The sequence below is a fragment of the Struthio camelus genome, chromosome 2 (genome assembly GCF_040807025.1).
Source record: "Struthio camelus isolate bStrCam1 chromosome 2, bStrCam1.hap1, whole genome shotgun sequence".
Taxonomy (NCBI): Eukaryota; Metazoa; Chordata; class Aves; order Struthioniformes; family Struthionidae; genus Struthio; species Struthio camelus.
Window position 1 is genome coordinate 125,093,232 of NC_090943.1, and position 72,089 is coordinate 125,165,320.

Below are 72,089 nucleotides of genomic sequence, written 5' to 3' on the forward strand. Positions count from 1 at the left end.
TGTTGGTGCTGCTGAAAATATTACAGAGCTGGATTTGGGAAGAGGCTAAAACCAGCATCTTGGACCCCTAGGTCTGTCTCAGCTGAGGCAATTTATTGTTCCCAAGTAACATCATAGGTCTTTTTTGAAAATAACATGTCATTGCACTTCATAGCAACCGTCAAAACTCTCATTCAATAAATGCAGAGGTTGAATCAGAAGCAGGGCCTGGAAATCTTATTATGGCTAAGGAGCACAGCACCATACAAGGCGCACAGTATTCATTCAAGTCCTAAAAGAAGGGCAAAGCATCTTCTCAATTCTGTCTCCATGTTCCTAAGGTTGAAACAATTTTGAAGCTGAACTAGTAAAGACATGAATACAGAAAATTTTACTCAGGATTAAACCTCTTAATTTTATAGATACTTGGTAGATGGGCTTTCACCAGGTAAAAAGTTGGCTTCTACTAAGGTTACTTACAAAATGGTAAACTACCTGACCATTTCCTCACATTACTTGAAAAGTTGGTGCCTAGAGATTATTCTCATAATAAGGCTACAGAGGAGGGCAGCGGGCAAATCTCCTGAACATTGCTACACAGATAATGAGCAAGTTAACTGATTATATATACCTTTGTTTGAAACAGAAGGTTTTGTGGTTATCATTATATACTCTTACTACATCACTACATCTTTTTAAATCTCTTATCCTTCTTTAGTATCAAAAACTATATATAAAAAATATTTTATATGTGTGTGTGTGTAAACGTGTGTGTATACAATATAACATAGGGATAAAAAAGTTTTTTTTTATTTTTGTTTTTTTTTTTTTTTTTCAAACAGGCAACTGAAACATGGATGACTTGGCTTGAATTATTTCAAGTCAATGCATAGATCGAACTGCCTTTTGTAGGGTTTGGGTCATCCCCAAAGAGATTAAATAAATTATTCAGAATCCTACTGGTCTATATCAAAGCTAGAAATGAAATCGAGGTACTTTGAGCCTCATACCTTCCTCCTTCTAACACAATAGCTCTTAAGGGAACAAATCTGTAGGTTTCACTTAGATGAAACTTTACATTAAAACCAACTTGAAAATTTCCTTGAGTAAAATATTTTCATGAATGCTTCATGCTAGAATTACAAGTCTTTATTCTTATAACTGTACTGAATATATTCAGAATCCAAGATATCGTCTCTCAGTGAAATTTAAAGCCTCTTTTAAGAAAAAAAAGTCTCTATATACACCTGCTTTTTAAATAATCACACAGTGCCATGGTATACTTTCAGCATTTTTTTTTATCATGGCTTTTATATTGCTTAAATGCACAAATGAAGCCTTATATCCTTGTCACTCTACTAGAAAACAAGTGAATATGACTTGCATCTAGGCAATTACACTTGTAAAACATCCTTATTTGTGAAAATACAGTATTAGCTAAGATTCATTGCAGCAGACTTGTATAGCTTGGTTACGTTTAATAATGGGATGACCTCATCAATTCTGATGTTTCTTCAGTAGTTAAAGTTTGCATTTTGCCAATGTTTAATCAAAACAATGAATAAAATACATCTTTCATTTACTTTGAGAGTGGTCCATGAAACAAAGGTAAGTTCCAAACAGCAAACAGCACCAACATGTCAGGGATATATATGTGATATTTTGCATCCGGGTAAGCCTGTTGGTTTTGTCTAAAGACTTATTCCAGTTGCTATTACCTAATCCTGCAGCTGCCCAATACTGACCTTATAAGTACTAAAGCTTAAGAAGATATTCTTCTTTTTCTATACGACAGGTTTTTTTGTTAATTTTAAATTATCACGCAAGTATATTTCTTCCTTATGCTAGTATTATTCTGGTATTCCTATGCTAGTAGTAGCACGATTTGAAAAATACTACATGTCATTAACAGGTTGACTGAGTGCAAAATCAGATTACACCATAACAAAGTGGAAGAAAGACATGCCGACCTATACCAAGGCTGAATTTGTCCTACTTTCTGTTTATAGAACAGAGAGGGAGTTGCTGTATAAACTGAGTGCTTAGACTCCCCTAACAGGCACTTCATTGTGATGACAGATTTAACAGGCTTTTTCAACAGGAATGGAAAAGTAATTCCATTTCCTCCCCAGTAAGGATTCTAAACAAAGGCAGAAATACCATATGTATGTTCTCTGTTTTTCTAGCATATTCAGCTATATTTAAGTTCAGAGAGGTGTCTTACATGATCCATTTCTTGGTACTAAAGAGAGCATAAATTAGTAGATCTTAGGTTTTATATTCCACTTTTCATATTTTCTTCTTATTTTTTTCTATATTTTCTAATATTTGCCTTGCACATTTATAGTTATTGAAGGGTAAATATTCCAGTGGCAAATTTATAAGTTGGGCAGCATGTGAATTTTAGCAGTGGCAGGTATATACTTCTTAATTTACATATGCAAGCTCTATAAGCTCTGTAGGGAGGTCTACTGTTAAAGACATACAATGTAAAGACTATTCACAAAAAATAGTTAAAAGATACAGTCTTCATCTGACCCATTCGTTGCATGCACGTGCATTGTCCATTACACCCACAGTAAACTTCCTGCCTAAGCTTGCCTCTGTATGAATGTTAGGTATGTACATTACAGTAGTGCCTAAAGACTCATATGAAACTGCAACTCAGATTATTTCAAGTAAATTGAAAATATTCCTCACGTGTCCGTGAGACTAAAAACTCTCCTTTGAAAATATTTCTGACACATTAGCTCTTATATGGTGCTCAGTACAGGCTATCTACCTAAGTACTTCCTCTTCTTCTTGGACATGCTAATGTGGTTGCCCACCCCGGGGAACCGACCTGAGTAACACCACCTGGGATAACACCATGGGGTGTGGAGCAGCACAGGGCAGCACAGAGTGGGACACCCCCCATCCCTCGCGGGAGGGGTGTGCAGGTGGGAGGTCCCCCACACCAGGACGAGGGACATTTGCTTGCAGCCCCTGTGGCCTTGTGTGTGTGGTGTGTGTGTGTGTGTGTGTGCGCGCACGTGTGCACGTGCGTGTGCACGTGCATGCGCACGAAATGGTGTGTGTTGAGGGAATGTTTCGGGAAGTCATAGCAGAGTGCTTAGAAATCTGTAAGTGTGATATTTTGCGAGTGTCTAGTAACGTGGTTTATCTGTTGTATTGCTGACTTGATTCTGAATGTATAGTTCACAGCTTGCTGGTTAATTACACGCTGATAAAAAATCAATAAACCACTTCAGCCCTTTGACCTACATGAATTTGGCAGTTTTTCCCTGGGACAGTGTTCAGGCTAGCTGGTTGAAACTAGCTTATATGAATCATCCTTGTCTTGGAGGCATTACAGCACTTGCAAAGTAGATATTTCTAGGTGAAGGAACTAGAAACATAGTGTCACCATAATTAAAATAAATATTTCCAATTTATTGGTAGATTAGTTCTTATATAAAGTATGGCATATACACAATAAAAGATGATAATGCTTATTACAAGGACTATGTTAATACTTATCTAAGATTATTTTAGTTAATTTGATTTGTTTCTTGAGACAGAAGAACTACAGATGTCCCACAGTTTTACTATACAGCCCTAAATGTCACATGAGAATGTATGCACTTCTGCTCAGTCAGATTCATATTTCTACACCAGTTAAGAGATGTCAGTGCAGAAACTCAGTTGTCCAGCACAGCTGTTCAATTTATAAAAATATATACCACATATACACACTATCCTAAAGGACTGATCTTGTGAAAATGTGCAACGCAAATTCAAATCAGATGGCTGAATTCATACGTACTTTTACAGTTCAACTCCTGAAGCCTACTAAGGATTCAGTCTAATGAAGACAGATAGTGTCACAAAGTCATGATGGTCTTCTCTACTGTCTTATCATTCTTATTTGTAACCTTTTTATGATGTACTAAGACTTGTTCATTTACCAGGATATTATTTCGAACTCTAACTTGAACTGACCCTGAGGCTGGCGTCCGGAAGAAAGTAGTTTCACTCCAGCCTGTGGATGTTACTGAAGAGCAGATGATGTAACAGAAAAAGAGGAGCAGAAACAAAAGCCTTCATATTTTACTGCCTCCTTAAAAATGCACTGCAGTATTTACAGCTCTCTAATAATGTAATTTACTTTGGAACATGTCCAAAATTAAACTGTGTATTTTAAATAAAAACTTATCTTTTTGTCATGTTGCAAGATAAATTAGATTAATAGGGTGCTGTAAATACTACAGTATGTTTTAGAAGACCTAGCTAAAATGTCACGGCTTTTGCTTTTGCTCCTTTCTGAGCTGTGCACCTCTCACCTTCTATAGTATCCTGGATACTATAGGAGGGACTAGAACAGCTCACTTGCAGACTCCAAACCTCAAGGTCAGCTCGTGCTGCAATCTGGGGGAGAATAATGGGATTTCAACAACAGTTAACAGGTGATAAAAATGTTCTTAACAAGATTGTTGAGGAAATAAACAATGAAAAAGCTTTTTTACTCAAATTGTTGAATTTTCAAGGTGCAGTCCATAATGAAATGGACAGGGAAGCACTAAAACTTCTGAGAAAAAAATCTCATAGATACCACAGTTATAGTAGACTCAAGGGAATTTGGGGACATAGTCATTTTCTCCTTCTCTTTATAACTGCTTGCACTTCCTTCATTCCACTAATAAGTCTCTGCTTGGGCAACAACTCACACCTTGCTATTTTCCTTTATCTTGCATACAGAAAAAGATTAAGCAGAAAAAAAATCTACATTATTAAATTTTTTATAACTTTTTTGTGTGTATGTGCAGGGTTTCATCCTGTTTTTCACTGAAACTGCTAGGCATATTTTGACAAATCGTTGTTTTTGAAAGTGCTAAGTTAGGAAATCAAAACAAAAGAACATGAAAAATCAAAACAAAATGATACCAACATATGCAGTCACCTAGGATGGGGGAGAAGAGTAAAGCAAGGCTTTACCTGCCTTTTCATTCCTTTATCAGCTACAACCTGGTCTCAATATGCCTATCTTTGCCTTCTTGTGCCTTTTCTCTTCTCTCCTTCCTCACCCATGTGCTACTCTGCATTCATTTTCCTCTTTTTATGTGAAAAAAATTGATAGCAGTTAGTTTTGTACTAATGAGGACATTTGCAAATTCTCAGTGTTTCGCAGGCGGGGCAAAACTTTTCCAAACCATTTCAAGCATCTAATGAAGCTGAATACATAGTCTTGTAGAACGAATTACAACAAAATCTATCTGCCTTATATATTTGTTTAAAACAACTGGGACACTTGAGGTGCCTTTCCATCAGGAAGGAGTCTCAGGAATAGCCTCAGGCACTCAGGTAGAGTTTCGTTTCCTTGCCTACTTACATTCAAAATGTCCGAATACTGAACTTAAGAAAAAAATGTGAGATCTGTCCATTTCCTTGTGATTATTTTAGTAAATGCTATAATGGAATTGTTGTAATTAAGAGTTATCACTATATTACTTGTGTAATGTGAATGTGTAAATTTATATCACACTACTGGTATATTTACTGCAATGTGCTATTTCATAAACTAGAAATAAAAAAAAAAAAGTTGTGCTACAGAAATTGCTGAACAAATGTTTTGATAGTGACTTTTTCTCATGACCTGGGCATAATAATTTGGAATAATAAGTTTAAGTATTTAGCTTTCTGAAGATTAATAAAATTTAAATTATATTCAGAGCAAAGCATTCCATTCCTGAATTAATTTATTTTCATATTACTGTTAGAGAATATGCTTTTTTTTTTTTTTGCCTCACTTTGGTATGAAACTACCTTTATTTTTAAAAAAATGATACTATACAACTACTGTATGATATTTTTGAATGTAGTGAAATTGTTGCTTGGATTTGTGGAAATTGTCAAGGTTAGTTTTAAAATGAGAAAATATTCCAATATGAACTCAAAGGACTATAGAAAATTATATTATAAGATAAATTTAATAATTCTTTTATTAAATATTTTGTACCTATTAAGGCCTCAAATCTGGATGGATCTTAAAATGTGCAAAGTCTGAGCTTATTTCACTTAGTGCTTTATAACTGTTAAGTATTAGAGAAAAACCCACACACATACACACACAGACAAACACACACAAACACACACACACATCTCCATCTACTCATTAGTACTCCACATTAGTAAAGCATAGGGTGTATTTACCAAGATGATACCCTTTCACTTCCCTTCTGCTCTCGCCTCCCATAGTACAAGTGCAAGATATATAGGACTGGATGTAAGCCAAAGAACATTAACAAGACATTTGTTTTAGCTCAGTTTTCTCAAAGCCCAACAAATACAGACATTTTCCCAGTTTGAAGAGGTGTTCAGAGGTTTAAGTAAACTTTACAACTTGCATTGGAAGGCTGGATAAAAACTGTTGTTAATGAAAGGTCATATTTCCTTTATAGGTATTCAGTGGTATTATAATTTTCATAATTTCAAGATAGTTTCTAAAGAAAATTGTTATGATCAAAAGCAAATGGCATAGCCACTACAGAAAAAACACATTCTTTTCTTTTTTGCGCACAGTCTGAGGGCCAGGCTCTTAACTTAGCATAAATGTAATATTTTTAATAATTTTACAGAAATTAATTTCATCTGATTTCCTGATTCAAATTATATTTGTTGGTTTTGGTATTAACATAGGACAATATATTATGCTGGCTCAGGAGGCTACAGTTTCTTGACACAGAATTTCCAGCTACCTGCAAATCTAAACCATCCTTATCTATGCAAGTATGAGAGATACATATAAATAACCATAAGGAGTATATTAGGTCATGTCAGACTGTTTTAGAAAAGAGTCTGTAAGAAACTAATCAAAAAGAAAGAGTGTCAGCATGGATTATACTCTTGTGCTACCTGAAATTATCCTCTACACGGAAAATTAATATATTTCAATGTAACATTGCATCCAGCTTTTTAGAATATAATCTACATATGACAAGAACTTCCGTACACTAACACGAAGAATAAGGATGATTTATAAAAAAAAGAAACAAAGAAAACAAAGTAAAACAAAACAAAATGTAATCCGTACCTTTCTTCTCCCACTATAACTGATTTCAAGCAAAAATTGCAGTAGCTAATAACTTGCCACAGGTAGATTTTTTTCATCAGTGAGCACTGCTCTATTTTGATTTACATGCTATATATGATAAATGTAAGGCTATGACATGAAAAATGTATATTGTAAAGTCTACTAGTTTAATATGAACCACAGGAAGTTCCATCTGAACCTGAGAAAAAACGTCTTTCCTGTGAGGGTGACAGAGCATTGGAACAGGTTGCCCAGAGAGGTGGTGGAGTCTCCTTCCCTGGAGATATTCAAAACCCGTCTGCATGTGATCCTGGGCAATATGCTCTAGGTGACCCTGCTTGAGCAGGGAGGTTGGACTAGATGATCTCCTAGAGGTCCCTTCCAACCTCAGCCATTCTGTGATTCTGTGATTCTGTGAATATAGCTTTTATGAAGTAGTACTTTAGCATTTATTTTCATTTTTACATTCTTTGTGTTGAAACTGTAATCTTTTCTTTCTCTAATAAAACAAAAAGAAAAGAAAAAAAACCATATTTTTTATTCTCTATGCATATTCTGTGGAGAACAGATTGCAGCTTAGTTGTAAAAGATGCAGCAGACCAGGTTCTGAGCAACTTTGGCGGTTAGAAAGAATCCCTTTAAATAAGATTAATCATTTCGATTTTAAGAACTCTGTTGGAAGCTAAAACAATAGGCTCAGTACCTCAGAAGAAAAATAATTAAAACGGCTGTCATTTACACTGACCCTTTCTTTCAAAGATCACTGTTTTTTCTCTTGCTCTTGGTTGCCCCCTGCCAGGAGAGGGAAGCGGCTGGCCCAAGTGCCCCTCGAGCATGCCGGAGCTGCAGCAAGGGCCAGTGGGCCAGTGGTGCCTACCGGCGCGGGCGGGAGGAACCAGCCACGGAGAAGCTCAGGGGCTGCTTGAACAGACCGTGATACTGGCTGTTTGCAAAAGCTCTTGTTCTGCCGAGCAGTTAGATAATCCTAACAGGACCAAGCTAAATACTAATGTCTTGAGGAAATCTGTGTTCTAAAGTGCAGTCTTATTTCCGAGAAAAACAACTGTCTTTTGAGCTCCCAGGTCTGTTCTATCTGAATATAGCTGACTGTTCAGTTCAATAAGCATTCAGTTTGGATGTCATTTGGGAGTTTTAATTTTAAATTTTAATTTTTCTCCTTAAACAAATATTTGTGCACAATTGAAACGCTATGGTTAATCTTAGACAACTTAGCTGTCTAAAAACTAGTCAGACAGTCTAAATTGTTTATTGTCTCCACATAAATCAATGTAGAGACCCTCCAGGCACTTCCTAAGGATGTATAAACTCCCTGTCCTAGGATGGAACAACTCATCCTCTGGAATTGCCTATTTCTCCTGTCTATAAGTCGAGATGAAATTACTAATTTAAATTAGATCAACTTTCTAACAGCCAGATGGTGAGACGACCCCGTCCTCTGAGAGGGATTATTAACAGAGATGTATTGATACACTAATAGCCAATCTAGCTTTTTATTATTTACCATCAGGACTATTTTATACTTCCTTTATGTTAGTTTAAACACTTGACTTCCAGTAAAATGGAAAAAAAGTGTAAATAAACAGCTACAAATACTTATTCTCATATTCTAACACATGTAACAGTTGCAGGTTTGAGTAAGGGTTACCACTTATTACTTCTCCATTCAGTAAACTATTTGACAATCCCTTGACTTTCCAAACTGAAATTCTAACACCAGCAAGTTGAATATTAAATATCATATCACCACTGAAAATGATATCAGGGTAACCAAAAGTTATCGACATATGTAAATACACTGGCTCCAAAGTATTCAATGCAATAAAGACATCTCAGCTCTGTAAGATAAACCTCAAGAACAAAGTTCTGTTTATGCAACTGGAAATATGATTTTCCCTAGTCCCTAGAAATAGCTCAGTGACAAGGGATTCCCTCTTGCTGACTTCACTGAACATTTCTTTTAATTAAATTGGATAGTGAAAAAGTCTACTGTGATTAAAAGCTCAATTAAAAAAAATATATAAGCAGACATTTAAAACATATAAGCATAAATTTGGTACTAAAACTTGTGTGCTAAACAGAAGAGGAGTACGGAGTGATCTTAGCTCCAGATCTGATGCTGTGCACTGCTTTATAGCCACACCAGTTAGTGTGCTGGCTGCATACATATAATAAAGAAATTGTCCTCTGTGACCCCCAGGTATAATTTCAGAAGTTTAGACACATTTTTACTTGTTCAAATTATTATTAACAACGTAAACTCTGTATTGCAGAGTTTATAGCATGAAATTATAATGTCTGTATCATGCTCTGTGAAGAGGAAGAAAAACAGGTGGAACATCTGAATGTGCAAAGTCTGTTGCACAAGATAGAGAAAGTCAAACCCAGTTCACCCTCATCCCATCTCTTCATATTCTTTGGGAGTGATCAATGCTTGAGACTCTCCCACGCTGTGCTCAGGTTTCATCACGGAGCATGCAAGCTGAAGTGGTCCAAAATGGAGTCGGACATCAATCTAATAGTTAAGCAGCAATGACACATAGAGGTCTGATGCTTATGTTCTTTCATGGTCTTTGCTTATTCAGCAGACTAAATATGCTTACTTAGTTCCGTTGTACTGAAGCTTAGAGAAACAAGCATTCATTTGTGCATGAAGTTTCAGAACTTGCTCCTATTTGGTGTTTGGGGCTTCATTGTCACAAAGAGAAGATGAGATAGGTCTGAGCAGGTTTTTGGTACCTCCTTTGCATCCCTCCTGGCTCTGAGAGTTCCTACACAATGACTATGCCAATTTAAAAAAAAATATTTTCTCTGCTGGCTAGGCAACAGTCTCTGTAGAAGCAGATTTACTTTTCTCTTGTCTTTGCGCAACAGAATAGCTCCTTTCCAAGGTCTGATGCATTCTTGCACGTAGGCTGGACGTTGTGCCTGACAGAAGTGTGTATAAGACCTGAGTGTGCTGAAGGATTGATCATATGTAGCAAAAAGAAATGGAAAAAAAAAAAAAAGAAAAAGGGGGAAAAAAAAGAAAATAAGACCTGTGTACACACATACTGAAAAGTATACGAATATATACTACCTGTTGTATTAACATAAACAACAGTTAACTATTTGATGAATCATCTACCTATGCCCTGCTTAATGTGGAAGGATTTTGTTCAAAATACAGACATATAACCTGGAACATGTACGTAGATGTATTCACGTGCCTGTATGTGTGCTAGATATTTAAGTTCTCACTGTAATGACTGTTTAGGTAACCGAATTAAGACTCTGATCAATACAGTTAATGGAGCCTAAAAACTGCTCCGGCTGGCCAGACAACTAAAGCACAATGTAATTGCCTAAATATGTTTTTAGAATCAATAAATACTAATGGGTGTCCAAGATATCTTCACAGAGCTGGCAGATATGACACAGATCTGCGTTTGAACTGGTACCTCCGTGTGGCAGCAGATCACCTGGAAAATGACCCTGGAATGTCTCACATGGCGTGAGACCCTTACGTCTCAGCAGCAGGTTCATGTCCGATTGCCTGGACATTCCTATCCCCGAGCTTTCAATTCTGCTTCAGAGTTAGCTAAAGTACTCCTCCACTCTCTGTAGGCCCTATATTTAGTGTCAATATTGAGTGTCGACATTGAGATATTGATCTCCATGCACTATAATAGGAGTTCAAGTACGTAGCGTACAGCCATGTAGAGCATGCACAGACATGTTAGCCAGATATCCAAATCTGTCTGTCTCAACATACAACGGGACTTCCATCTCAGGGAATTATATTTGTCCCTTTCAAATTACTAGCAGGACTTAAGACGCAATTCTTTTCAGGTCCTAATAAATAAGAATTAGTGACACTGTTAAAAATAATATTGTTCCCCCAAACAAATAAGACCCTCAGCGTGGAGAAAACTGGTGTCATAAGACCATTCTGAGACAATAAAGAGGATATCTAGGATTTTTTTGTTTGTTATTTATTTAGCTTTGCTCAAAATGTGTCACAGTCTCTGCCAGGTGATTAAATAGTAATCGATGATTCTAAGAAAAGTACCATCATGAAATTTCAAATACTGCATTCCAAAAATTATCACATATACTTAAAGCTTTCTATTCGACCATTATTGGATATATCTTTAAATTAAAAAAAAAAAAGAATCTAACATCTGCTTGCAGTGGCATTAATAAACATTCCAGACTAGGGAAGAACCATGGAATAGAAATATTGCCATTTGGTAGATGAAAAGTTCAGAATAATGCAGTCCCACATCTCTAGTCAAAACATACCACTTCAAAGAACGAAACTTTCTTCAGTACAGAACACAAGTTCTGAGAACACACAGTTGAGAACATGTAAGTGGTACATCTGTCAAAAGTAAATCATTTGGACTATCAGTGACAGGTTTTATTTGATATGAATATCAAATATATGAATTGCATATCACACCCATTAAGACACTAAAATAATATGCAGTTATCAGATTTCATTAACTCCTGAAAGACTTTGGATTAGCGTATCAGAGTCCTAGCCACATGTTCCAGATATAAAATAAAGAGATAGTATGAGCTAAATTATTTTTTTGCTCTTTTTTAATCTTGAGTTGTGTGAGAACAGCATGAATCCCTTTGCAACTTAGAGCTGCCTAAATGTCTAGTTCCAAATCAAAACCCTTTCCCTTCCACTTCCCTCCATAAGAATACCTTTAATATTAACTGAACAGAAAGGAAGATGGATTATTTCAAATCCCCTCCTCCAGTGTTATACAAGATTTTTACAATAGTGCTGCTGGCCAAGTGCTGCAGGAAGACATAGACTTTGATGAGTCATTAGAGCAGGCAGGATTCATAAGATATTTCTCAAGAGTGAATCACCTGCAGACAGTGAATAATATATTGGGAAAGACTGCCAGGAATAATAAAAAGTAAAAGAGCAAAATGGACAAGGAAGAAAATCATGGTGAAATATCTTGAAGACTATGAAGAAGTAGAAGTGCGGAGTGCCTGACCATGTCCTAAAATAGGGTTTGATATATATAGATACAGATATTTTGCGGAAACAGGCCACAGTATCTGTTCGTCTCAAACCATAAGGACTCCTCTCTTGGGGCAGCTTCAATGGTTAACTTGCTCCATACAAAAAACGAAAACAGGGAAAGGCCTTCGCCAGCCCTAGAATTTGAGACCCTAATTTGATTGTATCACATGAACATACTGGAGGATCTGATGTCTCTGATGCCCCTGATTCTGAAGTGGTCTGAGAAATAAGATCTCCTACTGACATTAGTATCTATCATAATACTGGAACATCACTCAGAGTTGGGGCACCTACTGCTAATGAAAAGAAAATTGCATTTTTAGAAATAAACAGCACTCTATGGCACATAATCAGATCTTGACAGTTATTACTAGCACTACATCAACACTGTAAATAAGAGTTTTACTGCTCAGTCCTTCATGTGTTAAAAATCTAGGATACAGAGAGAATTATGGTAGTCCTGATTTTTCAAGCAAAGGTCAACTCTCTTGTTGTAAATTCTTCTCTGCTTTTGGAAGCACTGTGATAGTTGACATCAGTAACATTGACATCAGCAGGGAATTTATCCAGGGATTTCAGAGTTCATCTCCTAAACCGTATTTATTCACTGCAGAGGTCAGTGAAGTGACTTGAAGTGACTGATACAGATTAAGGACTTTTCACTTCAGATTTCTACATTTCAGAAAAATTGCCCCTATTTATTTTTAAAGTCATGATTTTGCAGTTATTAATGAAATATTCTTATATAGACATCACTGGAACAACTCACAGGAATAAGATCTTAAAGTAATGATGATTTAATTGAAAGTGACCTATCCTTCAACACAAAAGCAGGAACTACTCTTCTGCCCTTTGCTTTCTCTGTTTAATGCAAAATAATAATCTGCATATGAGGAGTTTCTGCATATCATCTGACATCCTTTGGTCCTCACTCAACTTGTTTCTTGTCTATGTATTTAAAAATTTCCGTCATATAAGAATATGCCTATGCTGCACAATTTAGTGTGGGAAGATGTTTCTAAAGCATTCACTGTGGGTGAATCTAATCTAGTCGTATGAGGCAGTCAAAGATTTTGTAAGGTTTTTTTAAAGAGTTCGTAATAAGTGAATAAATATGCTCTGTTTGGCATTGTGTCCATCATGTGACCATTTAGGCTTTATGAAATCAATATTAATTAGTACATATAAAAGATTGAAGCACTATGAAAAAAATGAGAAAAAAGTTGAGTATTGGTTTTAAACCTAAAAAGCACTAAATCTAAGACTTTCATATTTTATTTTTGGTGACCAAGAGACAACTACTTCGGGGGGAAAAAAAAAACTGCCTCTTTTGCTAAATTCTAAATGCAGATGAAAGAGTTAAGATTCATATAAGATAGGCTATTTCTCTGAGATTTGAAAATCCAGTTTTGTGTAGCCACCTGATTTAGATATCTGAGCTCAAATTTCAATAAACCTTGTATTTTGTGGGTGTTACCCATCCCAAATCAGTCATGCAAGCTTTTCTGAGGCTGAAGTATTACCACTTGTTTTAAAACCAACGTCAGTAGGAACACGTGCTGCAATCAGACATTTCCTGTTCATGAAAACACATATAATTAAAGAGAGAAAAAAGATATTTGCCAGCTGCCAGATGTGCTATTTGCTTATACGTTACATACTGTAGCTAGGGTGAGAAGGACATGCTATTTTGTTCTTTTATAAACTTTAATTTTTAAGAACTTTGAAAGCAGTTGTCTTCATAATGATAATCATCTCAGGGCTGTAGGAGTGCACACTCCTCTACCCTCTGATGGCTCACATTATTACACTTTAAGCGCATATAAAATTGTCTTTGCTGTTGTTTTGCAAAGTAGTTGCATAAGGAATTGTGTTTATGAAGGATTACGGATGGCAAAGTCCCTTAATGAAGGAGAACCGCATTTTACTGCAGACTGTGTAGGCACTCAGGAAAAGTAGTATATGCAGCCATGTCAGACACAGAGCACTTGGCCATATTACCAGAAGCAAAATGAACTATTTACCATAAATGAGGTCATATTATGAGATATAACTAACAAGCTTTACAAATGTAGTCTCCTTGATCTGAAATTTAAAGTACTTATGCCCTCCTGATTATTCTGTTTTGAAAGTGAATGTATCTCTTGTAAGCTTTCAGTAAGGATCTCAGCAACCCAAGCTGCTTCATTCTGCTAAATCTCAAACCTTTTCCAAGCCTGTTGGTTTTTTCACAGTCCATCACTTGCCTTCCCTTCTCTGTGTTTATAGTTTTCACGTTCATTTTAGGCTTTAAATTCAGCAGTTCTTAAAGGATACAGTTGCTGCCTCTTACTATGTGAGCTTTTTGCATCTTTGGTAAATACTTTAGGGGCATAATATGAGAGACTAACTTCAGTTATTTGTTCAAAACCTGAAAGAACTTCAAGTTACCTTCCATCTCCCTGTAGTCATCTTTGATCGTTGAGCTGAGTGTGGAAATATCACTATCAGCAGGTAACACACGTCCTGTTAGACCCACATTCAGTCACGTGCTATCATCTCCTCCCTAAATGGCAGTCCAGAGGTGAAATGCACAGCAGAAAGATAACTGAAAGGAAATGCGTCACAATATTTGGAGCCATTCAAATCTTCTCAGAACTTCAAAAAAATCCCCTAAAAAGGATATATAAAGTTTGTACAATTACCGAGATTTATATACATATTTAACTATGTCATGACAAAGCATAAATAGAAGTAAGGCTAAGCTTTGCTCCACAAAATAAGTGCTTCACTTTGAGATTGCAGCACTTGGGAGAACAGATACATTTCAAGCCTGGATGGATCGTATATGACAAAATAGAAATTCATCATACTTCTAGACAACAAAAAGAAAAAAAAACAGATAAAAGGCATTTTACTTTTCTCCCTCCCTGAAAAATAAATTTCTCTGTAAAAATCTTCTTCTATAAATAACTTCTCTATAAAATTATGTGTGCTTCAAAACATAGGCTTATTTGTGGAAATTCACATTCAACTTTAACTTCAGTGCTAGAATCCTGAAAGAGAAACCCCAGGAAAGTATCGCGGGATTTACTAGATAATATGAGTCCAACATTTTGGAGAGCCAATGTCTGAAAAAAAAAATCTCAGAACAATGGGATTACTTGAAGATAAGAATTTGCTGATGACATTTAAATGTGATGGTGGAGAAATAATTTCGTGATGATCTACATTATCTTGAGAATAAAGCCTGAAACCATTAGAAATCATTTCAACTGCTAGAGAAATGCTCTTTTCCCTTTTGTTCTGAAATCTTATTTTAACTAGAGTCGCAGCTGTCTGTTAGAAAAACCATTACAGTAAGTGATTATGCAGTATACAAAGTGGTTTACTTTCAGTGTATCTTCAGTGTTCTACTGGACTAATTTTATCATTCTCTAATCTTAGTTCATTTTGCACACATTAAATAAGCTATATTTGATAAATAGATTTGTCTTTTGACTGAAGAAAACTTCAAACAGTAATACAACAGGTGGGACATCCAGAACTTGCCTCAGAGAACAGATCTGTGGTTGTAAAATAGAAATAGAAATGAAGATTAGGGTCACAGAAACAGCTAATTCAGTTAGGCACGAGAACCAAAAACATAACTGTTTGACTGACCTTTCTTTCCCTAAAATGAAACCTCTTCTATCTACTCCTCACCTAAATATCACATTGAACCAAACACACACACACACACACACACACACACACACACACACACAGAGCAAAAAAGGAGGATATCCTTCTTTAACTTAATATTTCAGTGACCTTGCTGCTTTGCAAGGATGTAGGATAACTGGCTTCCTTCCTGTGAGCTACCTGAGGGAATTTGAACCTAAGTCCTGAAATTTCCAAACTACCATTCCATGTTCTTGCTTGTTTTCTCGCTACTTTGGTGCTAGCAAACACTGGAACAGTCAACAATTGTTTTACTTATTTCCATTTTTTTTTCATCTGTCATTGTCACCAAACAAATTTATTGAATTTAATATGAATTCATGAAGATTTAGGCTGCCCCTAAAATCCCTCTTTCATGGAATCATTACTGTCAAGTTTTATTTAGCCGTGTAAACCTGTTTAGGTTTATCTGGTAAAGGCAGATAGATGCTCTTCATTATTAAGTTCATAGTGTAGGTAGTTTTTAGAGTAGTCAGACTTTGGGGGTTTAATGAAGGTAAAACTATATTTTCCTTGTTAACTGATACTATGGAATGAAAAAATAAGTAGACAAAATAGTATTATACCACAGTATAAGGTCCACTGATCCTATGCCTTCTCCTCTTGGGAAAAAAAGTCCTTTTAAGTTAAGAAAAGATTTTGGATGACTCAGGAGTGGGAGACTATTCCATAATCTTTCCAGATTCCAGAAAGGCATTTAATCATATATTGGACTCCATTTATCTTCAGAAAGGTTAGCATTAACCTAACTTTGTCTTAACATTACGTGCATCATTAAATCATGCACTTATTTTACATTAGACATGCTTAAATGGTAAGCTATATAGAAATGAGCTGCTTGGACAAAGTTTTAACTTTGTATTTTTAATTATCTTATACAGTCAGTAAAGATTTGGGAAGTGGTGTTCATAACCTCAAGTAGCTGTGATTTAATTAACCTTTCAAATACAGTTTGCTTTAATGTGAACAGTTCTGTTTAATTAAGATACTGCTTGATAAATTTATAGTGGACAACTTTAGCTAGCAGTAAGCTAATGATGGCATGTAAACAATTTTAAGGAAAGGGGAAAAAACAGAATTTCATTCAGTGATATGATAAAAGTGTAAAAATATAAATATTCAAAATTTATATAAGCAGGACTACAATCTCCTACTATAAAAGGTCAATGGATGGAAGTATTTACATTTAGGACCGTGAGGTAAACTTAATATATCTTCACAGAATATGGTAAAATAAATATATCTGTCTCTATTCAAATAACAATTGCAACTATTTCTACATATTCTTTTCATCTGGTCTCCTCTTGTGCTTAAATATGGAAATGATTCCTTACAATACAATAAATCTATAACTACATTTAACTATGTATTCCAGTTTAGTGGTTACATATATTTCTTAAGTGTAAATAAATTAATAGTTGATCTTATACTGAAATTGCCGAACCACCTAATTCCATCTGCATCTAAGATGAAGATTCTTCCTAATATCTCTAAACTGGAAGAAAATTCCATAATAAATATGAAGGAGGGAGGCATTAGATATATTATGCTGTATTGAATGGTAAAGAGCGTATTTTCCCTACTAAAGTCTTAGAATTCTCAGGCTTACCTTCATTTCTGGTGAGGATCTGCTATGACTCCCAAGGAATTACCCTAAAAAAGCAAAGTTCAGAGCACATAGGATCAATGCTCACTTATTAGTCAGATTTGGAACCAAAGACTAGCATTTCAGATTTATTTTAAAGACTTATTTTGGGCTGGAACTAGAAATGTATTTTAAGTGATTCTTTTTTCTTTCAAATGTTAAATCAAAGAAGAAAAACGTCCTTTGAAATAAGAACATTCATAACCCAATTCAAGGATCAAAGGAAGAAAAGATAAAGGATGAAAATATTTCTGATATTCACAGTTTTACTGGATTCTCTTCCAGTTTTATCCATATGTAGTGACTGACATTTATTTCCAGGTCTTACTGTGTGTACTTGGCAGCTACGGGTTTGGAAAAATGTCAGAAAGAACTATTCAATAGTACAAGAAGCTGTTATAACCATGGGCTTCGGGTCTACCAAAATGCATTGAATAACATCTGCAAAAATTCTCTGGGGACAGCTACGCACTGGAGGTGAAAGCATATATGAATAAACAATATTTCTTTTTTTCCATTCTGTGATATCCCACTCCATTACCTGACTTATTCTTAAAATAAATAAATATATAAATAAATGAAAACCAGTTGCCATAGACAAGAGGATTATAACAGGGCTACTGCATGATGTTAGTTTGATTCACTACTTCTCTCTCTTCTGTTGCAGTAAAAGGCCTTGAGTAATCTCGACCTCCGAGCTTAAATGAAAGACAGACTTGTTTTTCACCACTGTTATTACACTGGAGCATGTTGCTTTTTCTGATCTTTTCAATTTTCACTTTGGGGTGCTTTTTGGCGAACAAAATATACCTAGAGACACACCATAAGTTTACATATCTACTTTAATTTTCATTGAATTTCTCTTGCTCCCAATGTGATGCATTATCTGGAAAACTCAGTTGTCACGTACTCTGGTCCTCAGTCTTTCACACATAAATAGACACCTTTTTTCATAACACTTTCAGAACAGAATTCAGGATACCCTTCTCTCATTCCTGTAAATGCCTATTGAACATCCTTCTCCCTTATGGCGGATACACTGTGCTCTCCTGCGGAGTTAAATGTTACAGTTACAATACTGCCAGCTTTAAACATTCTCTTATCATTTAGTTCAGGCAAACAGCTTTAAATGTGTCAGCAGAGGTTTATAGATTAGATGACCCAAATGGAATTGAGTTGATCTGGGAGTTGCTGGTAGTTTCAAAACATATAAAGTATACCTCTGTTATTAATAGTTACTCCAAAATGTTATAGCGTGGTCAAGAAATTTCTCATTTCTTTATTGGCTTGTTCATCTATAACAACAATATTAAACATAAACTCCTATGATATTATCAAATTAACTTGTGCTAATCCTACTTATAATAAGATTTACTGCACAGAGAAGAGACATCAGAAGGTTAATTTATTGGAGGAACTCTCAATAGCTGTTAGTAAAATGTGTAAGTTTGTGCAGTTTGGGGCATCATTCAGATTTCTATATAAAACAATACATTTGGATATGCTACTCCAGCCTCTGCTTCAAGGGAAGACCTTCTGAGCTTGGATTATTATGCTGTAGCAAAATATGCTTAACTTAGGCTCAATGGACTCAAAACACAGTACTGTTTTGAGACTACTAAGACATCCCTGATTAACTTTCCTAGGCTTTTAAATAGGTTATTATATAATCCCCACCTCCCTGCCCCATGGGTTGATTATTTAAATGAATTCAAACAAAGTGTAAAAATACATAAAGTAGGTTGCTTGTCTTGAATGTAGAACGTAGACGCATCAGGATGATTTAGGAGCCTAATCCTGACGAAAAGCGACAGACTGGAAGTTCCAAAAACACTTGTGCACTTTTGAAAATGTTGCCTTTGTCCTCTCAGAACAGAACAGGCCCTCTGAGATGACCTGCTTTTCTGTGCTGCAGTTCTCAATATTGAGAAACAGTTGTAACCAGATTGGCTTCTACAGGAAAGGATTATGACTTGGAATCACAGCAGAAATGATTATAAACAGTGTCTGGCTTCAGGATGTTGCTTACGAGCAATGTTCATCCATGTCATGCTAGAATGTAGCTACTCGTATGTACAAATCTTGATGCTTTTCCATAAAGTATTTCATTCTAAAACGAACCAAAAGCAGGCAAGAAGATTTGTTAAAAGCCAAACTATATCATACACCTGCAGCCTACTTCTACTAGCAAATCATTGCAGGAATTAGCTAATGGAAAAGGCAATTCCTGTAAAATTGAAATAATCAATGGAAATATAGCATAGCAATAACAAGTTTTTTTTTTTTAAAGAAGAAAAATTCAACAATGTATTTTGTTTGAAATTCGTTAGAGCAGCATGAAAATATTTCGCACTGACTGACCAAAAGTATTTTCATATAACAAAAAGGTGAATTGACTCAAGCAAACACTTCAGATCATATCAATAATTCTAAAATAACTGTGTTTATTTTGGAGTATAGATATATTGACTTTTGAAAAATATTTTAGAGAAATACTTTTTTCACTTCTGAGAAGTTGCAGGATAACCATATTTTGCTCCTTTTCTGGAAGAAAGCAAGGACTGAAATATGAACATGTTGAATGCTGTTTGGCTTTACTAATTTTCAGGCACTCACTTCCAACAGTTAAACACTACTTTTCATGGTATTGCCCTGCACCTTTCCTACTTGCTTTGATTAAAACAGAAAAAAAAAACCTCACAGAACAATCAGTTTGTTCATAGTGCAGCAGCTGTTGGAGGATCCCTATGAAACTGTGACTTGGCACACAGTCATCGGGCTTAGCACTACATGGTCATAAAGAAATAATCTGTAACTCTAGATGAGGAGAAGAGAACAGTAGTAAAGAATATACGAGGAAGACACAGAATGTATCCACTTTTTACAGAGAAGCACCCAGAGCTTAAGCATTTTCGAATACTTAAATGACTTAAGTATCAAAGGATGTGTCTACATGTGTGAGTGCATATAGATTTGGACTCCTCCACCTTTACCTTGAGCTGGATGACTCCAGTTTGGAAGCTGTGCTTCTAAACTCTTGAGGTCATGATAATATGCTTTACCTTTCAGCATATGTCTCTTAATAGAATATGTCTGCATGTGCATACAAGCATACCTTGGAAACTGGCTCTATTTAGTCAACTCAGAAAGTTGGGTCACTTTATATCCATCTCTGTAGACACACACATCCTGTTTCAGAGTGTAAAATTCCTAAATCCTACTGCACTGTATCATCCTGACGTGTTAGCGTTCTACCTCTGCATACACTCACACAAACTGAAAGTAGCTCATGGTTAAAATAACCTACATTCGGTCAGAAACACTTCAAAAAAATATTCCAGTCAAGCTACTAAATGTTTCTGAATTTCAATGCTTTTGTTTCCCCTTGGGTCTCTTACCCAATTGGAAACAAAATGAACTCACATATACAGCTAAACTCTCACAGATTTATGACTTGGAATCATTTGAACAGCTCACCTGACAATATAGCCTTCAAAGATGAGGTTTTCATAAATATCTTCAATTTTGACAGACATATAGCAATCCATGTCCAAATGTGAAAACAGATAGCAAAGATTCCATAAAACAGGCAGAGTTAAAGGGTAAATTACTGTTCACTATATAGCTTTAAGTAGTGCAAGAATAGGTAAGTCACAGCACATAAAACGAAAATAAGTAACAGAATTTCTGAGTATTGTAGGAGATAACTTGTGGGCAGATATATCCTGCTCTGCACACACCATCACCTCCTTTCCATCAGACAGTAATTGCCAGTGTAAAATAATCCCATATTTTTTCTATACTCTAGTAATCAGCAGTAAAATGAGCAGAGCTGGACTGACATCCTGTAGAAAATGGGGACAAGCAAATAGGTCACTACAAATGCAATTTGCCAGTGTTATTCACACGAGAAAAAAAATGAACGGATAAATATATAAACTTATATGAAACCTATTACATACATTTTGACAAACACCCAACTATTATGTTCAAAAAAAGGAATGTTGCTATTCAATTTGTCCTCAAGCACATCTACAAAAGGATAAATAAATAAATAAATAAAGCAGCTATCTCAACACCTCCACCCAAGAAAGCTCCATCTAGTTATTAGAGTAATAATATAATGGGAAAAGAAAAGAAATAGATTATACTTAAAAGAAACTCCACAATCCCAATATAACAACAAGAAAAAGAGAGTGAATGGCAATAAAGATAATTGAGGAGGGAAACTGATCGTATTTACAAAAATGGGCCAGAGAGCAGTGAACAAAGGCAACAAACAAGTTCAGAACCATCTGCACTGTAACATACATAACATTGCAATGCATGTAAAAATGAGCCATTTTGTTAAAAAAAAACTCAATATAAACAAAGAGGTATAATAATTCTGCAAAAAAATGTAAACCCGAAATAATCAGAATTTGAACCATTCTGAAGCTGACATTAATGACACCTGTTAAAAGAAACTGAATCCAGGGGACTTTGGGACCCCAGGGAGATATAAAGATGCTGTGGTTCCCTGTTTGAGATCCGGCTAGTAATAAGGCTGACCATGTTTTCCCACCACACAGATACGCACACATGCACACGCTAGCACACACTAGCACAGAAATAATAGACTGCCAGCAGATCAACATAGATAGGAGAGCACAGCCTTTGGATGCAACACACACAGACAGTGCCCACATAAACCTAAATGATACAAATGGCCTGACCTTCTCCAGGCTGGCCCTGTGGTCCCTTCAGTAGCCAGCTCCCAGACCCATGCTCCTGCTTGCTAGATAGTCTAACTTGCAGCTGGCTAGCATCTCACACACACTCACACATAAAATAAGGAGAGCACTCACAAAGCATTCTCCAGGGAGAGAAATAATTAGGAATAGACTTTACTAGGAAGCTAGGACAAACTGCGGTGATCAGGCACAGGACTCACTCAGATAAAGCATACTGACTAGCAGCTTGTTTTCATATGACTGCCCTCTTTTATCCCCCCTCCCCTCCATTTTCATTCCCTTTCCTGAAGTTTGATCCTAAATATCCTATAATAACCTTTGCACATTCCTATAATCTCCTAAAACCTCCCTTAAAAAGTTTAACCCACTCCCATAATCCCCCTTGAATAGCCCATAAGAAGTTTGCTTTTTCCTTTCCAAATTTTGATACTCGTGTTTCCCTTCTTATCAGTTACACTGTTCCGGTTCATTCTCTCCAAGGTCACAGCTGCATAGTTCCTCTAACAGCCCATCAATCAGGGATCTGTGAGCTCCCATCTTTGGTTTGTCTTCATTATCTACTGCTCCTTCGGGCTCGTATCTCTCTGCATTCAGTTTGTTACTTTTCCTGTCTTTATCTTTTAACAAGGTGTTCTTACAAACACCTAACCAATATCCAGATGTTCTTACTATCCATATGTTCTTACCAGACCATATGTCCTTGCGTTCCAGGTTTTCTTACAGAATCATGCCTAATATTCAGCCTAATCATATTCCTGACACTTTCTCTGTCAGTTGATTTAGGCATCTGGGAGAAACTGGAAAGTGAGCAGAAGACAAGAAGGGGAGTGACCTGTTCTGCAACATGCGTCTTGCTGCATGCCCACCTCTCTTTGCTATTCACCAACTTTATTTTTCAGTTTACTGGATCTTTCAAGAATAAGGATCATTTCAAAAAGATGCATTAGGGAGACACTAGCTGCCCTCTCATTTTAACAATAAACAACCACGCCAACAATTTGCTGCTTGTAAGTTAGATAATGATTTCAATTCTGAATTCAGCTGCTTAGCTTTTACAAAATTACTATGAAGGTTCAAGGTTTACTCAAATTCCACAGAAAAGCTACATTCTATTTCAGAGACCTGACTCTGTATTAATGACCCTAATGTAATATGACCCTATCATCTGTGTCACTGCATCTCTTTACATGTTCATAAAAACACAGCAATTTCTAAGACAGGAATTCTTACAAGTGTCTTCCACAAATGTTAAAAATTAGGTAATTTACTAGCTGTCGCATCTCAGTCAGGGTGAAATGAAAATGTTTCTTATCCTGAAAATGCACTTATAACCAAACTATCTGCAAAAATTGCTGAAATCTACCCATTTACTTATTTAAAAGCAAAAATTCATTTAGATACTGGATCTGTTTTATTAAATGTTCAAAGACTACAGTTTTATGTCAAGTATGAACATTCATTTGCAGGGTGGTCTAAAAGTGGTAAAATTTTAAAATTAGTAAAGCTTGCATGATGCAGTGTGGTCTCTTTTATGGGCGTCTAGGTGTTGGAATGGATCATATGATTGACTGACAGCTGTAATTTTTCCTAAAATAGTTTATGCAAAAGTATTTTAACTGCCACAATAAGATGCACAGAGCCTTTGACTTCAGGTGCATTAACATGTACAAATTGTCGTTAAAAATACTTGATATTATATATATTTATAGTACAGAGCTTACGTAAAATACAATGAAACGGCTCAGATTGCCTTTGCTTGCCTTCCCATTATTCCAAAACGCATTAGTGGTTTCTGATGTGTCAAAATGTTTTCTCAGACAAAAAAAAATAAGGAAAAACTTTACAACTGCGTAAAGCATTTTCTACCTTTAAAGTACATTGAGTATAACAGTTTGTGTCACCATTTTTTTATTTTCCAGGTGAATTCCTAATTTCTGAAGCTTAATGCCTTTTTCAGTTTCTTATCTTGTACTTTTTTGAAACTTACCAAGTAAAAAGTGTCAGGTGAGCCTTAGTTTCACCCCTCTGTTAATTATTGCTTCCATGTTCGTTGTACTTTTTATAAGTAACCGGTACAACACTGCCACTGACTTCCACATGATTCGGATCAAGCCTTAGAATTTGGGCATGCATATTTCCCCACGTGTGTGGAAAATGCACATTTACTTGCTTTTGAGTAAGAACATTAGTGTTGCAGAATTCAAAACTAACAACTCTTTGTAATCAGACTATTTATTATTCAGCTATTGCCCTGACAAACTATTTTTAAGACAAGTGATTCCTTACTCTGTGCAATACTTTACAGAGTGTTATTAAGTATCCAGTACTGATACCTAGAACTATCCCTCTCTCACTTTACAATACAATAATTGGTAATCTGTGTGTGGGGGGGGGGGGGAGGAATGTTAATTAACTGCCCTTCTTCTGAATATATGCCCAGTGAATATTCAGTTATGGCATAAAAAAAATAACAGCTTCAGTGGGAAGCAGCAAGCCAGTCCCACTTTAGCATCCCCGGAATATGTTGGTTAAATGATGCATCCTGCAAAGGAGGAAGTGCAGCTTCACCTCAGGGAAGCAAACTGAATCCCTGTCTCCTTCACAGCATTGCTATTTATTTGTGGGTTGGAGCTTTCTGGGAATGCCAATGGCCTTGAAAGAAAGAAGGGCTGAGAAATATATAAATAAAGAAGCCAAAAAAGCTAAGGCAGTTTAATGGCCTAGCTCCCTCCAAATGGGCTGCTACTTTTGTGTTTTAGAGATTTATGGAACTTGCTCTTGGTCTTTGCAATGTCCAGATTTTCATATCCTTGAATTTCCTCCTGTAGACATGTTTGAACCCATGACACCCATGGTGCACTCATGAGCTCTTTAATGCCTCTTGACCAGTGAAACTGCATCGCAATAAAGGTTTGATGACCAAAACTTTGCATACAGAGAGATATGGAAGCATTTTATATAGACCCAAAAGATCATGAGTCATTTCTCCTAGGCAGGTTCAATACAGAGCATATTCTGGTTTAATATAGAGCACAGAGAGATCAGCAAAAGGAAATATTCATTATATATAACCTTTGCCTACTCTCTAGTATCCAATTTCCAGAACTATCACTCTATATTTTATAGTCATTCATTTTTTGTTTCAGCAGCATATAAGAGACTGGGTCCCTAATAGGTACTGGAAACTCTTGATACCACTACAAGATGAATAAATAATATGTCAATATATTAACACTAATAATTAAATGCTTTAAAAATGCTATTCCGGATTCCACTTAATTTAAACTGTACATCCCTGTATTGTAAGTCCAATTTAAGTTTCATGCTTCATCCATTTTGTAATAACTGCAATAATAAACTGCAAACTTGATGATAAGTTATGAAATTATGACAAATTTAAAAAAAAAGAGAGAAATTTATATCTAGGAAAGGAGTTAAATGAGGTTGTATTATTACTATGATTATGCAAATACACTTTTAAATATCCGATAGAAACCATTTGAAACCTCTTTTTCATTTCATTATAAACTAATTGTGTGTCTACATACTTCAGGTAAGTTTTTCAAAACCTGAGCTGTTCAATGGAGAATTCCCATGTACTTTGATAATCCCAGAACAGAAATCAATAATAACTAAAAGTTATATTCATTGAGGACTGCCCTCATGTATTTTTCTAAGTCTTAGTACTGTCCCCTTCAGTAAATGGATTTCAGCTACTACTGTAGAACTACAAAAGAATATTCAAAGCTTTCTCCTCTACAAATATTTTTGGATTTAGCAATGGTCATTTAGATTAGGTATCTGCCCAGTTTGCATGCATGAGCTGTCACTTAATGTTCTAAAATACATGCCTATAAGGTACTCTCAACTTTGCATCAACGCAGGCTACAGATGTCACTTTTTTCAAAACAGATGAAGATTAATGCCGGAGTCAAATAGAGTAGTGCCTTGATAGACTCTAAGAAATACTTCATACTCATGAGGAGATTAGAAATACTGTATAAATATTCAACCTATACATTATTATAATCAAGTATTATTGAGAACTATTTTACTTAAGCTAGAACCAATTATTATATGTCTCTGACAATGACTATTCTGGTAACTGTTACTAACTGCAGACAGGTTGATGACTTTCTTGTTGCGACTTTAGAAAGTAACTAAGCCTTGACAGTAATGATCTTGGAAGGGTAGATTCAAACCTCGGGAAATGGTGCTTCTGTTTCACTGATATAATGGAAAGCAAAATGCCATTTTTGCATGGGAAAAAACATTATCTTGAGATTGAGGAAAACTGGTTCTCTCTAAAGAATCATGTTCCCCCTCTCTCCACAAAATTTATCAGCAAGCTGATACTATACAGTATAAAGGCGGTAGGATAATACAGGATTAATAGCCATGCATTTTGTCTGATGGAAAGTTATGAATAGTGGAGACAACATTGAATTAAGCAAGTTGTTCTAGATAAAGGCAATAAGTAGAGGTTTCCAGAGAATGGTGATTTTCTTTCCTGAAAATTTTTGAGTTCCAGATTTGTTTTTATTCTGCTTTGACATGAAAACAGAACCTTTAAAATGCTATTGCCAAATGGAAGTATGTCAAAATATCTTGTTTCACACTGAAAAGGTCAACCTTTTGATGTAAGCCTTTTTCTCCTGAGTGCTCATTCTCAACTGAGAACTTTCCACTGTTTTTATTTTTTATTTTTTTCAAATTTAAATGCCTCTGGAATGTTTCTAAAAACAGTTTTGGTTTCATCAAAACATCTTTCTCAAATATGATTGTTCCAGAATTAGTCAAAGTAATGAACCCTGGTCTCCTAAAGATATGTGGTTCCTTGCCTCCAGACTTCTCTTAATTCACATTACCATATTTAGTGTGACTTTCTAAACAAGAGATGGAACATTTTGTTAGTTCATGATAATTTTATGTCCTGTATGGATCTATCAAGGTGGATAAATGGGTGCTACTAGAAGGAAAGGATAATCACAAAGTTTTCATAACTTTATTTCCAAATAGAAAACGTTGAGCTTCTCTTCAACATCCCTTCTTGTGAGTGGAGCTGGGAGTTAATTATGGTTGAATTTTTTCTTTTTTTTTTCCCCAGGGTTGGTTGAAAAAGGTCAGAAGTTACTGTGGGTGACTGGTAGATGTGCAGCCTGATCGCACAAGTCTTTTTATTTTCTTAAGAAGGTAAAAGATGGCAAAAGAGATTTGTGGAGAGTGCTCTTTTTCAGCCTTAATAAATTCATGATTGCACCTTAGTATCATGTGGTTTGTTTCTGTACAACTTCTAGATAAGTCATATTTTTATTTTATCTTATAAAAATGTATCAGGGTACATTAAAGTTGACAACATAGGAATTAAGAAGAAAAAAAGTTACTTGATATACTATGTCTTATATGTCTAGATATTAACACGTTTAAACAGTGAACACATTAGTTTTGCATTTTGCTTGGCAGTAGGAGCATGTAAGAAACATCAGTCATCGTATGATTATGGGAAAAGTATTTGTCTATCTTTTTGTACTGTTCAGAGGGATGATGAATCTTTGTATTTTGAGGGCAAGAACACACTGCCTGCAGGAGGCAGTGAACAGTCTTATCTGATGGGGACTTTTCTATCTGTGTCTGAACACCTCTTTAAACCAAGCACTAGATGGTACCAGAAGTATGGCTTAAAGTCTTAATCAAATTATGCCACACTGGAGTGGCATATGCTGCATGTATACACTGCTTAGATAATGTAATAACACAAAGGACCCAGATGTTTTGCTGACTGTATTTGAATTACAACTGGTGCTAATCCACATTCCTGGGTGCAGTTTTTGCTGTGCGTAGTCATAAAAGCCACCCCTCTTGTAAAAAAAAAACAACCTTTTTTTCAGAATTATTCTTCATTCCTCAACAAACTTACAAAACTGGAAGGAAGGATAAAGATTCTAAAAAATCAATGGCTTGTGATCAGAACAGGCACTGGGGGAATGTCTGATTCACAGTGGGTACTTGAATCAGGATATCTGGTATTTTAGTAAGCAGCCCAAAAGAATACTTTATTGACTCTTGTGCCATCTGTTAAATGCTCATCAGGCAACAGAGAGAAGGAAACTGTGTCATCCAGAAGTTAGAGTGAGATGTAAGACTCTGAGGGAACCTGAGAGAACAAGTTTATACCCTTGCCTTAATGAACTTTCAATGATTTTTGTGAAATAGAATAGCTCTAACTGATGTATTAAGGGAAATTTAATGTGAATGTCTACCTATTGCAGAAAATCTTGGTGGCTGGAGCATTCCAGTAGCAGAATGGCAAGTAAAGGACTTGAACACACATCTTCCACCTCCCTAATTAATGCCCTACACAAGATGCTTTTGGCTGTTCTGAGAGAAGTATCTCTCTTTCCTCAGAAAATAGTTTCAGGTTCACCCAGGAAATAATTTCGAAAGATTTGGTCAGACAGAAAAAACAAAGCAAAACAAAATAACATTTTTCACCTAGTTCTATATATAAACACACACAGTCATGTCACTGGTAACATCTGAAATAGCAGCCCATATGCTCTCTAACTAAACACAGACACCTCTCAAATGCAGCCCCTAACAACAGGATGATCTTATTAAAACTGTCACATCTAGAGCTCTGTATTCCAGCTATATTTAGCACTGCATCACTCTTGTAAGCTTTATATGTAAGAAAGATATCTGCTTTTCTGTTGCTTATTTTCAGCACTGCAAGCCACACAGCAGCAAACTGACACTTCATATAGGCGTTTTGTTTTATTCGGCCAGATGATGAAGCAGCAGCATTCAACATAAATGGAGTACAATGGTGCACAGCTTAAATCTGGCCCAGAAACAAGCAAATCAAGAAGGAGTGCTCCTTGAGCTCAGCTTCCTTGTGTTCATTTTCAGTGGATCTGTGAGGCACTGCAAGCTGACAGGTAAAATCATTTGCCTCATAGATCATGAATGGAGCTACAGTAAGACAAATTTTATGCAAAGGAGCAGGCACAAAATAAAAGTCAACAATATATGATATACTGAAGTAATGAAAATTCTACAATAAATTAAGAGACTCATTGCAAATTAAAAATAAAAATAAAAAATATAACTTCTGCATTTCAGATATATAACAGAAAGCAATGTGATAAACTAGGCTGAGATGACAATTAAGTACATTAAAGCTGTAACATATGGGTAAGGGAGAATTTTAGTTATTGCTTACAAAAGGAATAAGGATGACTGCTATTTCCAGAAGATCAGTGATTTTGAAGGTATTCACTTCAAGGAACTGTCAATCTAGTCTCTGTTGTGTTAACAACCATTCATAACCATTTTACCAGCTGCAGGAAGCACAGTGAGGCAACTTTACCAGTTTAGTCTTGTACAGGACTAGAAGAGATAGTGAAAAAATTGTTTGAATCTGAAACACTAACAGTACAGTTAACACTAAAATCCTAAAACCTGATCCAGCAAAGCATCCATATGTTCTGTCTGGTCATGCACACACGCATTTTCTTGTAGTATGATTAATTTTAACTATGCTGAAAGACTATAATGTGATAGCTTTGATCAGAATAAAGCATTTATTTTGCCAAGTGTAGTGTAAATCCAGAAATGAGACAATCCATTTTAAGGATAGCTATATCACTTAAATACATTTAATACATGTAAGCATTACAATGCTTTCATTTTTCCTAGAATGAGATCTAAGACAATATTTTGAAGCTGGGCTTAAGAATTGCTAAAGACAGAGAATAACAATTTATTATTAGGGCCTGCATATTCTTCTGCTCTAGAATAGTCAATTTTTTATCTCTTCATTCTCCAAGAAAATGTGCTGCTGCTAAGGCCCACGCTTCCAGGAACATTACTGCATGTGTATGTGTTGCCCATGTTCAGTAAAGGATGGGGGTAACATCATATGCATGCCACTACAATTTTTTAAATTCTATCTTCTGTCTGAGGAAGCTGAGAGCTTGACTCCTTGTGAAAAACTAAGGCTATTAGAGTCCTTTTTCTGTATGAATGACATATGACAGTGCAAGATAGCTAAGTTCCTATTGAAGCTGATGGAAGTAGAAGTCTTTTTAAAATTAGGAGAAATATCACTCCCCTCTCTCCAGTCATTTATTGAATAGGGAATGGGACAATCAAATAAATCAACCAATCGTAGCCTGATCATGACTCTGAGCACTGTGAGTGGAAACGTTGAGCTAGATCCTGAATGCTCTCACAGAGGCACTGACAACAATGTGAAGGAGTTATACGATTAGAAACAGCAATGGAAAAACCTGTGAGATAGATACACAAGAAGAGCAGGAAAGGAGCTCCAGAGAAGCACTTCAAGAAAGACTCCGAGAGAGCGATCATTTTCAGAGCAAGCAATGAAACTTTCCGCTTTTTGGTTTCAGCTGTGTTCAGAGGAACAGATTGTGCACAGTCTTTGCAAACAAACAAGATTTCATTGGGAGCGAAGAAGTCCTCTTTCTTTTGCTGTTTTTCACTAGAACCAGCCCATAAGATCCCAATACTGTTTAAGCCAAGGGGTCAAAATGTTTAACTGTGTTCAGATAACAGAGGCATTGAAGGAAGAAATTGTGGTGTAAGAAAGAATAATGCCTTTTAATACCCAGGATACATTTGAAAGGAGAATGGAAAGAAAGATGCGCACTTAGACTCCTTTGTGGAGTTAGTTTCTTATTGTCCTTGAATTCGGTTGGAGATATTTCTTACTATGGGTACATTTCCTGTCTCATTTCCACATCTGATAATCGGGGATAATTTTATGTTATAACAGAAACACAGCATTGTGAGATTGGAGCTATGCCAGGTGTGAATTCAGAGGTCTTTCCCTCTGTATGAAGAAACTATGAAAATACTCTCAGCTCAAATTATGTTCACTATTAGCACTCCTGTTTGAAGCTTTAACAGTGGAAGACAGTTAAACCCTAAAATTTCAGTAACAAACTTTGTGCTAGGAGCTTAAAAACCTACATTGCAAAAGAAACAGGTTAGGAAGAAACCCTTTAATCTGGAAAGTTTAAATACAGAGATAAAGGGATCGATGAACTGCAGGTGCCTTGCCTTGAAGGTTGTACAATACATCATGGAGGCTGCTGAAGAGGATGGGTGAGGTCATTATTTTCTGTCCAAAAGTCCTCAGGAAATCATTACTCTATATTATTTTTAAACTGGTTAAACACATTTCTAAAAGTGAAGTAATTTAGAGTAGCAGTTTCAGAAACTTAAAAATAATTCTCTGTCAGGAAGATTTTATGATTGAAATAGATCTGAGCTATACTTTTTATAGTAAATTGATAAATTATTCTTATCAGAAGATTCCTCTGGGAAATCACTGTAAGGAAATGATGTTTGGCCTCTTTACTGTCCAAGGACATGTAGAGTAATATATGACCCTTGATTAGTCTATGTAGTTCTCTTTTTGTTTGACAGAATTCAAATCCTGTAAAAATAGGTTCTGTTTTTTCCTGTGAATACTCTCAGGCAAATATAGCCTTATGGCAAATGAATTTGTAGTTAAAAAATAGAGAGATTAATTTATATTAAAGTTTTGTGTTACTTTCACAATATACAGCATCTTTGCTTAATTCTAGGTTCCATGGTAATATATCAGTCATTCATACCAGTGGAAGTTTACAGGTCCTGTCTGCTATCAAATGTTGCTGACCTCGCAAACTCTACCATTCGGTTTATTGTGCTATTTTCTATCTATGTTGATCTATGGCTGCACTTTTTTCCTCTGTGAAAAAGATTTGTTTGAGCAAATCTTTCTCACAGAGGAAGAAAAGTAGAGATGCAGACTATAAATGAATTTTTTTCCCAATTGTTTTTAATCTGATCTTAATTACTATCTCTGTTATAGTATAATACATACACCACCACTCCTTAGCATATGTATCTAAAATCATATGTATATATATATACTGAGTATATGGTGTATATATATGTGCACATAAATAAACCCTATGTATACAAGACAAAGGATCAATATGACTCACTACTACAGAACAAATAAATGTCTATGCTATCTTTATAATTAGTAATGCTTAATGATTGCATCTCTCTCTACCTTGTCAAACCTTAGCTTTGCATCTACCAGAACTGTCTAAATCTTTCTGTGACTCCACAAGGCAGAAATTATGCCAGTACACAATTTTTTTAATGCCCAAGAGCTGCAAGGACTAGACATGACATTACCGTTCGTAATCAATAAGAAATAGCTTATGGGAGTCTTAAGGTCCAGAATTTCTGTGGTCTTGATTTATGTGATCAAGTTAAAAGCAGAAGCTTGTGACTCGAAGGCAGGCATTGTACTAACTGGGATGCTCAGACAAGAGTGAATACTGCAGAGATATGGAAATCCATGGCTGTGAACAGCCGTGTGAGGCTGTCATTATCTATGATGAAATTTGCTTTGTAATCACTTCCACTCACATCCACTAATGTATTTTTTCTAAAAAATATTCATTTCCCGCACAATACTGACACTACTTCACTAGTCAAAACAAAAGAGACAGCATTAGTGCAAACAGGTTGTCATTTCAACCGCTCTTCCATATAGACCTCTCTGAGTGCGGATAAAGAACTGTTACTGGTAAAGAGCACAGATAACAAACAAATTCTCTCTGCATCACCACTACTGGAAGGATTACATTACTAACGGTCACAAAGCAGACTAGTAAAAAAAGGAAAAAGAATTGTGTATACATATATATATGCGTACATATACACCCACAAACAAATACATATGCATAGAAAAGTAGTGACACGTTTAGAGAAAGAGGAAACTGAATAAATATGACATATGTAGCTCTACAGACTACCTGAACTTCATATAACTCCTTCTCTAACCCTATCTTCCACCTTATTCATATACAGTATAACCTTGGTGGTATCAAAGATAAGCAACATTTTGTCAATCTGCCATTAATCTCTATAAATGCTCTACAATTCAATAATTACTGAGCAGTTAAATGCAACCCTCTACCTTTAAATAACAGTAATGTTGTGACACAAACCTATAAAAAACAGGAAATTACAAGCCAAGAGTGACAATAGCTCCTTAACTCACGTTACTATGAAGAACTTACAATGACATGAATTAAAGAAGCAGTGGCAACTTTAAAGCCATTTGCCTTCAGCTTAAGTGTTTATTTTTTCTCCATTATTGATTTCCTGATACATTTGCCAAATAAAATGTTCTTTGCTCTCAATGCATAAAGCATATATTCTTTACTTACAAAAAAAAAAGGCAAACTTAGCCCTCTTGCAATTTTTAGCTACTGATGCAAAAGGAAGTGTTTTTGTTGTAATCATCCCCCTTTCCCCAGTCTATTTTGGATGACATAGTCATTTCAAAATAGAGGACAAAGTGATACTGTAGATGTATTCTTTCGTAAGGTATGTTTCCCTCTATATATATATATATGTATTTCTTTAATGGAGAACAGGGACTCTAAGACAAGATGAAGAAAACTGAGAAGCCAAGTCATAGTAGAATATGAAACCTAGATTGACTCATGAGCATTACATTAAGTATGCAGACTTCTTTATCCAGTGTGCTAGAATAATTTCTCTCTACATTCTCTGATTATCTTTTAAATGATTTCAGGTCTCAAAACAGAGCTGAAACCTCTACAATTTCCAGTGATTTAGGCAGTTTTAGATCAGATGGTAAAGATTCTCATTTCTAAATAACTTTTAAACATGCTGTCGATTAATAGTAATCAAAATTATAGTCATCAACTAATTCTTTACACATATTATGGTAGACTTAGAGCTTTAAATTGGATATATGATCCAGTTAGTGCTAGGCATTGTACAAACACATGAGAGTCCCTTTTTCAGAAAGATTACAGTACAAGCAAATGAACCAAATAACAGATGTTAGAGGAAAGGGAAAAGGAAATTATTCATTCTGGTACAGGATTAAAGTTTCACTGATGTCACAATATGTGAATGACTCCTTCCAAAGCATTGCTAAGACCTCAAATGAAAAATTATATTTGCACTTGTAAATTTTGCTTCAAGTGGACCAATTGAAAGAGTCAAGAGAAGAATAGTGAAAGATAAGTCTGGGAAAGCTTAAAAGAATTAGTGTTGTTTAGCCTGAGAAATGATGGGAGGATGAAATGATAACAGAATTCAAGTACATGAAAGGCTACTGCAAAAAAAAAAAAAAAAAAGAAAAAACAGAAAAAAACCAATCTGTTTTCCATAACTGCTTGAAGTTCTGTCCAGTCCTGTAGCTCTGTGGTCATGGTGAACTTAGCCATGGCACTCAGATCTTCTGAGCATCATCCCTGCTTAGTGCCCATCAACTGGATCGCACTACCTTTCTTTTAAAGGGTTATGTGAAATAAAAGGATAATCTCTATTCATCTCATAGGATCTGAACAGTTCATACTAGATTAATTGGGAATGCAGAAGTAAAGAAGACCTCTGGTGACAAACCCTGTCTATCTCAAGCACTATAACTCATCTTTAACCTAAAGGGCATATTAAGACTTTTGATTCTGGTAATCTTCTTGTCATGATGCACTCTAATTTTACTGAGAGTAAAATCTGGTAATAAGACAGTAAAATTTGCTAGTGATATATTCACTAGTGCAACAAATCCTTTTTTTCTTTTTTTCTTTTTTTTTGGTTTGATGTCTGAACTCATATACGACCAGTTCTTGACCTTTAGTTTCAATAGTTTACTGTCTGTTATGCCTGCCTGGTGTTTGATGACAGTAATCATATCCATTCTTAACTTATCTTATTTCCCTAGGTTGAGAAACACAAACTCTTTAATTTCCTCTTATGTAACAAAACTTCCTGTTCCCTCAGTCACTCTCCGCTCTTGCTCCCCCTTTGTCAAGAAAGGATACTGCAGCTGAGGAAGCGAAGCATTGTGGCAAGGGTAAAGTTTGCTGCCATGGCATCACTGCTACAGCTGCTGCCCTATAAGGCCTGTAAGTTTGTGCTGGCGATTAAATAAGAAGTCATTGTGGCAGCAGCTATAAGGAGCTGAAAAAAAGTGAGGGATTGTCTTGGGCACTAAAATGCCTTGCTTCAGCCCTGGATAGAGAAACTCTAGAGAACCTCAGCATTTGTGCACGAGTGAAAATTCTTCTGATCATGACTGATGAACAAATTGAAGACTTCCATCAGTAGTTTCTTTGAATATTAAAATTCATAAAGAGAATTACAATAAAAAGAAAAAAAAACCTGCTACACTCTCCACTGACTGATGCCTTATTAGAAATGTATCTCCTCCATCTGTCCTTTTTCACTAGAGAATAAATTTAAGCTTTTTGCTTTCCCATTATGTTTTTGCTAAGACAAAATTTGCAGTTACATCCCAATCCAATTATTTATTATGACTTATTTTGGGTCATAAATCAAGTTTGTATATTAACCGAGATATCACAAAAGATACCAGAAATTCGTAACATTCTCTGAGGCCTGAATAGAAGGCCATATACCTTTACAATTAAAGATGAAAAAGTTCACAAATTATTTTTATCTATATGACATGATAGACTAACATACTATGTCACATACTGTGACAGAATCTACGTGAAATAAGCTTAATTGCAGTTTAAAAGTTAAAATTTAGAAAAAAGCTAAAATGACAGAAACTCTATTGGGCATTAAAACGGAATATAGAGAAACAGAGTTATCTGACTGATGACTGTTCTGAGAAGTACTCTATTATAATTGATATTAACATAAAAAAGGAAAATAGCTTAGCTTAGATTTTTAAATGGCAACAATTTGAAGCAAGAACTATCTATCTGCCTCATTTTTCAAAATCTTTAACAATGTTTTCCTTTTCCATTGGGAATTTGCTTGTAATGCTGAAAATAAATTCCTAATTAAATAGATTTATTTCGTCTTTGGGTGAATTCATAATTAAAATATAAGGCAAGCTTCATAACTACTGTGAAAATTAATTTCTGTGTGTTGCATTGGTGATATACTCTGTATTCAGCTGTTGGTTTTTAATCTCATTTATTCTTAGACAAAAACAATTTCTACACAAGTACCTTAGTCAACAGGCATTCTGACATGCATATTTGTTTTCAGATATTTGGATGAATGGTAAGGAAGTATCTGAAGTATCTGAATATTTATTTGATTTTAGTCTCCAAAAATAGTGCTATATAATAGAGTATGAATGTTGTTGTATCTCAGATAACATATGTGAATAATAAGGCAATAGTTTAGGAGAGAGAGCAAAGGTACTGCTAAATCCAGCTGAAGAAGATCAGTCCTTTGAAATGTGGCAATATTCGGACTTCAGTTACAGCGACGTGAACACAGAAAAGCTGCTTAGAACAGAAGATGGAGTATGCTCTCTGTTACATCATACCTTTATGCCAGAGACTTTACAGAACCACTTTGTTACCCACACTGTTTTCTTCCAATTCAAGTCAGTGGGTGGTCCGGGAGCTGACTGTTTATTGACCTGGCTGCATTGTGTATTCACTTGGGAGGCCCAACAGGACTGCGTACAAGGTAGCACGGCTGTAGAAGCTTTCGTGGATAAAACAGACAATGAAACCTAAAATCTGTCCTTTTTCCTGTTAACTCATATATAAATTTGCTCTCAAGCATATGCCAGCAAGGTCAGTTCTACGATATACATTTGGTACTGCTGTGAATTTATGTCCCAAAGAGGCAGTCACAAACATAACCTGGCAAGATCAGAACACTATTGCACAAAGCATATCTAAGACGCATTCCCCTGGAATGCAGATCCAGTGCCCCTGCTGCAATAAATGCTCGGCCTTTCACAGTCTGATGATTATGTTTTTATTGAAAAATATTTATGTAGCATTAAAAACAGATGGGTAAATCTTTGATTTTAGGCTGTAACAATTGAAAAAATATTTAGCTAACACTGTAAGTTACCTTTATAGAAAACACATGAATCTTATTACTTTTCTTTTTAATGCTCGTGTGTTAACAGTTATCAGTTCAAAATGGCAAAAATGTGTTTTCCTCATAATCATATTTAAAGTTCATACATAATTCATCACACATTTATACTCTGCTTATTCAAGGGAACATTTCTTCTCAAATGGGACTTTGTTTATCTTGTATCATACATAGAATTCTAGGACCAGGTTATACATAAAAAGTCAGAGACTTAACAGAACTCAGTCATGTGAAGAATTTGTTTTTCCTCAACAGGGCCTTTAAAATCAGAGTTCACTGATTAATTTTCATATTTTATGAATTATTCATAATTTAATCATTAACAAACAAATACAGACAATTCTGAATCAATATTACAGAATCCATTAACTGATCCAGCAATGCAATACAAATTCAAACCTTCAAGAAATAAAGTAATAGATATATAATTTTTCTCGCTTTTATCTGTTTGTGCGTGTGTGTGCGTGTGTGTGTGTGTGTGTGTGTGTGTGTGTGTGTATGATTTTACTACTGGGTTTGTACCATCAAAAAAAGTACAAAACTTTTTATATATCTTTGTTTTGTTAAAATTACATAGATAATTTTTAATGTCATATTTGAAACTCTAGCAGACCTCCATTGCCGGAACTGAATCAATAGTGTCTTTTAAGTATTCGATTTTCACATATCTTTTACCATCTTTCTTTCCTTTGAACTATGCCCTTCTTTTTGTTTAGTAGTGCAGTTGTCATTCAGATGGAAAGCACTGCCTGTGATAAAGATGCAGTTAATTCCAGCTTTACGAAAAATATTCAGTGCTCTAATGGCTTAAATTGTTTCAGGACAGCTTAAATTGTTTCAGCTAGCTTTAAATCATCTGGCTCCATGAGCAGGGCAACATGAGGCTAGTTTACCCTGCTCCTTGTCGGGTATAGTGGCTCACCGAAAGCTCCATGGTACTGCAGAGAGAGTGCTCACCAGCACATGAGCCAGCTGCTTCCTGAGGAATCTGTATCGGTATAACTTAACTGCAGAGGTTATGCTTTTTTTGTAAAGTTAAGTAAGAGCATTTTGATTTAACTGGCCGTAGCAAAAGTTAAGCAGGATATTAGGAGAAATTTAACCATCAGATAGGAAAGGTTCTGAAACAGTCTTTCATTAGCAGAATAAGAAATCTACATGATTATAGAATGGATTTTATTATATTTTGAAGTAGGATCATGGTATGAATGCCTAAGACAGAAAAAGGCTAAGTTTGATAGCCCAGTAAGTGACATCTGTATATGTTACTAATGACCTATTCAGCCTCATAGGTTATTAACAGACCCTCAGACTAACCAAGTCACTACATCCAAAATGTAGCTTCAGCCAGGCACATTTGAATTTCATGAAAAGCATGCACGGATGTTCATGCGTGTGTATGAGTCTAAATGCAAAAAATATTTATTTTCTGTACTTGTTTAACTGAGAAGTGACTTCTAAAGGTAAATTTCCTTGCTAGACTCCCTAGAACTAACTACGAAAGGTTGTTTGGACTACAAAGTATCATTCACACATGCCATTTAGAGTATAACTTTACTACAATTATTAATTAATATTGGTTTCCTCACTTGAATCAACTGGGTAAGTAGCCGAGCCCAGGGTAAATGTTGCGTTCTCATTTCCTAGGTCCAGAGAGAAAGAACAACAAATGTTTTATCAGAAAATTCCCTATCAACTTTTAAATTCTGCCTTAGTATGCCTTAGTACAGGACTAACAGAGATGCATATACAGTTAACAATACTTCCCAGTTCAGCACCACAGTGGAAGACAATAGGTAAACCAATAAAATACCATATTCTTTATAAAAAAAGAGCAAAAGAATAGGGAATTACTTTTTCAAAATTAAGATTATGAAAATGATTATAAAACAGCAATGGAAAAGCTTGATTAATGTTTTATCTTCAAAATGATCTTAAAGAATACAACTAAAGACACAATTATTTGTCTTCTGTTCTAGGCAAGAGAGACTCCAGATGAATAAGTTAAAGCCTATGATTACCTAAGTCATGGAGTTCTGGAGTACTTTTACAATCAGATGCACCGCTGTTCCCTCTCTCTTCTTAGTATTCACTGTTCATTCTTGATACCATCAACAATAAAAATAGGTAATGTGACTGGAATTAACAATTAACTTACTCTTGTACGAAGGAGCAACAGCTTTCTTGTGTCTGTTCTGACACCGAGGAATTTCACTGACCACCATCTGCTGTTTTCTGTAACACTGCAGAATCAAAGAAGGGCTGGTATTTCAGAATAGGGAATTGTTTTCTGTTAAAATTAGACAATTTTTTCCTTTCTAATCTGGTTCCTCGAGTCTCCACCAAGAGCTTTCTTTAAAACCTGTGAGCCTAAAACCCTATGGTCTCAGTCCCTTCCCATGAAGCATAATGATCTAACCTGTCCTTTTTTTTCACCAAAATCTCCAGTAAAGGCTTCCCAAAATATATTTAGTCTGGTGTTTGCCCAGGAGGGTCCATTCCACAGACAAGGAAATGGCCTCCATGTAGTCAGCCTGCCATTGCAGAAGGCACAGAGCAAGCTCCATCCTGGCCTCAGACTGGGCTTGCTGGGCTTCCTGCTCCAAGACTAAACCACATTAGTGCAAAGGAATTGTAAAATTCATTGTCTGCTACTTTGGATTTTTTTGCTCTGAGGTAAGAGAAGAAGGAAAGGCTGAAGGAGAAATGAAAAGGGAAGGTCTGAGGAAACATTTTGCATCCTGCAGCTCGTGGATCATTGCTGTCGAACAGAAGTACCTGGACCTCACAGGGATCTTATTAAGTAAGCCTGGTGGAGATCATCTGGCTATTATTCACACCAAGGATAATTTTGGGGTTCAAGACATTGTTAGGCTTTCTCCTAGAACTTGTAAGGAAGCCAGAAGTAAGAAGAGGATTGTGAAGATAAGAGCTAACGATAAGTACTAGAACAACTAAGTTTAGGCTTTGGTTGGGAGGCCTACAAATTTTATTGTTAGATTCTACAAAATATTCAGGACTAGGGTGGGAATCATAACACTTGAGACTAAATGGCTGACTGATAATATTAAGGTAGACAGAGCTTGCGGAGGAATTATTAAAACTAGGATGACATCTGAGCTAGGGTTATAGTTAGGGGTAGCAGAAGTTAAAGTTTTGGTTTTAATATGAAATATTGGAAGGTCTTCAGCAATTCTTTGTGCAGCAGTAAAGGGACAAAAGCAGTTTTGAAGAAAGTGGGGTCACTGAGCTGTAGCTAAGGTTGGAGTTTGCTATGGATTAAAACTGGAAGTTAAGAAAACAAAGCTTTTGTAGCTAAAGTCATTCCTGAATCTTCTAAAGTTGAAGCAAAGAAAAGAATTAATACTTCAGCAGTAAATTGAATAGTGGAGCTCATGAATTTCCAACTCCTAGCCCTAACCCAGATCTTCCCTTTCTGCAGGTAAAAGAGCAAATGTCCCATTATACCTTCAAACGAAGTAGAAGACTGTCATCCCTGCAAATACCAGTACTCGTCATAGTAATACTGCTTTCTAGGATCTGAGAGTTAAACAAGGAGTAATACCTGTTTCTTCTGAACCCTACCAACATTTCAGGGGTGTTGTAATCTTCAATAAATGTTAGAGCTGAATTTACAGAAAGATTTTAGAATAGCAAGGCACTATGTGTATAGTGTCATGCTGGCCACTTTTGTCCCTCGATGGCAGAAAGAGACCTTAATATGTAGGGTTGAATGGCTCCTCTTTTGTGTTTCCACAGGTCATGTGGTAAAGATTGAATCCTGCTAAAGACTAGGGATAGGGTCTAATTTGTTGATACAGCTAATCTGATCTAATGACTAGCTGCTGCTGAAACAGATTGTCTTAGGCCCACTCTTTCTGGCTGTGGAGCACCATTCATCTTCTGAGCCTAAGCCAGGAGCTAATTGCTTTTCTATACGGTTATTTTTACTCTGGATTAGTTCCTTGAACACACCTACTCACAGGATCTAAAGAGTACCAGCACTTAAAAAAAGGGGAGGAACAGGAATGATCAGCCAAAGGCAAAGGAGTAAGGCTTCCTCTTTCTATAGCAGCTATCTGATGAGTTATAGCAGCTAATTGACGAGTTTAATTTTATTGTCAGAATGCACCCTAAGGGTTGGAGAAAGAGTGAGGCTTGGACTGCATCATTTATTGCTACAGCCCATCCTGTAATACTAGAGCAAGTGCTAGTATGGGCAGGGTGAACTACTCCTCCCTGGTTATTTTGGTAGAAAAAGCAGGGTGAAGGATGAAGTTAGGGATGGAATTAGAATTCAGATTCACTGAGTGTTACGAATAATTTCTTATAGTATCCTACCATATTCTGTAGAGTTTAGAAAAGTGCTGGTATGTGCAAGGTTGAATGATTTCTTATTAAGTATTTGAAAAAGAATCTATTTCTTAGTTCCCTCTAGGGTTAGTATTGGGATTACAGTTTAGGTCTGGAACGGCAAAGCCTATACAGATGGACTAATTGCTGCAATGATATCTTTTACATTTAAGGTCCAAATAAGTTTTTTTTAATTACTATTTTGAGGGTAACTGGAGTGGCTGGTCCCCCATTTAAGGTTAGGTTTAGTGTAATTCAGAAGTTAACCCCCCCCTCTTTTTTTGTTTTATCGTACCAGAATGCTTTGGGTAAGAATAGTGGATCAGAACCGTGAAGGTAGACATACATATTCACACAGTAATAAACTGTGTCAGTCCCTTCTTTTCCAGACCATAAATCTTTATTTTGCCCTTAGCATTAAACATCCCAGGCACCTCTCCTTGCTCAAAAGCTAATTAGAAAAATGGGAATAATCAACTAATCTTCTTGGTATGACAGAATTCAACAGTAAAAAATTACTTTAGCTCTTGCTGTCTTAAACATCATCCCTAACTATTATTATCCTAAGTCCAGTAGAGATATCAAGTGTGCCTTAAAACTAAGAATCATTCACAGCTTCATGTTCAATAATGTACACTACATTAAGGAAGTAACAAGCTGGCATAGTCTAACAATAAATTTATTTTCTTAATTCTGGTTCCATTTCTAACCCTAGATTTAATCACAGGACAGACATACACCTACCCGGAAGACTAACCACAAGCTGTTCAACCTGAACGTGATAGCACTAGAGGTGCAATGTAGACAAGCAATGAATTGCTCACGTTAATCCTTGCTACCTCATCATATATTTATTTCATGCTAACCCTACATAGCTCATGTCTACATAGCCCCAATCAAATTTATATAGGAGCTCTTTTCTTGCACATAAAGGTCTAACTAATAAGAATTTGTGGTATCTGATTTTTCAAATTTTGGTCCTAATCCAACTACAGCAAATCATCTAGAGCTTCAGCTATAATCCTGACAAGGATGAATAATAATAATCATTGACTTAGACTATCTCCAGCCTCTGCATCAGCCCAAGGTAGCCTCAGAGGATGCTCCCTGCCTAAAAATAATTTTAATTTATTAATTTTTGTCGGAAGTCTACATCTCAGGCTTCAATCTCAAATATAATCCTATTTTTAATCCTGCACAAGACCCTGCAATCTCTTCAGCATTTACAGTGAGCCAGTCACTCCTGTGGCTGTCCTCCATTAGTCCTTTGAAATCCCCCAAAGGTTATTCTCATTCTAAAATAAAAATATCCACATTTGAAAATTATTGGGAATTCCCCCCTCACCCCCCAAAATATCTATTTAGCAGTAATTGCATTATTTCCTGTGAAAACCAGGCAACACCTCAGTGTTTACTTATCTAGGATACAGAATGCAGTGTTTACTTATCTGGGATGCAGAATAAAGTAGGACTTGAATACTGTTTTACTTAATCTCCTGTAGTACCTTAATTGCTACTCTAGTGTCTCTACGGACACTATTTTTCTATGATTTATTAAAGATTTTGATAGCATTCTGAGATTGAATAGGAATACTTTTGAATCCTTTACAGGTGCTATGGGACAAGACAATCTTTTGCCCTGATCTTTTTAACAAATTGGCATTTTGGGGCACAAGCCTGTTTCAGCTCCAGTTTTCTAACAGGTCTTTCTACATCTTTCTACATGACCATGAGATGGTGGAGTTCAGGATCCTGCGAGGAGGGAGCAGGGCAATGAGTAGGATTGCAACCCTGGACTTCAGGAGAGCTGACTTTGGCCTCTTCAGGGACCTACTTAGGGGAATCTCCTGGGGTAGGGCCCTAGAAGGAAGAGGGGTCCAAGAAAGCTGGTTAATATTCAAGCATCACTTCCTCCAGGCTCAGGATCAGTGCATCCCTCTGAGGAAGAAGTCCAGCAAAGCGGGCAGGAGACCTGCATGGATGAGCAAGGAACTGCTGGCAAAACTCCAACAGAAGAAGGAAGTGTACAGAATGTGGAAAAGGGGACAGGCCACTTGGGAGGAATACAGGGACGTTGTCAGAGTGTGCAGGGATGCGACAAGGAAGGCTAAGGCCCAGTTGGAATTAAATCTGGCAAGGGATGTCAAGGACAACAAGAAGGGGTTCTTCAAATACATCAATAGCAAAAGGAAGACTAGGGAAAACGTGGGCCCGCTGCTGAATGGGGCGGGTGCCCTGGTGACAAAGGATACAGAGAAGGCAGAGTTATTGAATGCCTTCTTTGCTTCCGTCTTCACTGCTAAGGCCAGTCCTGAGGAATTCCAGACCTTGGAGAAAGGAGAGGAAGGCTGGAGAAAGGAAGACTCTCCCTTGGTGGAGGAGGATCAGGTTAGAGATCTTTTGTCCAAACTTGACATCCACAAATCCATGGGCCCCGATGGGATGCATCCACGAGTGCTGAGGGAGCTGGCAGATGTTATCGCTAGGCCACTCTCCATCATCTTTGAAAGGTCCTGGAGATCAGGAGAGGTGCCTGAGGACTGGAAGAAAGCCAATGTCACGCCAGTCTTCAAAAAGGGCAAGAAGGAGGAGCCAGGAAACTACAGGCCTGTCAGCCTCACCTCCATCCCGGGAAAGGTGATGGAACAGCTCCTCTTGAAGGTCATCACTAAGCATCTGGAGGACAAGAAGGTGATCAGGAGTAGTCAGCATGGCTTCACCAAAGGGAAATCATGCTTGACCAATCTGATAGCCTTCTATGACGGAATGACTGGCTGGGTAGATGAGGGCAGAGCAGTGGATGTTGTCTTTCTGGACTTCAGCAAGGCTTTTGACACTGTCTCCCATCACATCCTCCTAGGTAAGCTCAGGAAGTGTGGGCTAGACGAGTGGATAGTGAGGTGGATTGAGAACTGGCTGGATGGCCGAGCTCAGAGGGTTGTGGTGAATGGCGCAGAGTCAAGTTGGAGGCCTGTGGCTAGTGGTGTCCCCCAGGGGTCAGTCCTGGGTCCAGTCTTGTTCAATATATTCCTCAATGACCTGGAGGAAGGGACAGAGTGCACCCTCAGCAAGTTTGCTGATGATACTAAACTGGGGGGAGAGGCTAACACACCAGAAGACTGTGCTGCCATTCAGAGGGACCTGGACAGGCTGGAGAGGTGGGCGGAGAGGAACCTCATGAAGTTCAACAAAGGCAAGTGCAAGGTCCTGCACCTAGGCAGGAATAATCCCATGCACCAGTACAGGCTGGGGACTGACCTGTTGGAAAGTAGCTCTGCCGAGAAGGACCTGGGAGTGCTGGTGGACAACAAGTTAAACATGAGCCAGCAGTGTGCCCTGGTGGCCAAGAAGGCCAATGGGATCCTAGGGTGCATTAGGCAGAGTGTTGCCAGCAGGTCGAGGGAGGTGATCCTGCCCCTCTATTCAGCCCTGGTGAGGCCTCACCTGGAGTACTGTGTCCAGTTCTGGGCTCCCCAGTACAAGAGAGACATGGCACTCCTGGAGAGAGTCCAGCGGAGGGCTACCAAGATGATTAGAGGGCTGGAGCATCTCTCCTATGAAGAAAGACTGCAAGAGCTGGGCCTGTTCAGCCTGGAGAAGAGAAGATTGAGAGGCGATCTCATCAACGTGTACAAGTATCTGAAGGGGGAGTGTCAAGAGGATGAGGCCAGTCTCTTCTCCGTGGTGCCCAGCAACAGGACAAGAGGCAATGGGCAGAAACTGAACCACAGGAAGTTCCATCTGAATCTGAGAAAAAACTTCTTCACTGTGAGGGTGACAGAGCATTGGAACAGGTTGCCCAGAGAGGTGGTGGAGTCTCCTTCGCTGGAGATATTCAAAACCCGTCTGGACGTGATCCTGGGCAATATGCTCTAGGTGACCCTGCTTGAGCAGGGAGGTTGGACTAGATGATCTCCAGAGGTCCCTTCCAACCTAAACGATTCTGTGATTCTGTGATTCTGTGATCTCTTTCTCTCTCTAAAGGTGTTAACGACATGTAAGTAAAATCTCTTAATAAAGCTGAGTTTGCTGTTTTTGAGATACGGACTAAAATAGTTCTATTTAATAACAAGTAACAAAACTATTTCACCTATATTATTTTTAATCCTAGACAGGGCAATGATAAGTGTCTTGCTAAAATAAAATTACAACCTGTTATCATTACAGCCAACATTTTACCATTGCTAATAGAGTGATAATACAAATTGCATAATAACACAAAAGAAGTATGCAATGAGACTATAAATATCTTTATTGGTCAACTGTGTGTTTTGGGAATTGGTATCTGAGCACTGATAAATGCTGCCTGTGTATTTTGCTGGACTTTTTGCTTAGACTGTTTTCAATAAATATGTTCAATTAAAATTTAGTGCCAAAATTTGCTATGCCATTTTGTTTGCAAATAAAGATATGAGCATGAAAATGGATATAAAAGCACTTCCACAAAGTGGATTCTGATGCTCGCAATGTAAAGTGTTATCAAGGGACACTTCCGGAAAAATAGGATTTGTTTTAGTTTGCCTATATATTTTTGGCTGCTGTTTATATCTGATGAATATATAAGCCTTTCCCTAGGTTTTTTTTTCTCCATTAAACAAAATATTCTTTCCTGTGACTATGTAGGATACACTCAAAAACAGGGTTTTACTTAAGACATTCATTAAGAAATATCATTTGTAGACTCTGGATACCGAATCATGAGTCTACAGCGTTATTCTTATTTTTGCAGTATGGATCAAGGAGTATCTACCAATGTATCATTCATTTCAGCACTGTCTCCTAACCATACCAATGACATCCCTTACCTCAACTTATTCCTTCCTTTTCTAAGTATAACAGATGGCCTCCCTTTTGGGCTAGTAATGAGATAAAATGCTTTTTCTTTTTTTAATATTTAGCTACCTTTTCATAGAACATGTCAGAATAATAGTTACTGTGACTTTTAAGCAAGACCGAAGGAATCCAGCTTGAAGCAGCACTGGTTACAAGACTTTGTAACTATACTGGAAGACAGGATAATGTATACAGCATGGATTCTATGCTCTATAGGATAGTTTTTAACCTCATTTTGTTTGCCCAGATATTAAATCAGTTTCTGTGGCATTCTTTTGTCAGTGGTACTTGAATAGTATCTGTGATGAATGGTGTCATAAGCAATCCTGAGCTCTTTCATTCACTTACTGAAAGTAAGCAAAGTGAAGACAAATAAAGTCAAGACAAACTTGCTGAAACATAATCTGAAAAAAATACATGGGCCAAACCATGTGATCTAATATTATGGATGACATTTGCTTGGAGCTCCTTGTGGTGTGTGCTCCTGAAATACTGTTGAGTTCAGCTGGAAAATCAAAAAAACCTGAGAAATAATTACCGGATCAGTAAGAAGCACCCTTGTATATTTCTTTAAAATAGCTCTTTTTTCTTCAAATATAAGGAACAATACAAAAGCTTCAATAAATAATTTCATGGAAAAATTACTTTTTTTTCATGTTGTATGTAGGTGCACATGTGTGTGACTGCGCACACATCAGTATTATAAGATGATAAAAATTCATCTGAATAGTTACCACCAACTAGACTGAATAATTCTGATTTTGAATATTATTAAGTAACATATTTGTCTTACTGATTCTCTATCTGATCTTCTCCTTGATATAGTTTAATTAAGTTAATTTACCATACCATGGTATGGTTCTTCTAACTTAAGTAACACATAAAGCTAACATTAAACAATCTGTTAAATAGCAAGAAAGCCCATTCTGATGAAAAGAATAAAGGATTAAATTCCCATTTTATGGTAGCATAAGGTCAGTTTGAAGGTGCATTGCTCTTTCTAGCTCTTTCTGCTCTGCAGAGTTACTTACAGCAATAACATTCACTCACACGACAACAGTGGGGCATATCTTACACGTACGCTATATAAGCTGTGAAAAGAACAGCAAATACCACAGAGAGGCAACATAAAAGTTTTGGCTCAGAAGCCTTTTCAGAAGCAGCAAGAATTGCTATACTATTATGGATACAAGATCACCTTTGCAAAATGGTATCTCAGCAGCAGCTGTGTCCTTATTTACCTCCGGCTCTATACGTGGGAGCTCCTGGGACACATTCTGTTCGCATCTCTTCTGGTTTCTGAGATATTTCTCCATGGCCAACTTCTCCTTAATTATTCTTCCATCACTGAGAATGCCACTCAAAATTCTATTATATTTCAAGGTAGTTAGAACTATAAGGGGAAAGATCCCCAGTCTGCCCTGCTCCCCTATATTGCTTTGATTCCACTTGCTATGTAAGAAAGAGCGAGTTATGCCCAGATGTGCTCCTTGTTTATAAGAAATGGTGCAGAAAAGGTCTGCTGAATAACCAAGAAGTAAAGGTTTCACCATAAAAAGCAGCCATGCTCTAGATTGTTTGTTGGTTTTTGTTTGTTTTCCAATACAAGGTGTAGATAATTGGATTTTTTTTTTTTTTTGGAGGCATATACCAACGCTTTGTGGTTTCTGGGATGTGGCAGCTTTCTTGTGTTGCGCTGTTGAGCTTGACTTGCAAGTTTTCACCTCAATCTCTGACTTTTGTCATCCTATATCTATTGAACTTTATGAAGGGATAGTTTGTTTTGATGTTCGTGTTGGAAGGCACTGTTCTCTCAATCAGTGTCTCTCTGAAAATCATGCTTGGCTGCAGACCTGATTTAAGAGAGATGATAAAGTGGTAGAGCAGCACAGGAATAAGGTTTAACTCAGTAACATCAAATTAAACTACAGTTATATTTTCAAATATTTTTTTACAGTACCATCTCATGACGTTGACAAGTAGCATCTGAAGTGAGCTTTTGAAGCTGTTAGCTTTTCTTCAGGACAGCAGAGTTTAGATTACAGAAGTTCTAACAGGTGTGAGCAAAATGTACACTTTTATACTAGGAAACTACTTTGGTCCCTCCTTTTTTTCTATTTCCAGTGCCAAAAAATGTAGGCTACCTTTCTTACTCATTTCAGTATCACCAGCTGATACTTGTGCTGGTCTTCTATCACGGAAATATCTTTTTCCTCTGAAATTCAGACTTATCATACTTTGGAAAATAGTGCTTTTGATACTTACTGGTTATGGAAAATCTGTTGTGAAGAGCACACAAGCTCGTGAATGGCTTTTAAGTGCATGTTCTTTTATGCTTCCTTGAGTAAGTGCTTTTTTGAAGGAATTGAGTACTATGCTTAAGTACTACAGAAATTATCATATTGGCTGTACATGGTGTCATATAGAGCTCAATTAATTTCAAAAGTGGCATGTAGGTGGGAGCTAATTAGAATTTTGGGACTACTATATGGCAAACTTTTTCTCATTTAACACAAAGAATTTAACAAACTAAATATTTATGAGTAACATAGGTAATAAGTCATTTGAATGCAGTATATTATTTTTAATCTTAACAGTAATACTTCAGAAAGTCAGTTTTCACAGAGAAGAATCAGAAATTATTCTCTGTGCACTCCCTGATAATAAATTATATAGCTGATCTAAAATCTCATAGCAATTATAACATTTGAATTGTGAAGTATCCTCTCACTTGTAGCTAATCAGTTTGCCCAGCTAGTTTAAAGCTCTTAGGCCTAAAATCACAAAGGGACTTTCTCTATATAGGAAATATATTTTAAAAACAAAACTAATTCTACTGAATTTTATGTTGAATTTGGATTTCTAATAAGATCACAGTTATGTTTTCTTCCTTTCTGCTCATCTTCACTTGGACTCCAACAGACATCAGTCCCACAGCAAGTCAGCATGAAGCAAAAACCTGGAACTAATGAGAAGTCTCTCCTGGGGAAACTGTCAGTAGCGATATAAACCCAAGATATTTTATCACAAGTGTAATTTAGTAACAAAGAGTTTTGACACTTATATTAAGAAAAGGAAGGGTTACTCAGTTCAGCCATAGTTTATATCTTCAGGATAGCTGCCATCTGTCAGCTTACAAAGACTTTGTCCCAGGCGTATTGCGTGTGTATGTGTGTGTTTTTAAGAAGTTATGATACTTATTTGTGTAAAAAGATGTTTAAAAAAGCACTGAGATGTTTAAGAAGATGCAGAATGAATACTGTAGAAATTATGTTGCTAAGAATCAGTTTTCCTTTTTGCTCTCTCTTTGAATTTCTCAGACACCATCTTTCTCTTCTTGTACAACCCAGATTAATGAAATTTCTGAGAATTTTCTCAAAGTGCTTTGAGTCCAGTCCTACAGCATATAGCTTGTAATAGCCATTGACATTTTGATGTGCAGTCCTGCAGTGTCTTCTTTTTAGCGATATTGTTTCAAATGTGAAGAATAATTTGCAGATTATCCACTGCCTAATGATAGGACCTACCTTATAACAACATTTGCACATTTTATTCAACTCATATTAATGAGATTATGTGGCAAAGATACTCATTAACTCTGAATAAATCACAATAGGTCATTTTATGAAAGGAGATATAGGACCTGGACTATGAAGCATGGAACTAGACTTGACCAACAACATATTGGCCATTCAGTTATAATAAGAGCTAAGATACAGTTTTCCAGCACATAGTTTTATGATAGCTCAGCGTCAAGTTACGTAGAGAGATGAAAATATATGAGCTGATGTGCTCTGCAAGCTGCTGGTTCGTAACTTAACTTGGACCAGGTATTTAGAAATTTAACTTATCTATCATAAAATTAATTGTCTAAATAATTTTTAGTGTTTTGTAAACCTCATTTTTTGGACTGGGAAAAGAATAGCACTTGGTTTGAAAAAATAGTAGTATATTGACTGAGAACTTTGAAGACATACAGAAGACAAGAAAGAAGGACATTGTTAATTTCTATAATTTCCCTTATGCTTTGTATTTCTCATTTTAAAGCTCTTACATTATATACATTTATATTAATTCAATTTTTCTTGATTCATTTTATATTGTCACTAAAGGAGAGTCAAAACTCATCTGACCCTAAAAAGATATACTTGAATTTGAAGTTGCTGCAAATTTGCAATTCGGTCTTTATTCAGAAATTTAGAACGAGCAATATTAAGTAAGCATTTCTGTACAGCCACTAAGCCATAATACAACGTAAATTCAGCTACTATAAAAAGCAGGAGAGAGAGGGTAAGTTTAAGGGGGCTGTAATAAGAAATGTGGTGACACAGAGTTATCAGTTATTATAACTGACCCTCTGTCAGTGCATTGGAAATAAATACACTTTAAGACAGGACTCCTACAGGTAAAGTAATCTCACTTTAAAAAACTAACTGTTTAACTATAATAGTTGTACTATTTTAAAAATAAATCTCTTCTATATCTATGATTTTCTCTTTCAACAAATTCAAAGAAAAATTAAATAACAAAAAAGAGATTACCTGCTATGCAGGGAAGATCTTTGTACAGTGGATTCTTGTGCACGTAAAGTTCTTGTATCCTAGGCTGCTACAGCCAGCCATATACCTGAGGGCTTTAGAATGTCGGTAGTGGTCTATTGTGGTCATCAGAATGACTCAGACCACAACGAATCAAGCTCTATCAGCTTTATGAAGCGTTGAGAAATTCTTTCCAAAACCAGGACTCTGTAGGAGCAATTTTTACTCAACCCTCTCTCTTGCAAAAAATAATAAAAATAAAATAAAATAGAAAATAGAATAAAATGGAGATAGAAAAGAGAGTAAAATAGAATATGGAGTAAAAATAAGGTAAAACAAAACAAAACAAAACAAAAAAATCAATATTTCTGCTGCTACAGTTTGTCAGTGTCATGTCTTGATATATCAGCAGTAACAGTACTCACTGTCCATTAGTGTTACTATTGATGGTCCAAAAAGTATAAAAAAATCAAACAGAACAATAGCATTTTGAACAAAAAGTTGTAAAAGTCTTGATCCTTCAGTTTCCACCCAAGAAGACATTTCCATACCATACGTCTTCTTTCAAATTTTCGAAGTCATTTAGTGACTCAATCAATCACTTGTATTTATACATTAGAATATTTCTGAAGCCTGAAATAGAAAACTACTTACGTATATACATTTCCATAAGTAGCTTCTGAAGAGTTCTTCCTAAAATGGTGGTAAACGAAGTTGAGGTTTTCCAGTTGCTTTAACAAAATTGATATTCTTCCCTGGCTTGGGCCTACACTAAGCAAGACTCAAATTTGCCCAGCTTTTTGCTTGTCCCTGATTTTCTGCTTTTCTATGCCTTGTAAGGAATCTCTGTAAAGCAATTTTTTTTTTATGCAAAAGTTTATAAACAAGAGGAGAATGTGAACCAGAGACTCTTCTTCAGTAAGGGTAAATCAACTTTTTTTTTTTTTTTTTTTAAGGACAGAGAGCTTAGTTTTACAATATCAAGCAATGTTGGTTACACTTCAGACTAAAGAATGGGTCAGGGCACAGCTACCAGTGTAAGCATGGCCTTAAAGACCTTACTGTGCAGATGACGTAAGTTCCTTGGCCTAAGGGAAGATAATGATGTTCTAATTTTTTAACCAGCTATATTTCTAAGTACCTTCTATCTACAATGTCTAAAGGGGCTTTTAGATCCAAAATAAAATTTGAAATCTTAATATTTAGCGCAAATACTTATTTCTAATAATGCCAGCAAGAAAATCAACAGGAATTGTGTTGCTATCTCATGCATTCATCAGTTAGAAATTAAACAACAAACAAAAAACAAAAAACAAAAAACTTTCATTTAGATCAAACACAGTGAATGCTTTATTTCACCATATTTGTTCTTTTAAGAGTTCAAATCAGAAAAAAAGTTCTTTATAAAATATCTGTGTTTCTCTTTCATGAATCTGTACAATGTGACAACGAAATGCACATAGAGAACACGTGCATATTATTTCTCACTTAGGCAATATAATTTATTTTGTATTTTGTTCCAAATTATTTTCAAAAGTAAAGGAAATGGCTTGGAACCCGAGAGAAAAGCTTCTCCTTTACTTTTGAACACAGGTTTGAATTAAGATCTCATCCTTTTTTTGTCTGAAGGACACATCTGGTGTGAAAAAGAGCCACAAGCACCATCTGCCCCTCACCATGGTGCCTCTCAATTTTTATTTGATAGGCTTTAGACTAAACACTATAAGATTGTAGTCTTCATTTTTATTTTTTCTATTTATGCTCATCTAGTTTATGATCACTCTCATTCTTTACATAGCTACTCACTTGCAGGTAATTATTTCTTCCATAAGCTTGCTGACACAGGTTTAATACTTTCAATTGTGAAGTACAAAAGATATGATAGCCATTGGAGTTATTGATTTGAAATGGAATGCACTTGCATGCTTTGAACATAAGCTGCAAAAGTTCATAATCTCTGCTAGAGATTGTAAGTGTCAGGTCTTGAGTGACACAACTTACTTTGCTGAGTTAAAGTCAAGGTTTTCTTCTGACTATCTGATAGAAAACTAGATTTATGTTTTTTCCTCCCACTGAGCTTTGTGATTGCTACTGTAAAAGTAGCAATATAAGATGGTTACCCTCAGTTGCAGGTTCAGAACTGCTAACTGTCAAGGACATCCTTCAGTAAAAAATATACATCGCATTTCACTTGCACAGAAAATTGACTTCTAATCAACACCTTTACAGTGCCTCCACAAGGCTCAGGTTACATTCTTATTCTGTCCTTGCCTTTATATGGCTTGGGCCCTGCTCTTATTACAAGCTAGTTAATTTGTCAAAGCTAGGAAATAATAGAAAACTGCTAAGTTTCCTTGACTGGTATTGCTGCATAAATATCTAACTTACTGAACAGTTCTCTGAATCCAGTCAAACCAATTCAGTGGTTTGTTCAGTCTCTCATTTTTTCATATTCTCTCAAAATTGGTGGGTTAAGCACAGCAGACACAAGGACTCCATAAATCGGTTGATTTTAGAGATGGTCCGAAATACAGCGTTAAACCTTTTCTCTTTTCTTTTTCCTTATTTTCCTTTTTTTTTTTTCATCATCAACTCAATCAGCTGATTGAAACTGAAATTTTAACGGGTCTTGTGATATACTTTTTCCAGACCTCAGACTATTTCGAATGGATTATTGACTGTTTCTTAGTTTGCTATACTGGCAGCAAACTTGGAGCCCTGGAATTTTACTCCCAAGGCTCTTAGCTCCTCAGGTCAGGAGCTATGGAAGCCCTGGCACTGCACTCTGAAAATGACCCAATTTCCATCACCTTACATCTCCTCCATTACCAGTTGCATACCATGAAACAGCAAATACTTGCTATTAGATAATAAAAGTTTGATCCGCCTTTTTTCTATAGAAATTTTCCCAAAGTTTCAAAAATCTTTCCCTACAGAAAAATAACAGTTGGTAACTTATTTTTAAGTAGTATCCATTTGTTCATCTTTGTTATTCTCTCCCTATTTATTAGCAGTACTTAGTTGTACTACCTACTAACCTCATCCTATGCAAAGCCTTTACTAAGAAAATGTTCATTCTGCTAGGAAGTTAGAATGTGACTAAACCAAAGACCAAATAATTAGAAGACAGGCAATATTTTACTTTCAAATTTCTCTACAGAAAACAGAGGAAAAGCAAGGTTAAATGTTTTATTCTGTACCTACAGGAAAATTCCAGCAGATCTTGGCATATCTGGGCCTCTCGGTGAATATCACTGCCATAACCTTTAAACTATCCTTCCACCTTTTTCATATCCTCTGTAGACTAATAAAGCCCAGTCCACTCAAACTGTCTTGAAAGAGTATGTGCAGTAAGTGTATTCATTTTCATTCCTGTTCTAACTCCTCTCCATTTATTCTAATTTTTTGAATTAATAATACACAACTGTTGCAACTGCAATTTCTTGTAACCCTTTTGATTTACGCAGGCTAATGACTTCTATATTTTTGAGTAGTCAATGTTTCCATTAACTTTTTAGTGAGGCAAGTTCAACTTCATACATGAGCTTGAAACAATCTTACAGTATGGAAGCAGGAAAAAGCAAAGCAATAAAATAAAATTCCTTATTCAATTACTGACATTGAACATATGCATTTTTCCTAAATATTAGACACCTTTTACTAGTAACACACGCTGAGAACAAGTAATGCTGGTGTCCCTTGGGGATCATATTAACGTTGTCATTCAGAGAGGGCTATTTACTGGATGCTTAAAATGGACCAATAATATCATGATAGCAATGTTGAGACTTCTGACATACATTTAAGAAGTCTGATTGCACTGATTTAGAGTCCAAAAATACCTATATTCTCTTTATATATTCCTCTGTCTAACAGTGATGACTCCCTATATTACCAATTTCATGTAAGTCATTTTTGTCTGAATCTGATTTGATTTTCAGAGCTGCTCTTTATGCCTAATTAATATGGGTACTACGCAACTGACAACATATTGGAACATCTTGAACAAGCATATTAATAAGCGAGTCTAAGTCAAAAACCAAAAGTGTTTCATCATTTCATCAAGTGTTTACTCAGTTTGCTGCTTTGGAATGGGCACTGTGGAAAGATGATGGAAGAAAATGCACACTCCAGTAAATAACAAATTTCTACCAGCAGACAAACCTATAATATTAGTAAAGCAACAACATATTTGGCAAAAATGTTGATTGGCCCCATTGCACAATGTCTTTTTTCAAAAGTCAGTGTGTTCCTTTTGTCTAACCTCACAGAGAAGGAGAAGAATGAATCTGTGAAACTTCAGCATTCTGACTCACAAAGGTTCTTCCAAATCAATTCATAGAGTGTTGAAGTGGATGAGTTTTCTTTTCCATTTGTGGATTTGTTTGAACTCAAATTGATGTTCAGGCAAATCCATGAAATTATTCTTTTGAAGTTTAAGTAAAATAATTATTTGAGATTCACTCTAAGCTGGTCCCAGATGTGACAAAACATTCTAGGTTTTAATATCTTTGTGAATTCAATGTGAGTCTGGATCTTAGTTAACCTTCGACAACCTAGTTGCATTTTTCAAAAGAGGTAAGTATATTTTGAATGCTTAAGTTTACCAGGGTAGGTATATTGAAACATGTAAAAGGGACACGATTTTTTTGTAGTACATCTTGATACCAAACCAATACTACGAAACTATATTGTAACTTGTATTAGTCACATTAGAAGAATCAGGTTGAATATGGAACTAGCATAGAGGGAGCCGATCACAAAGAGAAACAATTTAAGTGCAAGAAACAACTCAATTATAATTTGTTTTTGTTGGCACTGTCATAGGATTGACTTAGATGTGGCATGGTAAAACTAACATAAATAAAAAGACACAGATCATATTCATAACTTGAAAGCATTCATAAATAAAAGAAATACTTGTTCCACATATTCTCCCTCAGAAAAGTGAGAGATTTAGATGATAGAGATCACAGAGGAATGATTTGAACTAGGTGGGATTCCTGGAAGGATCAGGAGAAAAATGAAAAATGGAAGAACATTCTGAACACCCACTATCAGCTCCCTTTGAAGAAGAAATGAATGCAAATGCAAAGAAAAAGCTTGCCATATGACTTTCGAGCCCATGACTTGGCAGGTTACCAAGAACTGATGCCTGACTTTAAGGGAAGGAGAGAATGAGAGCGAAAGAGAATGGCAACTATGGTCTTACTGACGAGTCAGAAACCAGAGAAGAAGGGGAAAAGGGGAGTGGGAAGCAGAAGGGGAAGAGATAGGGGAAGGGGAAGGGAAAAGATAGGAAAATGTGAAGGGGAAAAGGAAGATAAGGTAGGGCAAGGCAAGGCCAGGAATCACACTGTAACATAATTTGAAGCTAATTTTGAGATTTCCAGAGAGAATGACCCAGATTTTTTTTTTCTGCATTATGGATTTTGATTTCTCTATAGGATCTTGTTTCTGACTGAATTTTAAAACATTCAACCCATAATAACAGCAAAAAATAATCTCACATGTTATTATCCTTAATATGTGAGTTATACAGCATACATTTTATTATGATGCGAGGTGTAAACCTCCTCTTCTTGACGTACATTGGATCTCCACAAGGAATTCTTTCAGCACAGTTTGGACAGCGGAGTTTCCTTAGTGTAGACACCACTTCAGAGAAACGATAGAAAAAAAATGCAATGAACAATTCTAAGGAATTAAAATAGTGAAATAAAGAAAAAAAAAACTTTGAATGATTTTATCTAGATGCACAGAGACAAGCAGAGGAGAGAAACAGACATCAATAAGGTTTAATGCTCAGTTTGGTACTTTTGAAACCCTCACCCTTCCGTCATTGTTTGGAGCACAGTTCAGTCCAGGGAAGCTTCAGAGATCTTTTAAGATAAACCTGGATGTCTAGGACTTCCAGGAATCATTCAAGCTGGTAAGGAGACCAGAAAGAAGAGGAGGATGCATTTTCTTTCATATCTTCAGGTTTTTGACCACTTTATAAGTGAAGAAAAAAACTGGATGAAGCAAAATTGAAATTGTCAGTCACTTGAATGCATAAATTGAATGCATTTATCTAGTGGTGTTTTGACGGAAGAGACAGTATTGTGGGTGATGGTGCCAGTGGGAGAAGGAAGATACAGTTTCATTAATTAGTCTCAATAATTTCACTGAAAAGGTCAAAAGACATAGAAATGCTTATAGATGGATAACACTCCTTCAAAAACACGAGGGACTTTGGCAGTTTTGCATTCCATCAGCATCTCTCAGACTGATGCGTACAGTTAGGAGTAACGAATCCTATAAGAAATAATTGCTATCATCTGGTGAAATTGCCAATTTCTAGAGATAAAGAGAAATTAACAGAACATCCAGTAGAAGAGAAAGTTAGTGAATTGCCAAAGGAGGCAATATCCTTTCTGCAGAATGAGAAAGCTCTCAGAGATGACAATTTTTCCAATAATATCTTTGACTTATTTGCAAATAAGTCTGCTAGAAGAGAAATGTAACTAACAAGCATATATTACAATATTCTTCCTACTGTGATTTCATCTCTCCCAAATGTCTTTGTATTGCAAAGTAGGCAAGGATTCTTCTGACTGAAAAATCAGTGATCATAGGAACTAAAAGAACACTTCTGATGAGTCTTCCTGACCAAATAGATCTTATAAATGAGAGACCAAATGAACACTATATAGCCGCTGCTTACTATGCATCAAAACCTGACTTGAAAAATAAGGGTCACCAAATTAGGAACATGGTATGAAACTGAAAACATTTCATTTTATTTAGTAATTCTATTTATTTATTTAAATTGAAAATCTGTGAATAAGATCTAAATATCTGCACTATATCAAAATCTCCTATTGAAATTCCCATTAAAAATGAACCAAAATTCCTGAAATTTCAAAGAAAATATGATTATATCCACTAATAATTTTATCTCTAGCTGAGATATTTATAACTTGGATGTTTATAACTCAGGTGGTCAGCTCTGAGCTGTGTCTGAGCTCCAGCTTCCTATTTATTCCTTTATTTTCTTTACAATTGGATGACCTCCTGTAGATCTCATCAAATATGCAGTTCAGCAAATGATTTTGAACATATGATGAGACATGCCTGAAATGTAAGTACTTTGCAGAATCAGGGCCTAAAATCACACAAAAAATTGTGACTACATTTTCCTAATTAAACTGATATTATCTGAAACCTTGGTATCATTATGTAGCTCTGGCGGCTTTGCTTTGTGATGTGAGTTCTACTACGTAATTCATTGAACAATGACAAAAGATTTTGGCAACCTTCCTTTTCAAAAGTGGGTGATACAGCTCTTGGTAATTTCAAAAGTAACCTATGTATTCCACTTTTTTTTCAATAGTTGAAATGCATCTCAGTGCATGTGAAATGTATCAGCTAATGTTGGTAAAGGTTCTTTAAGTTTCTTATATACGCAACACAAAATTGGACATATTCACAGTGCTCCCTAAAATATGTATACTGGTAAATCCGTAAAGATAAGTGACACCTTTCAGGATTAGCATCAGATATTTAATGGATAATATTGAAAACCAAATTCAACTCTTTAACAAACATTTATTCATGGAAAAATGTACAGTGATACAAAAATTAGCTGTGGAAACAAACTGCTACCAGCTATGCCTTACTAACAAGTTTCAAATAGGGGCTCTGATTTCTGGTTTTGTAGAAGTGCAACTTCCTAGAATGAGGATTGCTAATATAAGTATTAATTTACTTCTGTGGAGAACCAGGCATATAGTACCCATTTCAATAACAAATTGTAGGATTGCAATAAAACTTCAGTTCAAAGTCTTTTTTGCAACCTCTGTGATGGTGACCATCCTCAAATTGTCAAAATATAGTGGAAAGGTAATTTAGAAAAAAAAAAAAAAACAAACTTCAAGATGCCAAGCTTGTCATCTACACTATTAGAATGTCACGCTTGATCTCTATGAAAGAATAACAGCATGTGTTAATGTTCCATTTGTATTCTCCACAGCACGCTAATAAAGCAAAAGTGCGACCGCTGCAAAAAGCTTAAGAGCTATCCCTTGTAAAATGTTTACAATGTAAATTGATAACCGTAGCTCAGTTGTCTTTCTTCTGAACTTGACGACCATTTGACTTACTCTGCCACTGCTCAATGTTTGCTCTGATTCAGGATGCGATCCCATAGTTTCAAGCAGAATGTATCTAAGGGCAAAATATAACCAGGGGTAACAGAATCAGCCACCCAAAGTCGCCTCTTTCTTCCTCTAAGATATTAATATTTAGATAAGTTAGCATTCATATATAAATGCCATATAGATAAAAGAAAGGTCAAAACAAAGAAATCCCTGAACTTTTTTGAAAGATCAGTCATTTAAAGCCTTTCCTCAATTGGTAGCAATCAGAACACTTCCATATACAACCGGAGAGAAAGAAATCTCTAATGGCGTAGGATCCCAGTCCAGAAGAGAGTGTCGTAGTAGCCACGGCTGCAGTGAACCTTAGTTTGCTATAAGTAATAGATGCCCCAGAGAGGAAAGAAAAAAAAAAAAAACTCAAATAGATAAACACAAAATATTCCTATGTCTGCTTTCCTGATTTCAGACTTCTGTGTTTCCAATCTTATAATTAAGAATTCAACCTTTTTCTGTTTTAGATTAAAGCATGGTGCTTTCATATTGGGTTTCTCTGATGTTTAATGTCAAATGAAAATGACAAGCATGGACAGTAAAAAATTCAAATGATACCTACATATGAAGCTTTCAACTGTCCACAGCTCATGACAAGCCTGGGATTCTCAAGAGCTGAGGTGCTTCAGATTCTGGGAATAAGTAATAGCAAATGGCAACATGAACAGAAAATCTTCCCAGATGGCATTATTCAGAGTTTCTGATAAGGAACAGGCAGGAGTATTACCAAATTCTGGAAAAAAATCTTATTTTGCTGCCTGTACTGTTTAACAGAGCAAACACCCTTATTCGCTTTGTTTATGTGAAGTATAACAGATGTACTACAAAACTGCAAATTTTTTTTTCTCTGAGAAACATCTACAGTTTGGATTCCAAACACATCTACAAGTCTCTGATTGAGTTAAGAGTGAAGATCTTGTATCTCTGCATTAATTAGTTCCAAATTTTTCAACACTATTTGCCTTTAACTTCTTTAATCTCTTACCTAGGCATTTTGACTAACTTATGCAAAATGTATCCCAATTCTATCACAACAACTTTTGATAGGCTCCCCACAAAACTAGCAGGAAATTTTTTAAACTTCTCCACTCTGTGCTCTGCTTTATCACCAAGGTAGGGGACAAGGGCCACACAAGCAGTTTTGTGCCCAATGTCCACTGTTTCACATGGGCACTTCATTTGGAGATGCAGATGCTTAAAGACTTCTGTGCACCTGTGTCTAGGCTATAGAGGTTTAATCCTGTCTGCTGGGAGAATCAGCACTGCTAATTTGAGCCAAGAAAATGCTGCTCATTTTTTTCTCCCTGAAGCTACATTACACAAACCTCCTCTGAGGTTAAATATTTCATTCATGAGATTACTCATAAACTGAATCAACCTTGTTAATGCATCTTTTATAGTCAGAGACTGTTTTCTACTGTCCAAACCATGGCTGATTATCTTTAGTCTGCTGTCTGCATTATATTTGGCCTAAGCAATAGAAAGCATCATTTGCCAAATAGGAACACTCACAAAGTGCTTTAGTAATGGTTTTGAGGGTAGTTCTGTCTCCTTTTCCTTTTTTAAAAGTCATTTGAGTTTCTTTTCAAGTAATGATCTCTTTAGTTTTCTGAAAGGCATAAATATGATATTAGTTAGATAACTGCAGTTAATTCCTTGATAAAATGTCTTGATTTCATTTGCAGCAGTGTTTGCATGATTTGGATGAAGAAATATCATGAATGTAGAGCAAATAATTTACTGAAAGCCTGATCAAGATATTGATAGCCAAATTAAAATGCGACAAAGAAGTATTATTATACCAGTTGCACTTGTAGTCCAGTTATAGAATTACAACTCATTCCAAATAACAATATAGCTAAATGGGTATACAGTCTTTCTAGTACCTATCCCTTTCTCTGCTGTTATGCACAGCCCTTCAGGTGTGCCAGAGGACTTTGAGATCAATGAGCAGGCCTCACTCGAGGAATAAGTTGTTGCAGTGTCCTGAGTTCTTCGGCTTCTTCAGGTGAAGTTTCTTCCTCCTTACAGCTCCACTTGTAGTTACTTTTATATGTTCTCAAACAGTCTATTTGATTACTCTTTCTTTTCTTGTTAATTCACTTTTTCTTTTTTTTTTAGCTGAACCAAGATAAAATAAACTCAAGAACAGCTAAGATAAATCCAGAAAAGGTCTGACAAATCCTGAAACCTTGAATTGTTGAGTTAATAAAAAAACCTATATCCTGTGACTAGCAATGGCAATACCATACTTACAGGGCTGCAATAGAATAATGTTGAATTCAGAGAAAAATAGGAAAAATTAGGATAGAATGAAAATATTCAGGAATCTAGGTTCTGGTTGAGTTGTGCATAACAGCAGATATTAATTACTTTAATCAAATCTGTTTATGAGCATTTTTCTCTGCAATAAAGGCAACTATGCTTTTTTTCTGGTAAGATGTAATGATTCATATGCAATACTTTAAAGGTGCATTTATTATACTTTACACCGTAGGTCAAGTAAGGAGAAGAAAGCTTTTAGCATATGGTTTGCAATGCATATTAGATCAGAATGGCAAAATTTAAATATGAAATGAATCAGAGAGAATTCTGAAGTGCATCACTGCTGGGGGTTCCTAGTCTTCTCAATCTGTTTGATGGTCACTGTGCTTAAATGACTCTACAAGCCCAAGCACTGAGATCTGGCCGCTGAGACCATGTCCAGGACAAAGGTCTCATTTCACTGCCTGACCGAATAACTCATATTCAAAATATATATCAACTTAAGGTTTTAGTATAAGTTGACAGGTTAATGACACTGGGTTATAATGACAGCAATATGTGGGGAAAGGAAGGAAGGCAGTTCTATAACTCCAGTAAACTGGATCCAGTTTATTGAATTAGCTGTGCCAGTAATCATAGATTTCTCATTCTAGATTACTGCTACATGATCATGCTTCACAGGAATAATTTCTGGCAAGGTATGTTCAAGAAATGGGAAAAACTTTTTTTTTTACTTCTTCATTTACATCATTTAAAAAGAGTACAGCATTTATTTCTTTTGTAAATGTCAGAGGAAGATTGGTGCTTGGTTGGAAATGACTATTCTCACCTCTGACCAATTGTCTCTAGATGGCTTATGCCAGCTAGTTCGGCAAATGGAAAGTAATACTCCTTTTAAATTATAGCAGCACAAATGTGGTGCTAGGATAATAGATACATTCTTTTTCCATTGCCTATGATAGCAACTTAGGAAAACTTCTAGTTACTCCTTCACTCGCCAAAAGATTAGGGAAGACTTCATTAAGTGCTGGATTTCAGTTCCTCCAGGTATAGAAGGTGTCACCGGCTCAGCAATATTTGTGCTGATTCAGCTACGCATGCACAGCTAAAAGCATTAATTTACTTTTAAAAGTATGCTTGGAAGCAGTTCTGTTTGAGAAACAGGAGCAAAGTCAGCTGAAAAACTGCAGTCAAATTCTTCTTTAAAAGGAAATAAAAAAAATCAATTTCTTGTAAATTGTTGTTATTTAGGGGGAGAAATCTAATACTGTAATCACCCTACTTTTTTCATAAGAAAACTAATTTACTATATTCCTTAACAATGAATGCCTTTCACATGGAAATATTGTAACAGTTAGCTATATTTTTTTAGCTTAAATCCTTGAACTCTATCCCCTGCTTCTGAGTGTTTGACTGATATAGTGTATATTTTCTGCATCTAGTGTTTTTATTTGTTTGCTTGTTTTCCCCCTAGAACCACTATTGGAAAGGAAAGAAAAAAAGTAGGAGATTGGTAAAATATTTATCACTCTAACTCCTTTCCCTGAAGTCTTATCTAGTGAGAGCAGTGACTAATTTATCTGTCAAGAAAATTTTTGCCAAGCTAGAGTGCTTCCCTTGTACACCATATGCAGTATCAGTGGCTTTACTGTAAACCATTCCTTCGTTATCTTACTGCATCTCCAAGTTGCATGGCAAAATACTGTACATAAAGAATTCTGCTTACGTAGCATTCAACTTCACAGGGCTTGTTTCAGTGAAGATAAGCACAAACACGACAGAAAAGCTCTGAAGAATGAAAATATCAGCTCTGAAAGTGAAACATTTGTAAAACATCAACAAAAAGTAAATTTGCTACATATAAGTGTGTCCTATTCAATCAGGTGTCTGAACCTTGAAACTGAAATTGTGAAGAAGGGGCTATTTATTGTGATTACAGGGCATAATGCAGAATGTTTGAGCAAATGTGAAGCAGGAATGTGACAGATATCATTTTGCCAACCCATAATAAACCAGTATTTCAATAGATGAAGAAAGTAATGTTTTTATGACACTGAGAAAAAGAAAGTATGAATAAACTTTGTAGACATAAATTAAGTATGATGAACACTTATTAAAAAATGATACTCTAGGAGAAGGGAACAGGAAATCTCTTTGTTTTCAAATTCATCAAATTTGTACAGTTCTATTAACAGTGGCTCTTTCTAATCTGTCTGTTAATTGAGGTTTTTATTTTATTTTATTTTGTTTTGTTTCCTCATATTTTTTGTTAATTGCTAACAAAGTGCCTAGTGATACAAAACTGTGATTCCTGTGTGGAATGTTTAAGGTGGTATTACCCCTTAGAAAATGAATACCTCCCTAACAGAAAATGAATTTATATTAGAGTAAAATATTAGTGCATGTTCTCTTTCCCTCAGAAATAACCCTTTTGCCAGGCTGATGATATTTTAGAGGTCATGCAAGGTATGCTTTTCAGATTTTCAAGGAACAGATGAGGTTTAAAAAAACCAAATCAGAGTGAAATATGAAATCTCTACTATGCCTAAAGACCTATAAGGACTCATTAGAAACAGAAAATGCTTTACGTATTTCCAGACCTAGTGTCCTCTCTGCATCTATCATCTGTATTTTGGAGCCAGAGGAGAAAAGCACTGGAGAGTGCCACATCTATAATATTTTTCACAGGGAATCAAGTCCTTCACTCTCTGAAAGTTTTTCTATTTTGAAACGAGTGGTGACTAAGGTCAGGTATACTGCAATCCCACCATCTAGATCTCAATCTATGCCATCATAGATAGAAAGTAGTCTGTTATTTTGCTGTACAACCTGTCCCTTGGAAATATGAAGAGATCTTTATAAAAGTAGCAATCTTCTAATGAGTGGATACTTGACCAGTCATTTCAGTTCTCCGTCACAAAAGAATGATCAACTTCCTTTCTTCAATACAAAGATTTTTCTGTTCTAAAGGAAAAATCTCCTTTTATTTCAGAAGAGGAAATAGAAGCAATTAATGTAATATGAAGTGACCTTCTGGATATTACAGGTAGACCCTGAATACCATCCTTGGCAATCATGGAGTAGACCTATAAGTCTACATGAGTAGAAAAATCTGAAGGAGAACCTGGGTTCCATTACATACAACTAAATGAAAACTTCTCACCGGAAACTGGAAAAAATTCTAGTGCAAATAAACTGCTACAGGATAGGTATAAAATTGAATTAAAAATTAATAAATAAAAAAAACATAGCAGGAATGTATTCAAAATACTTTGCATTAACTGATTTAATTACAACATGCTAAACTTATCAATGGGAAATGCAAAACAGTGTCAAATTTCAAGTACAGAAATTAAGTTACTTTGATATCAAAGGCCACACGTCAATTCAGGCCTGGAGTCATGCTAAGAGCTTGAGAGCTAATAACCTTTCATTTTCTCTTAAACAAGTAACACAGTTTTCCTTTAATCAGTATCACATATCTCAAACAATATGATGAATATAGAGCATTTTTCATGTTGCACTTTAATGTATATGCCACCACATTGACCTTCCTTAAACATCTGTAGTTTGGATTGTTTTTCCAGTGGCAACAGAGGCTGGGTCAGCTTTAGACATTCGTGTAACTTTTCTTTACTTTAGCACTTCCCATGTAAGTCACTTTCGAGGAAAAAAAATTCACTGCTTAATGCTATTTCAGAAGAGCAAGCATTTAAAAGTTCATAGCAAATAGGCTACTAGGTTGTTACTAGGTTGCCTCCTTTGTAAATGAAACCCTGCAAGGGCCAATCTTAATTTCAGAGACGTGGGAGCATGAAAATGCCAACTTGCTTCATTCCACATGAAAATGCTAATATACATAGGTGGAAAAGTAGATAGGAGGGAAAATAACTGAAAGTCCCTTTTAAATTAAGTTTTATTAAGACTCTTATGCCTAAATATAGAGATAAATATCTTTCCGGAGGAAATTTTTTTTTTTAACCACAGGTTATGCATTTATTTTGTTTAGAAATGCTGTATCCATGGATATTGTTAAAGCATTCTTTTTTGATATTATACCACATTTTTTTCTTTTCGCTCATATGATACTGGATTAGGTGATACAGGGACCACACTCTACAGGGGGCAAAATGTATGGAGTTCTTACAGAAAATTTATAAATCATATTCACCTTCCACTCCACTGTTTTTTTCAGGTTGCGGTGGTGGCTCTCTAACTACCATGTTTATCTTGTCCAACTGCCTTCATAACCATTTCATAGGAAAATAATTCAGTTCTGTAGTCAACAGGGGACAAATACGTACAAATAGACCTTGACATACAAATAGATTTAATTGAAGGCTTAACTTGGCTTTCATTATTTAATACACATGTTACTATTTCATTTTAATGTCTGGAAGTCATACAATTTATGTATAGCTTTATACAGAATCTGATAATAGTAGTCATGATCAATGATGCAGTATCAAGGTTAAGAACAAAACTTGATACACTCTAAAGATCCCAGAACATTATAAGTCAAGCCTGCTTTGGGTAGCTTTGACTTGTTTATTTATTGGGGCCTGGCACTACAAAAATATGCATGTAAACTGCTCTACAATAAATTCTGGAATGCTGTCTTGTGTTTTGTCATGGTTATCATATGAATATTTTACTTTAATTTGATATAAGACTGGAGGGAAAAGGAAGCAAGGAACTGATGAGAGGAACAACATCCCATTGCAATAAAGCAATTCTTGATCTCCAGAGATTCTGACAAGGGAAATCTTCCAGTAAGGGGAAAAGTTGATAAACTACATGGATACACTGGCTTATGGAGTATGAAGAAGCTAGACCTGACTTGCATCCTATCTGGCAATATTAAGGTTTAAATAAGAGAGCAATGTTTGCATGGACTAACTATTTATCATTTTAAATTCTTTATTTCCTCCATAAGAGTGAATAATATTTTGGTTCCAAGAGAACTGCCTAATTGTGATGCCTTCTATTGCTCATGGTCTCCCAAAAGGAAGAATCGCACATCCAAATTTCATCTGGACTTGCTGAGTAAGCAGGGCTGATGATACTTTCATCGCAGTAGCTCATCATTGGATATGACTAATGCATTCATTTTATCCTAGGAAACAGAAAATTCCCATGGAACATTCACAAGTACTCAGAGACCAGAAGGAGGATGTCAGGTGGAAGCTTGTATAGGTGATCAGGGAGGAATATAGAAACATTATATGAATGTGCAGGGAGAGGGTTGGTAAAGCCAAAGTCCACCTAGAGCTGAATCTGCCGAGGGATGAGAAAAGCAACAAAAAGGGTTTCTACAGGTTAATCAGCAGTTAGAGAAAAAGTGGGCCAGCTGCTGAAAGGGGCAGTGGACCTGGTGACAAAGGATACAGACAAGGCCGAGGGACTCATTGCCTTCTTCACCTCACTGTTTACTAGTAAGACTTCTTTCAGCCGTCCCAGGCCCTTGGGATCACTGGGAAACTCTGCAGCAAGGAAGAGCAGTGGACGAGAATCAGGTTAGCAAACATTTAAATAAATGGGAGATGCACAAGTCCATGGGCCCTGATGGGATGCACCTATGTTGAGGGAGCTGGCCAATGTCATTGTGTGGCCACTCTTGATTATCTTTGAACTGTCATTGGGATCAGGAGAGGTGCCTGAGGACTAGAAGAGAGTAATGTCACCCCTATCTTTAAAAAGGGCAAGAAAGACGATCTGGGTAAATAGAAGTCAGTCAGCCTCACCTCGACCCTCAAAGGTGATGGGAGCAGATAGTCCTGGAAACTATTTGCAGACAGATTAAGGCCAGGAAAATACTTGTGACCAGTTAGCCTGGATTACTAAGAGTGCTTAGTAATTTACTAATAGAGAAATAGACAAACTGTAAATGAATATAGTGCAAATCCTAAGCCATCTCTTGTTTACCTTGTACTCGTCTCTGGGCCAATACAGCTGAGTGAGGTGAATTTCAATCACCTGGCTGCAAACTGAAACAGCAAGGCCGTGGCCCTTTGCACCTCCTCCTGGGAACGGAGACCTTGGCATGCTTTAATAATTCTATGTTCATCCTGGCGATTGGGCAGCTTGACAGCACACACTGCCTCCTGATATCTGGGTTGTCATCTGAACTAACTGGGGGAATATGTTTCTCAAAAGGTACAGAAGTGCTTTGTAGCTGATCTTGTTCACCATAGTAAAGGCAGTGTAGGAGTGCCCGTCATCATTAAAACTAAGCAAAGCACTAATTCAGTCAGCTTCAACTTTCTGTTTTTGTCCTAATCATTAACAGAATATGGGCTAATGTCTCAGTTCTTCTAGACTAACTTTACTTTGCTGGCTTCAGTGAAACTATCTGTTTATACCTACTCAAATCTGGTCCCAGGATGCACCTCTATTACTTAAAATGATTTAAAATTGAAATAACTGTTTACATGCACGTATATCCAAAATTACTTAGCCATGTGTATCAAATTAGTAGGAAAATGGGTAACATTATTCGTACAGACATGAATAAGGATAAGGCAAAAATGAGGCAAGAGTTAAATGGTTTCCAGATGAGATGGCGCCAATATCTTTTTAAAAAGATTAAGTTATCTAGAGGTGAGTTATCTGCATATATTGTAGAAACTCCTTGTACAAGCAAATTTTGAAATGCTGAAACATCATTTATTAAATTAAAGATGATTATTAAGTTTATTTAGGAAAAAAGTGCATCAGTAAACATGTTTAGGAATAATTATTCTCCCTCTCTGAATTTTGGTTATTACTACCTATATTTCCAATTCGTTTCTGCTTTTGGAGAAAATCATGTGTCCCAGAAACTGACTGTAATTATAATATCATCAGCATGGTGCCTGAGGAAGGAACTGCAATCAGCAGTTACCCGCAAACACTTCACTCTGGATTGGACTTCCATTCTCATGGACAAAGCTTTAACAAGCCCCTGTGATCTCCATGCACCAGATGATACACACCAAGAAACTAGTGAATCAGACTAACCAGCTTTAGTATTAAACAAAGAAAGAAAGCTGAAAGACAGAGGGGTTAATCAGAAGTGCAAACATACATACAAAAAGCATTAATGGATATGCATTGTCTATCCTTGTTCCATGCTTACAAGGAATACAAGTGTTTTATTCTATCTTTTTTCCTAATCCACAAGCAGCCTTATGAATAGAATGAAGCATCTCCGACAAGAAGACTGGTACTGGATGTCAGACACGTCAGAGTCTGAAACATATATTTTGAATTCCCTATGCAGAAATGGCTTGTCTGGAGAAAGTCAGGCACTCAGTCCCTTCAATCTCCACTATTATCATTTCCCAGTGCAGTGGCATACCTGTCAAACCTCAGACAGAGGGAGTCAAACTCAGACCACTGTCTCTGTCCCATCCACTGCTGCAGCCAGGCCTCTGACTCATCCATTTCAGCACTGTGCTCTACCCTCTCTCACCATTACTCCATCTGTCAGACATATATGTGCTTGGCTTGCCTATGTGAGTAACTAGTTATTTTACTCAGGGAGAATAGGTCATAAAATGGAAAAAAATGATTCGTAAGCTTCATACCCAGCTCCATTGACACAGCCTATTCATAAACTGCAGGCTAATTTTTCTGTGTAATCTTCTCACCTCCTCCTCACATGACCACTCAGTCATATGGCCAAAAAATCTTAATTTTTCACCCATTAAAAGTAGAAAAATATCACTCAGAAGAGCCAATGGAATGCACAGATCCCATTGTTCAACTTTAAATTTTCTTCCACCAAGTAAAGGTTCCTTTAAGATATTTTATTTTCATTTTATGTTCATTTATATTTTCATTTTATATTAGCAGCTAGGGAAATGATAGCTGAATCTATAAATGTCTAACATTTGCTCAGTACAAATGCCCTATAACATTTGCTGAAAAGGAATAGTCTGGAAAAGTATCTATGGGCTTTCCTACTCAAAACAGTGAAAAACACGTTTTCCCCTGGAAATTCAATATTGGAAATAATCTAACGTAGCTTATGTAACAAGAAAGCTCTGCGAAATGTCGGCGTCATCCTCTGAACAATGTTGGAAGAACTCTGGTAATTCTAATACCCTGTGTTTAAACATGTAAATCATTAAAGAACAGAAAGATACAACATTGCATATGAAAATGGTATCAAACATAAATTTTTATGGCTTGCATACTGCATGAGACTGGAACTTTTTTTCTTTACAGTGACATTAGCTCTCTCTTTAGCAGATATGACCATTAGATAATGGAAAACAACATAACAAGCTGTCGAAGAATACTTACTATAGAAGGCTCTAAAAGATATATTGAGGATTATCAAAGATCTTTCTACTTGTCTAGCTGTCAATGGTGCCAATAGTGGCTACCTATAAAACTAAAGCACTGACATTTAAAATTGGAAGGGTGTAAGACATTCTCAGTAGCATTTTAGAAACATTTGAAGAACAAAACAAAACAAAAAGAAAAGAAAAAAAATGTACTTTTCTGAGTTAATCTGTTAAAATATTCTTGGCCTTTGTTATCTATACTTTGTTTTCAAACTATGAACACACCCGCTGTCTGGCCTTTTGAGTTCTTTTCATTGTCATACATGTCTCTCTGTTCTTTGTGAATTGACCACTGTTTCTCAGGAGTCAGCCTTGGGGCCAATGTTAATGCCTTCATCATCAGCTTGAAATAATGGGTAAAAATGCACCTTCAGCAAGTTCACAGATGGGTCAGACTGGGGAGGGGGGCTAATATGGTGGAGGCCATGGCTGCTATTCAGAAGGCTGTGACAAACCTTTGACAAGGTTTTCTGTTACCAGAGTAACAGAAACTACATAAAGTTCAAAAATGACAAAAGAAAAATTCTGTATTTGGGACAAAACAACTTATCCATCAGTACTCTCTGACTAGGTAGCAGTGGATATGGATGTCATGAGGGACAAGAAGCTGGCATTGCACCATTGTGAAGAGGCTAGCAAAAGCACTTTTCCTGCTTCTCAGCACTGGCAAATGGGATATATGTTCAGTTCCACCCTCAGCCCCTAAGGTCCAAGAGAAATATTGGGAAACTGGAGAGAGTTCAGCAGAAGGCTACCCAATTCTCATAGGGCTGGAGGTGTGCAAGGAGAGAATATGGATGTTCTGCCTGGAGAAAAGAAGGCTCAGACGGGACATAAGTGCAGCCTTCTGCCATCTAAGAAGGCAGTTATAGAGAAGACGGAGACACTTTTTCAGAGGTGGACAGCTAAATGACAAGAGGCAATGGTCACAAGTTGCAGCAGGGGAAATTCTGTTTATATTTAAAGAAAAAAAAATGTCTGTGAGAGTGGTTAGATGCTGGAATGTGTCACCCAGAGGAAATCTTCAAAATTCAGCTGGAGTTGAGTTATACTCGAGCAACTCAATCTAACTTTGACGTTAAGCCTGCTTGGAAAGAGTTTGGACTATAGAAACTTTCAGAGTTTCTTCCCAGCCTAAATTGTTCTGCTATTCTAAATCAGCAATAAAATTACTATGGTTGCCAGAAGTGGTTATCTAGTATCGTTGTTGCTAACAGGAGAAACAGCTGATGTAATAAGGAGTTATTGGAAGCTACTCTATTTATTTACATAGTATGTAAACCATCTTCCTGTGAATGATTTCCTTACTATATTTCATGCCTGTTTTCCCCAGGCAGGATTCAACTCAAGATGTTTTATCTCTTGTGTTTGTTTTTTTTTTTTAGGGTTGCAATGTCAGTATTTCCCTGACAATCTTTGATTTTCTCCTGCTTTGTATCTGCCTCTGTGTAATTCCTTCTACTCCTCTTTTTACATGCATATTCTATTGAGCTACAGCCAGTCCCTAATGTTACAAATCACCTTCCCTGAAACACTTCCACTACCACGGTAAGATTGTTTGGTGTGTCCTCCATGCTTTTGGTAATGGATGCTATTTCTTTAGTCTATGAAGAAAATCAGTTGCTTATGTTTTTTATAAACGCAGAAAATTCTTCCACACCCTATTTAAGGGTCTTTTGGTGCAAGAACGGGAGAAAAGACTCAGGAAGAAGAGGCTGAGGCAGAGGCAGCAGCTAAACTAGCGGCAGAAGACAAAGTTTACAGAAATCTTACGCAGGTCACACGGTGTACACATTAACTGCTTCGTGTCACAACTCTTTTACTTTGTGGGAACTTCCCTGGTGAAAGCCAATTCATCTGGATCATTTAATTATAATCTCTGGGTTTTCTGCTGCTAGTTTAGGCTGAATCATCACATGCCCATTGCAAGCAGGTTGCAAACTCTTGTTTCTGCAAGGATAGCTCGTCCTTTGGGTGGGTTTGCCAGAGGTTTCTTTAGTAGGACAGAAAGAATTGTATTACCTCTGTATTTGTCATTTGTGTGACTAATACTCAAACACCATGTCCAAATTCCAGCTCCATTTTTTTCCTAGAAGAGAACAATAATGTACAGAACACTGCAAAAAAAAAAAGTCATGAGAATGCTCTAAAGTGTGTGTTTATGTAGAAAAAGTTAAAGACTTCCATCTGTTCACTTTAACAAAGGGAATATTAGGAGGCTACTTAATAAGAGTCTATGCTAAATCAGGAAACAGAAGTTTGATAACAGAAGGTTTTTTTCCCCTTTTTACTTTTAGTGAAACCAGAAAGTTAGAATTTATTCTTTTACTAATTTAGATTAGAGTAAAAATATAGTAAGATAGATTAGAATAAAAATATAATAAGATGTATGTGTTTCTTGACCACTACTATGACTTACTAAGTTTGCATTGATCTCTTTAGCTCTGA